Source organism: Diuraphis noxia, unplaced genomic scaffold (genome assembly GCF_037042655.1).
Source record: "Diuraphis noxia isolate RWA-SAM2 unplaced genomic scaffold, SU_Dnox_SAM2 contig0004, whole genome shotgun sequence".
In the NCBI taxonomy this organism is placed as follows: domain Eukaryota; kingdom Metazoa; phylum Arthropoda; class Insecta; order Hemiptera; family Aphididae; genus Diuraphis; species Diuraphis noxia.
Window position 1 is genome coordinate 45772854 of NW_028301714.1, and position 63444 is coordinate 45836297.

Here is a 63444-nt window from a genome sequence, read left to right on the forward strand (position 1 = left end):
TACTGATAATTTCTAATGTACAAAACCTTATCAGTTATCAACCATAAATTTTAATTTAATTGTGTTATTGTTCTATGAAAATATTAACAGCTATTAAAAATGCAGAATTTAATATTACAAATAAAGTAATATTGGATGGTTAAATACTACACCTTCAGTGATAAGTACATGAATATGAGAACAGTAAGTAGGTACTTAGCAGCTACACAGTTGCAATTTTTTACAAGCTATATTATTATAATATTTTTTTAGACGATTTACCATTGAAAACCACACATGACACATTCAAACAAATCAAATGAAAGTTCACAAAGTTTCATTGAGCTAGTAGGTGCCAATGGAAACTTGGTGTGATTAAATAACTGACTCTAATAATAAATAATAATTTTATGTTGATCTCAATGATCTCGTGTTTATATGAACTTGATGTTACAACACAGTTTGTATTCTGTTTACAGATTTAGATAATGAAGATTTTGATGATAGTGTTAAAGACAATGACTGGAACGAAAATAAAAGCTCAGGAACATCATAAGAAAGGTCTGAAATCAGAATTTGATGACATTTTAACTAGAACAAGGTGTCATAGTAAAGATTTTTGTAACAACTTTAATAAAAATACTATCGGTCAAATGGTTTTATAGAGAGATATTAAATTAATTAAAGTTAAAAAAGAATTCCCTGATAAATGGTTTTTACAACAATTTAAACAACTTATGGGCAAGCAAATTATCAATAAATTATAGTTTTAAAGAAAAATAGAAATTCAAAAATAAAATTATCAAACATACATTACATATGAAATTTGCATTTATTGAAAAGCCTGGAATCTTACAAATAAAAAATATTTAATTTTATTGCGCAAAGCAAAACTTATTCCAGATAGGTACTTATCATTTTTATAAAAACTTAAAAATATCTGAAATTGATAATACTTATAAACAAATACTAATAAAATAATAATAATAATAATAAACTATGAAGATGGTGGTTAATTTATATAATAAAATTAGACTTATTATTTATTTATTTTCAAAGCCATAGGTAGCATAATATTATTAAACATAAGGCCACGATAATTATAATGAGTAACTTTTTTTTTACATTGTATTTCAAACAAGTATTACCTATATTATTTAAATAATAATAAATTATTCAAATTCGTACATAATGTTATATAGTCTTGTACTCTTATTGTTCAAAAGCATTTGATAATTTTATAGTCATTATCAGTTTAGAATATATATTTTTTTTAATTTGTCATATTATTTGTTACTTTGTTACATAAAAATAAGCTTATTGACTTAAAGACAAGTAGAATTTTATTTTTTATTTAGTGTTTTATAGTAAATTATTTTTAAAGATATTAATTACATACCTACAACTATTGAATGATTAATTTGCATCCTTATATATATTACCTGTACAATTATAACACAACAATTTTAATCAAACTTCAAAAAAACTAACAGTTAATAATATTTTATTATTCATTAATAATTTAAAGTTCAATACTGCCATAATTGGATATATGACACAAAAATAAACATAGCTTAAATTCAATACTGCCATATTTTGGTATGTCTGAAAATCAATTTCTGTATGCAATACAGCCACTTATCAAAATATGACAGTCTTGCATTTACTTAAAAAATTGTAAAAGGCCATAATAAGTCTGACTTTTTGGGTTCAAGGGAATATTTTATTATATTTGAAAAAGTCACAATATAAACTATGTTTAAAGTGCCTATTTTAGTTTTTAGTTTCAAATGCAAAGGTGAAGAACTCTTTGCAAACATCACCATTGTAAAAGTGTACGAACGTGTACCTCAATTCTTTTATAATATTAAGCCGCAAAAGAATTGGTATTAAAACAAACTTACCTTAAATATCAATTATTTTGGGCTTTGTTAGAGTCCGCGACGTGTATGCACCCCGACGCTGAAATGGAAACGCATCAGATACTGCTGAATTGAAGTCTAAAACTAATGTGATTTATGAAAAAAAATATTAAACGGAAAACAGGATGTTTTTCGTTCATGTCTACTTTGCTATATAATTGAAATGTTAGAATTTTTAATAGACTGCGTTCTCCGCAACGACTTTGACAATCGCCATGGATTATATTGTACTAAATCAATAAGAGAAATCCATAGATACCTAGGTATATATTATAATACTACTTTTGTATCAACGATGCTCTTGTATACAATCTGTTCATTGCAGAGCATCGGGCAATAATGAAATGAGATAACTATACTGAAATAATGCATAACTTTAAATTAAAATTATGTATAACAAAATAACCTTGGTATTATTTTAATTATTTTTTTTAAATTTATTTTTTAGATTATCGATTAAGAATATTTAAGATGGTGTTTAAATGTTAGAAGCACATGCATATTTTTACTAAAATATATTTCTTTATGAACTATTAAATAAATGTGATTACTGCTTTTTAAAGTAAAAATTAAGTTATACAGTGTACACACTACACATTAATTTTCCGTACCGACCATGTCGGGCGACAGCTAGTTTGTAAAATTCCAAGTCAAAAGTTTTCTCCGAATACGAAACTAATAATTAATTAAAAATTTGTTATTTATTATAATTAATTAATTATCTAGGTACGGCAAAAGCCACCAATATGCCAATCATGTGTCACCACAATCTCACTAAACACATCTTCGTAGCATAATAATATTGTTAATCATAAGGTCATGACAATTATAATAAGTAGGGCTAGGGTTTTAAAGCAAATACTTCTTTTTTCATATAGGTAGGAGATAGAAATTTAATTTTTATATACATAAATTAGACTCACGCTATTCTTATTCCAAATAAATCAATTTATTTTAGCTTTTTTTTTTGTTTCTTTCAGTTATTTTAGATGTCGAATTTGTATATTATGTTTATTGTTATAACTTAAAAATTATAATATAGGTACCTACTATTGTTTTGAACATTTCCTATGTCGTACGTGTGTAAGACGGAGACAACACATGCGGGTTAGACGTCCTCTTAATAAGAAAACTATAGGTATACTATAGGTACCTATATAGCCATATACATATAAGTAGGTACTCACTATGACACTACTAACTACTCAAATACTATAATTATATTTATATTGTATTTATCTATTAACACTTAATTAGTTTATTATTGTAATAATGTTGTCCTTCTAGCAATAACCACCTAGTACCCATCCACTCACCCATATTTAAGGTGTTGCTTGAGCAACCCTTGGACCCTAGGTTACACGCCACTGACTATTATAGTATTATATACCTGTCATTAAAATTGTAACTTAAACATTGTGGCATATTTATCATACCAATCCAAAATGTTAGCGGCCCTTCGAGATTTTCTCGAATGCTTGACTGGCCTATCCGAACCAGAGTAGGTACATCGTATATGTTAATATTTTCTATAATAATACCTTAAATGTGTTACCTAATTACATAGATTATAAATGATTAAATAAAAAAGTTATTTGTATAAAAATCATATAGCTACGAAAATCATTTATGTATATTATCGGTTTAATCAGAGTAAATATAACTATTTATTGTTATTTATTTTATACTTTAGTGTTATTTTCCGAAAACATATTATAAACAATAAAAAAAATTAAATCGTACAAAAATATTACTTCAATATTAAATGGAAAAAATATCATCTCTTAGTTGAATCAAGCAGATTCTATAAATGGATGTAAATGTTTACACAACAAATGTTACAACTGTTGTTTTAACAAACGAATATACTTTTTTTTTAAAAGACATGCATCCAAATCGAAATTGTTTTGGCTCGCTTGTCTCTGACATCATTGACATCCCATTGTTACCTGACTTAACTCTCTCTTCGAGATGACATAAACGTAAATATTTACAGGCAGTTATATTATTCAACATATCTTTTATGTTATACTTACATTTTATACTTCCAGACCTATTCGGCTGACATATTATATATTGTATATGGATCTGATAAATTATTTTTTTATAAAAAGCCCACGAGAAGCTCTCGATAATAATATTACCTTTAATTTTTATAAGAGATCAATTCACTCTAAATTTTAAATTAACGGAGCTAAACGTGATCTGCAAAGCGTAAAATTTGCTATGTTACGCACTTGTGAGACGGAGACGAGAGATCGTTATAATAGACACGTCATACCTTTAACATGACGTAGAATACGCTGCTGAAAACGACTTTTGGGCTAGTGCATATCATAACTTTGTTCTAACTACAAATTATAATACCATACGTACATATTTCATGCTTATTTCAAAATATAGGGTAGTTGCAATATGGAATACATTATTTATTGTAATTTCCAAAGCCACACAATCGGCTCGCGGAAACGTCTTATCAGTATAATATTGTTGTCAAAGGAACCCGCGCATATGGGTGATTCTGGAGCGGGGGTATGTGGCAAGGAAACAATGGTGCTATACATACGTACAAAGTGAAAAGCTAAAAAGCTCCTCTGAACTACTCCAACCATATACCTACAATACGTTTATGGCCGATAGAGAGTTGCATACAGAGGGTGTATATTTTTTCACGTATTTATACCTATACAACCACTATATTTATTTCTGTGCGTGTATGTGTGTGTGAGCGTGATATCGATTTGACGCTATTGTCTTCGGTGATACCGATTTTGCTATAATGTATATATGATAGTGAAACAAAAGAGGCAAAAAGCACAGTGGACGGAAAAAAAGTTTTCACTATGTGGTTCGTTAGGGCTTCTATTGAACGTTTCTTTTATTATTATTTTTATCATTGTATACGTTATCCCTCTTTTCTTCCACCGTTATTCAGATCTATGTACAATATATATATATCGGAATTTCCCCAACTGTTTAATTGATGTTAAATTGAGCGGACCGGAGGGAGGAAATCGTTGCTATACACCTACTCGTAGCTGCGAGTCAGAGGGGGTTTGGATTTTCAATTATACAGTGCCTATTTTTTAAATTTATGTTCAACTTCGTTGACAACCGTGATTCCCATTATAGCAGGTCCGGTAGTTTTACCATAAGCGCCCGCCCGCTTTGCAATATTTACCATATATAATATTTTGATAAATTGCCCTTTCTCTCGTTTATAAAACCACATTGTATAGTTCAAATTAGACAGAGACGGTTTGATACACATATTTACGCGTAAACTGAAATGGTATTGTAATTTATGACCAAATTCGTGTTGCATCTCACACAAGCAGCAATAATTTAGAAATACCTATATGGCCTTCATATATTATATACTAATTTAAAACCAAAGTTTGAATAATTTAAAGAAAATATCACAACAGACTCAGAATATTAGTCACACATATACTATAACAATAGTATTCTAATATCCAAAGTAAGTTTCCAAAGCGGACGCTCCAGCGACGTCTACGGAGTTCATATAAAATATTATCAATTATCATCATCATTCATCAAGCATATTTTCTCTGATTTGACGACTCTTATACATCAGAATAGAAAAGATGCAAAATTTCTGAATCATTGACAAAAATATAACGTAATCAAAATGCTGGTTTTACTTCCAAACCATAAAAAACTGGTGCCATTACCAAGTGCAAATTTACACAACAAACTGTAGTATCTCTTAAAATTTTAACTCATAATTAATTATTAAGTAATTTCTAACAGCATAAATAGATATCTGCGAATCACTTAAAATTGCCTATGCTGTCAAGAATATCCATCAAATAAAAATAAATTATAATCTTTTCATTTGCATATTAAAATACAATATTTTTATATTGTTCACCAAAATACTGCACAAAGTTGTATATAATGGTCTGGTATGGTGTTTTTATGGTATATCAGTATAAATAATAATTAGTATGAACTACAACGCCTCAAATACAATTAACTCAACATCTAGTTAAAAATCTAAATACCGGTATCATTAATGTTCTAAAACTTCTCAGGGATGTAGAACTTCATGACAAAATTTAGAAATATATCGATATAATATGTATCATAAATGTATAATATTGTATTCATCTATTATAATTTATAATGCATCAAGACAGTTATTATCAATAATAATGATAATAATAATAATAAATAGTATTTTATTAAAATGCATATAGATTGTAGATACTATGAAAATAACAAGATACAATTTTTGTTGCTGGGTACTATACATAATTTGTTTACTATTAAAAGAGAAATAATATCGTACATTAAATTTAAAATCTGTTTTGTTAAAAACTTGAAGCTAATACACCTTGTTAAATAAAATCTATAGTTAACATTTTTTTTTTTTAATTTTGGAAAATATACTTTATATACTAATGTTGTACCCATGAGCTCCCTATTTATAATATGGAAATGATACGTAGATTCAAAGTTCAAATATATAATATATGTCACTTTATTTATAAAAAAAATTGCCTATAGGGCTTATTGGATATTATCAAATTACATTCGTAATATAGCCCAATTATTACATTAATTTAATTCTACTTTTGAATTCTCATATATATAATTCATTATTTTTCCAAAATGATATAACCTATGTTTGCAAATTAAATTACTTTACAATTAATTATCATTAATCATTTCATAGAATAATAGGTTTAATAATATTATTCCACCCTGCCTTTCCCATATATTTTAATTACTTGTAATATCCTACAATTAGTATTTATTTTTCCATCATTACTGTAGGACTCTTTGTCCATATCGGGCGTTCTCACTAATTGAATATTTCATATAAAATGTATATTATTATTAATACCAACTATAGATTTGTAACATAAAAAATAATTTTTTTTTTTATATATATATATTTATTTAAGCCTCAACAACCAAGGTTATTGGCTAAAATAATATTTATTATATGTTTTTTAGTTTTTTTTCACAGTTCAATATTTATCTAACGTATCTAACTACGGTTTATAATGTAACATATACATTTATAGTATTTGATATTAAGATATTTTAATTTATTTACGGTTTATTAAACGGATTATGAAAATATTTCTAACCATATGAAATAATACTTCTACCAGAAGATGGACCATTTTTTTGTTTTTTATTTAAAACGAGAAGAGTCCGTAAGAATTCGACATCTTCAGTGCTAGGGGTAATTATTATTAATGTGCTGGGACGTGTTTAGGGGTGAAATGATCATTTAATTAAACGGTAGGGGACATGTGAACTCTGTGGATGAAATAATGCCTCTGGATAAAATTTATTATGAAATGCTTACGAATGAAAATCAATACTAATGATTCACATTTACCGCAATTTTGCAGATGAATGAGTTTTCTGAATGTTTAATTTGATTGTATGATGAAATTCATGTTGACAACAGCCAATTGCATGTCAAAAATACACATATACAATATAATTTTCCAGTAACTTTCTATTACACTTATACATATTACAATAATATGGTTTTATATTAGTTAAAAAATTACAACGTTAAAATTAATGTAAATATTTGCTTGGTTCGTTCAAATTTAAAAAAAGTATTTTAATTATTAACTTTTATTTGTTCAACATTATAAGCACAAAATTACCATAAAATATAATATACACATCATAATATATTAAATTATATATTATATATAATCAGGATAAAAGATTTATAGTGGCCAAAGGGTATGCTCGATGGAGGAACCTTAGATTTTGTATATCATTATTGATTAAGCGCTAAGATAACTTTGCAATATTATAACCAACAAGGAACAATTACTAGTGACTAAAGTATTTATTTTTTACCTCAAACATTGTACTTTAATAGTGATTTATGATGATTTTAAATTTTATAGTCATGACGATGATTTTTCATTGAAGCCATTTTACGCGCGTTTTTGATTAACACTTATTGAAGGTTAAAATAACTCGGATAGTTATTTTTAAAACTACCCTTCTAAGATTAAAATTTAAGACAGATTTTTCTTTCTTGGACTCTTCAAACTACAAAAACTGTGAACAAAATGTATTTAAGCATCTGTTAAAGATATAGTTAGATACATATACATAATTTTTATTATTTTTAAATCAGTATCGATACGGGAATGGTGCACGGTTTTTTCGTTTCGTAAAAGGTAATGTTTCTGACTAATTTCTTTTACCTTTTAGTTACCATACGCCATCAACCACCTAAAATCTAAGACTAGATAAGTCGCTTTGCTGTATATTAAATTTTAGTTTACCTCGTCTTGAGTATTTCACTGTATTTTATTCATCTGTTGAATAATAAATTTGAATTCGATGATACATCATATTGTGAAAAAAGATTTCAAGTGGAGACTGTGGGACAACCTATTATAAGTAAATATATTTTCTAAAGATATTTGAAAAATATTTCTCAACTCAATATTATAATATCGCTAATATGTCTCAAATAATATATAACTTTGAAGACTTCAAAAAAGTTACAAGTGAGTAAATTAAATTTATTAAGTCGTCAGTTGGCTCCTATTGTAGTTTATCGTCAGACTATATAAATATACCTAGTTTTACTTTAGTAGTGATGCTTTTTTGTTTTATTTTGAATAAATTGTATACATATATTATTCTGCTCCAAGTTACTATGCATCGTGCTCTGATAATCTAATAAGAGTCAACAAATATTAATCATTCTAAGATATTATTGTTAATAAATATAAAAAGTAAATCAATAAGGTATTACATTCATCAATTAGTTTTACGATTGTGTCTAATGAATATTATAAAAATGAAAAATACAGAAACCCAAAATATAATACGAAATTTAGCCCCCGCGTATTTCATATTTGGTCATATTCAATAATAGGGTAGCGCACCTATATCGAATTTTAAGTTGGAATTTACAGAACGCATTCTCGAGGCCAGGTTTGATTAAAACCGGTAATTCTTAGTGTAATCAAATAATTTGCTGAAAATACCAAAAGCATGTATGGAACGTATGATATTAAATTAAACCTCAATCATTTGAGTAATGGAGAGTAGAGCTTCAGAATAACGTGTTTGAGATTGTATAATGCTATAAAATATTAAAGATTATACCTAAACATATTTATCATTTTTGTACTATACATCAAATTAATATACTGTTATGAGCACCACGGTCTAAGAACTGTGATGCTGCGTTATATGTTATATATCGTGTCTTCAGTTATATCCGAAAGACGACAATAATTTGTTGTTCTGATCTCTGTAATAATTGAAAACCAAATGACGTTTCATTATATTAGATGGTTGTTTAGAAAAAAACATCGGCGCGAGTAGCCGAAACTTTATTTTATAAGTATATTCAATATTCTAGATAGTAGACTACGTTTAATACGGTGATTTGAACTGAATCAAGCCAGCACATTTTTAATTATGCCTCTATACTTAATTATGTGACCAACAATAAAAAAAAAAAAAAAAAAAAAACATTAATTTTAAAAGATGGCTTTTTTCGTTAACAAAAAATAAGAATAATAATAGTAGCAGTAATAATAATCTGTAAAGGAAGTGGTTAAGTTTGAGAAAAGAATGTTTTAGCGAGTAGACGATTAATGATACCAAGGTTCCGAAAACGTTTTGCCAAGTTTGTTGAATGACGGAGCAGGGAGAAAAAAATCAACGTAATTAATGAACTCAAGTCTAATCGACCGGATAATTCGGTGCAAGGTAAAATGAAATAGAGAAAAATACACAAGCAATCCATCAGCGAGACCGGGTCTAATCAATTAAATTAAACATTGATAAGGGATACCATTGATGCGTAAACACGTTCGATTTTGCAAGGTGATTTTCTAGAAAAAGCTTTTTCAACTAATTGATTGGTCGATTATTTATTATTAAATTCAACTGACGGTATCTCCTACTGAAAGCAGGTAAGTAAGTGATAAAAAAAGACGATTTAACAGATCTGATATTAAACATTTAACCAAAGCGTGAGTTCCATTTTAAACTGTTTGATTTAAACTCAAGATATTATTTATCTTAAAACCTATTTAGTTTCCGATTGTTCGCCTTGTTATTAATACGAAGCAAAGAAATATTGTTTTTTTTTAAAGAATAAAAAGAATACTGCCTTCCAATAAGTATTATATTAATTTATTGGTATTATTACTATTTTATAATTGGACTCAAGGAGAAGAAATTAAACATAATAAAAACGTGTAAACGAAAAATACATATGTCATATAATTTATATAAAATTTACAAAAAGATAATTAACATTAAATTCAGAAAAAATTGAGTCATATAATAAATTTATTGTAAATCATATTTTTGTTCTTTCAATCCCTTGAAGTTATATATACTTATATCGATAAATACCAGAGATTTTATAGTATTTATTCATTTATTTTTATCATTGATCTACAATTCGGAAACTACAGCCATTAGTTATTTTAGTGGTAAAAGTTGGTACGATTTATACGGTTGGTTCAAACTTCAAACACCGTTGAAACTCGTGTATGTGAGGCAAGGATTTACCACTAAGAACCCTGGTGGTCACCCATCCGGGAACTAATGTCACCAGATGGTACTGGCATTCAGAAACAGTTGGTGATTTGAAGCAGACACTAAGCCACATCAAACCCCTATAAAATGTATGTTCCTCTCAAGATCCAACTAAAATACAATTATACCTACACATCATTTTTTACTATAAATAAAAAAATTCTCGTCTGAAATGCCATTGGGTAATGTGTCAGATACACAGATCATAATATATTTTACCCGCACGACCACATGTCATACGTAATAGGCTACAATTTTTTTTTATTATTAATAAAGACTAATATACCTACTATAATAATGAATTGACCATATTTTAACAATAAATAAATAATATAATATAATGTATGTAATGTTTTTTAATGTTGAATATTTCAGATATTATTATATTAATATGTTTTGTTTATTAAAAATACAATGATCTTAAATAAATAGAGAGTTATTTTGAAATATATTGGCATCTCCTGCGAATAGTAAGTCTGCGCAAGCCTATGTAAACAAGGCTTACATATTAAATAATAGTAATTTACATATATTCTAAATGTATCTACTGCTCTCTCAATACACATTAAAACTTATACATACTATAGTTTTTTGAAAAATTCACTATCAAAATTGTTGTATAATGTATACCTATAGTTTTTAGTTTTCAAACATTAGCATTTGAATAAATAAATACCTATTTATTTTAATCTTTAAATTTTGATTTATTTAAGATAAAACAAATATTTTTGATGATTCTGTCAATGTATTAACGAGATTTCAAAGGGTTTCTTTTTCCCTTTTGAAATACTCATTTGGAATAGTAATTAAGAATGCAACGAATTCAATTAAACTGTGTGATTAACTTTTAGACTGGACCTTCAAAAGAATTTTTTTCATTTGTCGGCCTTTTAGGTTCTCTCTTAACGGATAATTACAAAACAGTACCTAGTAAAATATTCTGTACCCTTTTCTTTTAAGTCAACCGAAACGAAAATCCAAAAAGATAAATGCAAATAGGACAACATAATGTGAGTAATTAATATATTTAAAGAAACATTCATTTTTATTTTTTATTTGCTTTAGATAATGTATATATTGGTACATGATATTTTTAATTAAAATATAAATTTGAATCAGTTGTTATTATTTGATTTACAAAGAATAAATATAATATATAACTAGCAGGTAAAAAAATAATAATTATATGTACAATAATACGGACTAAACAATGCATACAGAATAATGAACTTTATCTTGGAATAATAAACATTTTCTATACTAAGCTAAGCTTTTGTTGATAATATTGAACTATAGATAAGTACCATAAATATAAATATCGTAAATAAGTAATTGGAAAAAGTCAAAATGAATGCGTTATTTTTTAACGACAGCATATTGTAATATAGTAATGAAAGTTCAGCATTTTTTTTATCTTTAGGAAAACCTATTATAATATGAATATCAGGATATGGCTCTTTTTTCGAACATCCGTTGTTCAGCTATCAATAGAGACTGAAATTTCAAATAATTAATATTTTACATTTAATGAAAGATTATTTAATTTTAAAAAAAAAAACAAGTAAATAGATACACACATAGTTAAAGACTTAGAATTACCTTAACCATTTTCGTTCCGGTGATGTGAAACTTACAGCACATAATATTCCAGAAATCGGGACATCCATGTGTCAAGAACGTTCAAGCCAAAACGCGAAAAGGATAAATTCCGTTACTCTAAATGTCTAGTTTTAAAGATATTTTAAAAGCTTTTTCTTCTTTTCGTTTCTCTAATGGCCATCACAGATAGCCTCGAAAATATAGCTACCAAAAGCTATCCAACGTCTACTTTTTTTTGAACATCACTGAAAAATACATTCATTTTATGTACTTGTGTATATACCAATACTACCAGGGACCGTCTTTAACAACATTTAATCACTATGCAAACACAAATTAAAATTAACACTGCTTAATAGCATGATGGACATTGAAATTTAGTATCTAATTTATTTCTGTAGGTAACTATTTTCTGATTTATTGTTTTCTACCTAGATAAAAATCTATTGATATTGCTACAAATAAGCACTAATAAGCTCAAGAACAGATAATGTTTTAAAACATTTTATTATATGTATTGTCAGTGGACAGTGATCACCGTGTACCATCCTACCTATATGCTATATTAAACAACTATCACGAAATACAATTATTTGTATTAGAGTTATAATAGGTATACCGATTTAAATGCGAGTGAAAATGCACAATTGCTAAATTATACGAATAAAACTTTCTTTATACCTAGTAGTAGTATGTTTAAAGTACATTAATTTGTTTCGATTTAACTTTGTTTCTTTGTAGCTGAGCCAAAATAGGTGGTATGTACCAACTAAAATATTTTATTTTAGTAAAAAAAATATTAATAATTTGTATTCGTATATTTTTCGCTTAGGTATAGGTAATATTATATATAGGTAGCATGTAAAAATTATTACTTCTTTCTACAAGACTACATATCATATATTATACGTAATTGGTAGACACCTATATTATTATTTAGTAACAGCCCCAAAATGTATCGCATAATATTTTCACAATAATCAAAAACTATTTGCCAAAGCTAATACCTTAAGAGTAAAAAATACGTAATTGCTTTTAAAATGTTTCAAATAATCTAAAACGCCTTACTATTCATGTTCTGCCATCTAGCGTTCAACATATATCATTAAACGGATCAAGTAAACGAACATACACCATGACATCTAAAATGGAAATGGATAAGATCGAGCTGTGTCACTGTGTGAAAAGTAAATTAATTTTAGATTTAAGTGTGTAATTCGACAATTCGAGCATCGACGACTTACATTCTTATTTATTAATATAATATAATTTAAATAAATGGAACTTGTCGGGGTCAATTCGTTATTGACAGTTTACTATGAGTGACGGGTGTGCCACACATCGACGCACTGGTAGCTACTGGAGCTCAATAATAAATTAATATTTATAAATAACTTATTTAAACAATAATTTTGATTGTTTTCCAAATATTCATCTTGTTGTTACATATTACTACGTGTGTTTTTAAATAGTTGTTTATTTTGTAATTTTTATCTTCCTTACGGTTTAAGCTAAAATTGAAAAATACCTAATTAAAAAGTGGTTTAGAGAAACAGCGCCTAAAAGAAAAAAAATACTAATCAAAGCCGGCTCTGATCCGCAAAAAAATAAGTTATCGTTTTCAAAGGAAGTCTAAATTACAAATGTCAACTCAAACACCTACTTGTGCCTCTTATTCCCTTAGATTATTATTTTCATTTTGTGAATTCATGAAAATGTTGTTTGTACTTTTTTAATAGGTACTTTTATCATTTATCCTGAGGTGAGCTCTAACTTATGTCTATAGTTATTACCTACTTATTATATAAGATATTATCGTTGACAAGGACAACACGTCATTTTTGCAAGTTCACAATTTTATTGTAGCTGTTAATTTTTACCGTAATTGCATAGGTATCTATAATATGATTGGTTCATATTCATTTAATAGAAAGCATCAACAATTGAAAAAAAAAATCAATTATTATGAGAATAAAGGCAAAATAAGTAGATAACAGTTTATTTAAGTATAAAAATAATTGAAACTAAATAGTGAAGTACATTTATATATACAGATTATTTTTTTCCACTAATTATTTGTTATTAAACACTATAATACCCGTAAAATTGTATTATGATCAGTGGCGTCATATTTTGGGGAGGGGCAGGGTGGGCATTTGCCCCCCCCCCTTATCGTTATCATTAGCGGGCCGAATATGGGCCCCAAGCCCGCTATAAATTAACATTTCAAATTATTTCTTTAGCTTCACTAATATAGATTTAAATCAAGCTATTGACATGTTTGGTACTATGAAGACTAGAAGATACCCAGTTAATGTCTAGCATCTTACATTCTAACTATCTAAGTAGCACTTTAAAAACATAAATTAATAATAAATATTTAATAGTTTATTGTAGGTATGTTTTGTTTAATACATTTATACTCATACCTATTTGGCTTAAATAGGAGACATCAATGGCGGTAAATTTCCTCTCAAAATAAGTCATCATATAATAGATAACATTGGGTTGGTGGCTTAATATGACTTTCTGGTGGATATTTTTTTTATGATAAACGCTGACAAACTTGTGAGAAATTTTGTATTAAATTTTCAAATCTAACAAGGTATTGAAGTCGAAAATCAAAGCATTTTACTTCCCCAAATCGTGATGACAGACACAAAAAAAACACACACACATCATGGTAAAATCAATACATTCCTCGCTCCGCTCAGAATCTAAAATGCTATAATACGTAACTAGTTTCGCGATTTGGAGGTTGTTTTGTAACTCTAAGACATTTAAACATTGTTTAGTCCTAATATTTATTTATCTATGCGATCTATTCTTTATTAAGTTTATTATAAAATTATATATAATTTTGTTCCGTTTCTTAATAAAATAATAATTCATGGACTTTTCATAACATGTAGGTACTTCCAATCGGCAATTAATAAATATTCTCAAGCAACATATTTTAATTAAAAATTATATAAATAATAGATGGATATTGACTAAGCAAGTCAAGGAAAAATATGTTTTTTTGTACTTCAGTTAAAAGGTAATCAAGGAACTAAAGAGTACTATCAGTCTCTTGCCACTTCTAAAAAATATTTTTAATAATTTTAATTTTTTTATTATTACCTAGGTTACTTATAAAGTACTTATTAAACTACATAATATTAGTTATTAAAATTGTAATATTGAGTTTGAGTGCAAAGTGTGGAATGCTTGTTGGAATAATTTAATAAAATAACTTACTGTAACCCTGAATTAAATCAAAAGTAATAGGTATGTCTACTTTTTATTCTTTGACGTTTACTTCAAATTATTAGCCAAAACATATTAGTTGAATCAAAAAAGAAAAAAAGTTTTATTAACCATTTTATTATATGTATTACCTACCTATAGGCTTTAGAGTTCTTGGTTCAAATATGTTTATCATTTCACTTTAAGGGAAGATACATTTACATTATGAGCTAATAGTTACAAATTCAACTCCTACGATTACTAAATAAGCCCAAATACAAGTGGATTGAAGTGAAATTAGCCTCAAAAAATTAACTCTCCTCCTAAAAAAAAATCTTCAATAAATATTATAAATTATTATAATATATAAATAAAATGTACAATTTAATTTAATTATGTAAAATAGGTAGTACAGTAGTACAGTATAGAATATTTCATGTTATTTCCTATGTTTTGTTGTTTTATAGTTTATTCAATGTGTTAATTACAGGTTATCAATGAGTTTTTATATCTTTCATTTCCAGAAAGTTGTTGCATTTTATGTTTCTAAACTTACTACCTAATTCCAATTAAAAAAAAAAAAATTGTTTTATCATTTTCTGTGTGTCAAAACTCAAAATACTAGGTTTTATAAGCACTTTAAAGTTAATATTATCAACAATACGAGTTAGAAAATTATATATATATATATATATAATTATTTAGTATTTACCAACTTTTATGCAAAAATTATGAATTGATACCAACATTTAAACCATTTAGGTAACCTGGCCCTAAAGGCTTAAAAGTTATTCGGTACTTGAATAACTTCTATATAATAAAATATATTGTTTTAAAAATTATATTGTCTTGTAACTTAACATAGTATTATAATAATAAAAAATATAAGAGATGAAATTAGTAGAGCCAGGCTGAATTCAATTTATATTGGTTATATCTGTTACATTTATATCATTTACTATGTTTATGGTTTATATAATGATGGTTAAACGGTTTAAAAAATGAAAACCATTATTAAAGTTAAAACACTCGCACTACATAGTGTAAGAAATTATAACCGATTTAATTCCTAACAGTTTTAACGCCATCATATAAACATAGTAATTATGTATTATTTACATACCATATTATAAAGATTTTATATTATAATTTTCTATACAGGATATGCCTAAATAGATTTGTTTTGATAGTTATTATTAATTATTATATATTTTTATTTTAATATAAATTTTATAATTTAACATGGTTCAGACTACCATAGTAAGCTTGTGACCCAGTAGGACCATTCTCACTGTCTTGCCTGGTCAGTCTGTTCTGACTTTATTTATGTGATTTACTGTATACAGATTGATGTAATGACTTATTTTAATGTATTAAAATAGATTAAATATTAAAAAAATTGTTAAGGAGTATACAAAGTTAACTATAATCATGTAGACATTATCAAAAAATACAATAAAACTCTAAACCACTGCCAAACAATTATCATAATAATATTTTAGATTGCAACATCAGTTATATGATGATAAATAATTAAATAAATATTACAATATAAAAGGTATACACAGTTTATTTATAATTATATAAAACAAAAATATTGTACAAGTCTTTCACAAGCAACACAATTGACATTGCAGTTTAAAAAATGATTTAGTCTTAAAAACACAAATGTTACTATCAAAAATAAGTTATAGGTAATGTATATTGTATACATTTATACATTTTACATACATTTTATAGGTTGACTTGTAATCTACTAGGTAAGTATACATTTAAAATTAAAACAATTATATTAACAAAATATTATAATGCAGTAAATAAATAACAATGATTTTTTAATGTACATAATAAAAAAAATAATCTATAATGTATAACTATATCGTATTATAATTATAATTAATATACATCATAAAATTATAGAAATTCGATATTTAATAATTAACTGATTTGAATCGGTTACACAGCTTTAGAAACTATCTATAACCACAATTAGTTATACAGAGAGTACATGTCATTTGAGTTATTATAGGAAAATTTGAAAATAAAATTCTATTTATATGGTACACCCAAAAGAAAACAATTAAATCAAACATTTACAGAAGAAAATTTTGTAAAATTGAAATGATTATAAAATTAAATTATGAGGGAGTAATTTCTTTTTGTATTTACACACTGTTTACTGTTACAAATTTAACATAAAAAAAAATGTTCACTTAAAAAACAATTAAAAACACCTATTAAAATGAATATTAACTATAAAATCAATTTCTACTGTATAACTGTAATATAAAAAACACAAAATAATCTTAAGGATAAAAAAATTATTTACAATGCTATAACACATTAATGGCACACATTTATAAGCTAAATGTTAAGTAGATCAACTGATGAAAAAACATAATTGTTGTTCATTTAAAGTCGACAATAGCAATTTAGTAATATTAAATTTAATCCTATCTACACAGTCTTGGCAAAAATATAAAATTCTAAACGTCAGCTTTAATTGCTGCAAAATTAAATTTATTCTGTATTATACATGATGAATACCATTTTCTAAGGTTTCACTGTCCTCAAGTTTGCGCAGTGTCTTCATAACTCTCAATGCGGCCAATCTTACATTCGGATTTTGATGCCAACAAAATTGAATGATTTCTGATATCACTCTCAATCTCTGAAATAAAAATAATTATGAAATAAAAATAATAACTAACATTTATATTATTTTTACTCACATTATCACATTTCCATCTAATAGGTATATCTGGTCTAGCTCCTTGGACTACCAATACTAAGCGCATGTCATCTACAGAAGGATCAGAGCCAACCAGATTAGCATAAGGCAACATATATTCATCAGCTTGAAGCATAGGTGATCCTCCAACTGGCCAACTTTGTCTGCTTCTTCTATAAATTAGAAAAATTTTATTTTAGATAAGCAAAATGGAATTAATTCAATACCATAATTTAAGTAAAATTGTTAAAATACTTGCCTACACAATTCCCAAAACACTAAACTTGCTGAGTACATATCTGCAGATTTAAATGCACTAAATGAAGTCACATCAATAGTGTCATTGACTACTTCAGGAGCCATATAACGTCTTGTGCCTACTCTTGAGTTGGGAGCAATGTCAATTTCATTTCTTCGACTAAAATAAAATCATACAAAAAATATTAATTAGTATAGATTCAAAATAAATTTTGTATAAAATAAATAAATACCTATCATATCGAACAGCTAAAGCAAAATCAGCGATACAACACTCTCCATCAGTCTTGACCAAAATGTTTCTCGATTTAATATCTCTATGGGCAATACATGGTTTGCCGTGAGTTCCATTGATTGGCTCGTGTAAATGTGCTAAGCCACTAGCTATTGATCGAGCCATTACAACTAGCTGAGCAGTATCTATAGTATTCTCTTTCAAAAAATCATGTAAAGAACCACGTTTATGATATTCTGTGATTAACATCATCTGAGCACCTCCAACACTGACTTTCAAATCAGCAGCGATGAAACCTTTATTTTTATTTTTAATATTACAATGAGTTTCAATAATTGAAATCGGTAATAATTTAATAATTTACCTAAAATGTTATCGTGTCTAAGTAAAACAGTTTGGTATATTTCTGTTTCTCGTAGCCAACTTTGATCATTAATAGTAGTAAAAATTTTCACGGCCACATGTGCACCTCTCCAGTTAGCTAAACATACTTTACCAAATCTACCCTCTCCAATTTGTCGTTCTATTACGATCTGTTTAGCAATTGTTCTTTGAACCTAAAAGTAACATTTTTTTTTAAATAGTATTCAGTGCTTTATTTTAATATTAAATTGATTCTTACAAGTAGTGGAATCCCGGAACCAGAACCAGATGAATGACCAATAAGCGTTTGCAACAAATTACTGTTGCCAGTGATATAGCTGTCTGTAGAAGTTAAAGCATACAGCCGATTTTTCTCCCTTCTTCTATACCTAAGGTATATCCAACCTATGATGATTACAGATACTAGGAGACAGATAATCATTGACAACATAAATGCTATGTAAGGTACAGAATTAATATGAACTTTGGGTGGTACTGTTGTTGTACTGTGTGGTATGTATGTGGGTCTTATGTCTCTATTGCACATATCTGAGTTGCAACACTGAATTGCCAGGCCATACAAAGAATTGCCACCTTTGCACTAGAAAAAAAAAAATAATAACGTAACAATTGTTTTTAATAGTAGGTATGTTGTATAAATGGTAATTTTTCAAAATATTTACTTGTAGGAAGCCTTGTTCACCAGCTGCAAGACACCCATAAGATACTGTTGGTTCATATTCGCCAGTTTCGTCGTTAATTTCTTCACGCACAGCACTAAAGCATTGGGAATAGCGTGAAGTTACACATGTTCCATTTGTCTGGCCGTCTGGACATTGGTGTTCGCAATAACACGTCAATCCATGGACTAAAATTTAAACAAAAATTGGTAAAATAATTAAATTTAAACAGATGAATAAATTATGATAGAATAAAATATATTGAATGTTCCCTCTTGTTAAACATCATGTTGTTAAATGACAGATTTATTTACAGAAATTTATTCAAATAGTATTTCTAAATAAATGTTTGCAAAAAAACTGTTTCAAATTCTAATTCAAATAGGGAGCTAACAAATTAATGTGTTAAAAAAAAACAATATAAATGTTATGAAACGATCAAAGAAAGAATCAAAAAATATTTATTTTTTATAGTGTCGGCGCTATTCGTCGAACAAAGACCAATAAAAACTGGTAGCCCAGATATTTCATTAAAATTCATTCCGTCATACAGACTACATAAAATATGATATATTTATTTTTTATCTGAAGTTCGGCTTTTTTTAATCATTATTATTCCCATCTAAATGGTTTGTAGTTCCAAAAAATAACATATCTAAGTCTTATTTATAAAATAATATATAAAACAAAATAATGCATCTACTTATTCTTAAAGTATTGATAGTTGATGTATGTTTATAATATTGTGAAATAATTAAATTTTAATTATTTATTAATTTTAATTTCTACGAATCAGTCAATTTTCACAACAATAATTTTCTATAAACTAAATAATTATGAATTTCATAAAATTTTAAATATATTTTCTATTAAAACAAATACCTAATATACACATTGGTGTTAAATTAGCATATTATAAACCTCAAAATGTATATTTAAGTTTTCTTGAATATTGAGCAATAAAAAAATATTTATTTAACCGTCAGTCTCAAATCTAAAACTTTAAAAACATACGAGCATACGAACGATGAGAAATCGTTTTTAGTAGGGATTAAATTATCCTATTCAAATCCTCCCCCTACTTTAAAAATAATAATAATAAAACACCTGTTGCCTGGTCTTATAAATATTAAACATCATAAAAGGTAGAGAATACAGGTAAAAACACACACAAAGAGCTGTTAACCAACGACGACGACAGTGCTATATATATAAAAATTCAAAATGGATACGCAGTATATGCGTTTGGGCCAATCCAACTAACCCCTTTTACATAAAAACGTTGAATAATAAAACCTGAACTGTCTATACAATATACACACTAAGATAGTGATTTCAAACCTCACACAGCAATGTTATGAGATATTACAACAATGCAACTAAATCTGTCACACCTAAAAAAACCATTTAAAAACTCATGTCAGAAAATATGAATACGTGTTATTCATATATGAATATTTTATACAGTAATTTACATAATTTATGATTTATGTGCCAGTGGGCGGCATAATGGTGTTGCCGAGACATTTAATTATTAATCGGTTATAAATCGCATGAGGGAGAGAAAAATAAGAAAAAGAGAGACTTGAATGCTCGCATTATATTATATTATATTGAATACGTAGGAGTCAGTCGATTTGATGGGTGATGTGAGAGTAAGCCGGTAATTTTTTTATTGTTATAAACCTAAAGACTAATTAAAACTGATGGGATTTTCGTTACCCGAGTTTAGGCGTTTACGATTTTATTACTCTAGGCTCAAGTACATAAAACATAATTTCGGGTGTGTCTACGAAACCCACTGGGTTTTAAAAAATAATAATATACAGCAGAGACTTGAACGTTTTGGTTTAATACTTATCATTGAACAAAATATAATACACGGTTTGTAACTACATTTTGCTTCCTTATAATAGCGTACACACAACACACGCCAAGCCGAATTGAAAAACGATAAAATGAATTATATACCAAAATAATACTATGAATTATACTATTATAGGCGAACAAAGTGCGTTATTAAGTTTTGAAAAAAATATCAACCTAAATATTATTACGGTAACAAATGACAACAATATATTTGATTTCCGAAAATACTATACGTCTAAACACACGCAATTCGTTTCTAATGAAAATAATACAGCACAGATGACGCAGAGACTTGAACGTTTTGTTTTAATGCTTACAATTGAACAAAAATATAATATACGGATATTTTGCTTTTTTTATAAAAACGTACCCACGCCAAGCAAAATTGAAAAACGATATAAATGAATTACATATCTAAATAATATTATTTATTATACTATTATGGTTGAACACGGTCGGTAATTGCTCTGGGAAAAAATGTCGACCTAATATTATTGCGATAATAATTGACAACAATATATTATATTTTCGAAAATACTATACTCAAGCATGAGTGAATTATAAAAATTATATTTTAATAATGATTTAATATTATAATAACGTGTTCGGACGGGAGCGGCCGTCCGGTTTCTGGGGGTGTCAGATTACGGTTGCCGTCGCATTATAATAAAATCGTAATATTAAAATACTTTTTAATATTATACTATCATACGGCAATAACAAAAATAATAATATTAATATCGTATGTTATTATTTTCCTGCACACCGACACGCGACGGCAGGACGCGTCGTCGTCACACGTCGGAGGCGTCGAATCCCCCGGCCGAGAAATAAATTCCAATCCGTGGACCGTGGTAGCAAAGGTGTCGGGTGTCCAAGAAACAATCGCGCGTTACCCCGCAAACACCACCATACATCCGATGTGCACCGGTTCCCCCTAACCGACCGCCAAGCCAACCACCCACCCGCCCACCATCACCGAGCGGCTTACGAGAAAAGAACGCGCTCACACACATGCACACAATGAACGCAATCGCCCCCGCCACGTCCCTTCCCGTAAGCCGCGTGATTTGTTGCGTTGAACCCTGCTCCGCCCCCGCCGCCGCATCATCAGTGGGCCCGCTCAAACACATGCAACACCAAGACGGTCGTCAACGGGTGACAGCGACGACGGCAGCAGCTGCACCGACCGACACGACCGGTTTCGTTTTTGTATATACCTCTTTGTATATACTATATACCTCTCGTTCGATCACTCACTCACTCTCTCTCTCGTTCTTTGCGTTTCTCTTCGTCTACGTTTCTCTCTCCGTACGCACAACAATCTGTTTTCGTGCATCGGAATCACGTTCGGCTGGCGTGGCGGTGAAGACGGGAGCGGCCCGGCCGCCGCACGCACACAAACAGATCTTTCTCTCGACGATCCCTCTCTGTACGACCAGCGGCACAACACATGTGCACCAAACCGATGACGCTGCGCTGCGCACAAAGTACCCTTATTATTATTTATTAAAATATATTATACTACGTATTATTATTACGACAATAATAAGTGTTCGGTACCTGTTTCGGAACGTCATGCAACACCCCACGTCGGTGTATAAACGCTGCACACATGTTCCAGTATTCACACAGTTTATCAGAGAAATCCTAATATAACGCGACCGGGTACGACACATACCAATTTAAAATAATATTCAAACGAATCGAATTTTTGCCAACAATCATAGTTGAAACTATTGGTCTGATCGAAAATACGACAAGGATTTTACTTTTTTTCATACACAATGAATTAACAAACCCAGGGGGTTTACTTCGCATTTCATCATTTTTCATAATTCAAACCAATAAATTAATATACAATCTCATGCTACTGTGAGATGGGTCAAAATTATTATTTTTAACTAAGTAAAAAAAAATGTAATAACTTTATTTTTCAAATATACCTAATACACATGGGCTAATGACTTAAATTAACATAAATATTTATTAAACTTTTAGTTTAAAAGCAACGTTTTCAATAGGAAAAGTTCAAAATAAATATGCAGTATCAGTAAAATAAAATAAAATAAAATAATCAAAAAACAGTCTAATATTGTATTTAATTAAAGATTATTTTTTGACCGGTTAGAAAATATCAAAAATATATTATTCGAACTACTGTTCATCCAGTTCATGGTATAGCAATTGATTTTAAATTCCACCAACCTAATTAAATTAATTCGTGTTAATTTTAGTTTAGCGAAGATACGAAGATGGAATTTAAAAACAAGTATTAATGTTAATATAACATTAAAAACATATAATCAACTGTTTTAGGAGTATTTAAACTTATTAATTACAAGGTGTCATGCTTAACATAAATCTTAAGTAATAAGGGAAATTATTTTATGCCAAGTAAAAGAAGAGCATATAATTTCATTTCAAGCAATTAGGTACATATCCAATAATAAATTTACGAAAAGTTTCTAAAAGTTACAAAAATAAAATATCAACAATAATAAATAGGTATACATGTACTTATAAATGGTAATTTTTGTTTATAATTATATTGAAAATATATATACATGATAAATACAATATTATAAGATAAAGTTGAACATAGTACCTACTACCTACGCATAAGTATTTTTTTTTAATCAAGAAAATATTTCTATATGATACACCGTGTGGTATAAACAATTGAATAGCAATTGTATTGAAACATAAATTTATTCAATATTTATCCTTAACTAAAATAAAATTCCAAATAATATCGAAACCTTTAAAAATGCAGAAACGTGACAAATTCTATGTAGTGGCTCACAGAAGCGTAGGTATGTGTAGAACTCGCAGTGTCAACGACACCTGTATTTTATCAGACAATAGAATACTATATATACGGCCAGGTGTGAGTACATTATCAAAAATACAATACCTGCCATCTTCTCTCGAGAAGCCTTGGTCCATCAGCGTCTTGGTAATTTATTTTGATGTTTTTTTTTTCGATGGAAAAACGTTAGTTTACGGTCACGCTTTGTCCGACAAACTACCGAGTGTTCTCATCAAACTCTGTTTCATTGTCATTGAAATATCATTATAAAGGGTATTTTTTGTAAAAAGACATATTAGTGTTGAAAATTGGAGGTAAATCCAATTACAACTAAAGGAGTACTTATTGTGAATTTGTGTTATACTACTTATAGTTTATTGGCCAGTATTCGCCACACAATTTCAAAAGTATAGAATGTTTACTGTTCAAGTAGAAAATTGTATCAATACTCAATTCACAGAATACAAAACATTATGAAGACCATTACAAAATTAAACTTTTCATATTTAATAGAAATAAAAAAATGATTTAAAAATATAACAGTAATTTCGCAGTAAAAAAGTAATATACTAAACAATATGTAATAATTTTAATATTCACGGTATTCAGAGTCTTGTTTTTAACTTTTTGCCGGAAAGGGAGGTTTAAAATTATCTTACAGTTTAATACATTTACCATATTCTGAACACTCTAAAATGTTATAATAACAATAAATAAGCGGTCATCTTTTTGGAGGAAAATAATATTGTTTTATATTATTATATTATAATATAAATATTTAAGAGGACGCTACACCCGCATGTGTTTTCTCCGTCTTACAAGTGCGTAGCATTGCAAAAACTGTTTTGCGCGGGAAAGAACCGCGAGAAAGATACAGTTATAACTTACTAAGAAACGAAATTTTCATCACATAAAAAGCAGAATTTTGTCTGTGCAATATCGTTTTTATTTTTTCGATATCACTTACCTATACAAAAGAAATTCTTATTGTTTTTTAAACATAAATAACTTTTTTTTGTAGTTCTGATATCGAAAAAATAAAAACGATATTGCACAGACAAAATTCTCCTTTTTATGTGGTGAAAATTTCGTTTCTTAGTTATAACTGTAACTTTCTCGGTTCTTTCCCGCGCGAAACAGTTTTTGCAATGTTACGCACTTGTAAGACGGAGATAACACATGCGTTCTTTTAATGATGAATTCGTTTAACAGATTTACCAATATTTCCCGTTTAATAATTTCTAATCAGTGTCCATTCTGATTAATTTATTCTATCTATCTACCCATATTATGATTATTGCCTAAATGGCTATATACAGTAAATATATACAACTATACAGTTCATACCTGTAATATTATTTATAATACATGGATAAAAATAATACGGAATACTGATTTATACCTAAATATAATAATAACTACAGTATCTCAAAAAAGTATCTTCTATTGCATCCTATTTTCTTATCTTTTTGGTTTTGGGGTCCAGCTTGGATCATATGCAATGATATAAGGGGTCCAGTATTCTAAGATCCTTTCACCAAAAATACACCACATGATATTCAAAATATAATTTTAAAACTAAAGAGACGCTCGACTATACAGTAGGTATAAATATATTAAATTTGAATTCAATGATAAATATTATTGCGTAAAAAAATATATATAATTTATTTGGCACAACATACTCGTATATCGATGAGGTACATGTACGTATTGCTCTTTTTCGTAAATTATTTTTCTAGTAGAATAATAAGGTAGATTTAACTCATTTTTTCCTAACACAAATTGCAGATATTATAATATTTATAATGGTATATATCATAGAATATCAGTATATCACTAGCTGTTATTTACTATTATTCAAATTCGAAGAACTGCGTCGCACCGTATAAATAGGTTTGTGGTTTAAATAGCTTATAATAAATCTAAATATTTTAAAAATTTCATTGTGCTGCATATTAAATATTAATGTATATAGCGGTAAAACATTCATGAGAATACGAATAATAAATAATATAATAAAATAACTAAAATCATTATTTTTTGTTCAAATATCCAACTTTGTAGTTTGTCTATACAGCTTTACAAAAAAACTATTTCCTAATTTCTTCAAAATATATCTTTCTTTAAATTATATCATATATAGGTTATATTAATACATAAATATAGAAAAAATCATATATATCTATTTAAGTATAATTAGCATAAAAATAACTAAAATACTTTGAATATTACATCAAGAATAGAAGATGTGAATATAAAATAAATATTTGGTGAACAATTCTAGTCTGAGTAATTCATGTTTATATCAGAAAAAAATCAATTTTTTCAAAATCCCGTGTTAGCGTAAAAATTAACCATTTCGCTCCAATTGTTCCCGCTAAAATTTTGAAAATAATTTTTACTTAGGTTTTATCAATTAACTAACTTATTATAATTTTCTACAAGAAACCATTTAAAATAGAAAATAGAAGATTATTACTGCTCCAACAAGTAACAACAGTTATTATAGTTTATTATTTTTATCTTTTTATGAAATCTATCAACGCCAATCGTGGAAAATACCTATAATAGTTATAACTTTATAACTTATAAATATAAAATGAAAACCATGTTGAAAAATACTTACTTTTAGAGATTAACAGGATATCATAGTAAAAATAGAGATTCTAAAATTGAAATTTTACGTTACGACAACACACGGGATTACGCTTTGTGAGTTTTTTTTTTTGAAAATGTTCCAAAATTATCCTGAATACGTTGAAAAAGTCACGTATTTGGCTAACATCACGAGCCGATTCTTTGTCAAGAAAATACCTTCGATATTCATACCTATAAAATAATGTAGGTATATTATATGGCTATTCTGTACGACGACCTTATATTATATTACCAGAGTAAACCTTTATAATCCAATTTTAACCGAATAAGGTGTACGGAAGAGAGAAAAAATCACGTATTTGCCGACACCTCATTTTTATGATAAACAATAGGTTTTCTGGGTCAGGCATCTCACCAATTGTCATAAACACGTTCCAAACATGATGGTGTCATACCAGTATACCACTATACCACACACGTCCAATGTAGTAGAACTATTTGTTTTTTTATACATATAAACAGCGTGTAATTAAGATGTGGACTCCTGTATTGTGGATATCTTTAAGTATTTACTGGAGGCTGAATTAAAATAATAATAATAAAGATGAACTGTAATCTGTAACGAAATGTTACATTAAACGTTTGATTTCATATCAAATTGAATGCCCGGCAGCAGTTTACGCAAACGGTTAGTTGACCATAACGAGACAAACGTGTGGCCGACCGGTTTTCTATGTACCTATTATAGTATTTCTCGGACCATCTGGCACCAACTTACACATTAAATTTGCCTTCTTTTTTATTCTCTCCGGCATCACAATTATTCAACGGCAGTCGGCCTAATCCCGTGCGGTGTGCATGCACACACGTACTGAGGCGAGCCATACATACATAAATGTTATGTGCGTGTGTGTATGTCATTGCAGGCGTTTTCCTCCCATTATCGGATACCACATCTATCGCGCGAGCATCACGTATATATTATATTCACGTACACATATAAAAGTCTTCAAAGTACTACTATCGGTATAAAAGATCCACAGATCGCGAGATGACCGGAGAGGGAAGAAGAATAAAATATATAAAAAATAAAAAACACATAATATTATATCCTTGCAGCCGTGTAGGCATACAACGTGCATGTATATATATAAAATATAATAATACTCGTTCGGAACAATTCTCACATTGTCACGCAACGACTTTGTATGCACAAAAGGATTTGTACTGCAACGAGTTACTCATATATATATATATATATATATATATATATATATATATATATATATGTATAAAGATACATACTTCTTATTTTTAAACAATTTTTTTTATGGCAAAACTGATTTGATCTAGTCTCCTGTGAATCCGGATTTCTCAAAGATCGCACAGCCACCGCCATCTCAGAGAACCTAACTGCAGTAAATAAATAAAACGCATACGCCATACAGTAGGTATATATTACATTTCCGTTGATGAGAATATAAGATCCTATCCTGGCCACGTATGCTCTCTCACGTCCAGTCACACACTCCACATACTCCATATGGAATTGTTCACTAACAGCCTTGCACCGTTGTCGTTAACGAGGCATATATTTTCGCAAGCAAAACGAGACCATAGTATTTTAAAAGTGTGAATATTTCAATGCACGTGTGACACATGTCTGTAATTGGAATTTGCGTGTCTTTATTCCTCTAGTATAGCAACTAGCAACCAACAAATGTAATTTGTGTTATCGTGCGAAACGCGAAACATGATTAAAAAAAAATAACATTGAGAATTTTCTATACCGAAGAAAAAATACCAAACTCCATACCTACTACATAGGTCGCGATCGTAATTTAAATATTAAATTATTATATACGCATTTACTTAATACATTATAATTACTCATATTCCTATAAATACTTTTGGTTATCAAAACGATTATTGAGTATCTTATTCTTCGTCGATTGATTTATGAGTGTAGATTTATTAAATACTATTATTAAAGCTAGGCTGACGTAGTTTCGTGTATATTATACTATTGTATTGTCTCCATTATTATAGCTGTATGCCCGAGTGTATGCCTGTATAACAACAACGCGTATACTACAGCTGTCTGCCTCAATCTGTCATTATAAACGCTATTATGGTTTTGACACTTATTAAAATCATTGTACATTAATTGTAGACGTTTAAAAAACATAATAATAAACGTGAACCCGTAAATCGTTTTGTAAAACACCTGCATGTAGTGTATACACGTTTTATAGATGGCCTATCGTGTGTTTCATGCGTGTACACGAGTAGTTGAATTAAATTCCAAATGTACAATGACAACTACATCAACACCGCCAACCGCCAGCACATATTGTAAATTATAACTATAACCACTAATAAATTTTTATGATTCCTCGCGTTGGGAGTGCCAATAACTTGGGAGAACAACCCAGCGTGAGTTCTTAATTATTGTTAATCATCTCTACGAATGATTTCAAGTATGTACACATTATGTATAACACAGTCTGTGAAAGCATAATGTGCATATACTTAAAACAAAAACAGTAGTCAGTAAGCCCATACTTATGCAGACATTTTGAAAATGATGCCGCGTAAGAATAATAAAAGTATAATATGCATTATGCAATGAATATTTTATTAATAACTTTTTTGAAGTATATCGAAATATTATACTATATAGGCATCACGCGACGATATTTGCGCGTCCGTCTGCGGCGGAGGCTGACGACCGACGGTGCGTGCAATTACGCGTGGGTGGGAGGGGTTCAACCAGACTCAGTCCGCCGTGCCTACGAATTGACTTTAGGGCGCGGAAGTCGTCGTCCGACGGACGGATGCAAATCGTTCCTCATAAATTCCGAGATCCAAATCGTATATTTTTTACCATAATTTCCTTTCGTATTATTATTATTATCGCGCATACATAATGATACATTACATATTATTAGCCCCGCGGAGTCGTGACGGGCGCGCGTGGTAGGCGTGAACCGCCTAACACCTCGACGCGATTTACGCCAGGCGTACATGGTGCGTGTGCACGTACATAATATTATTATACACGATACGAGATGGTGATTATTATTATTATTATTACACGTAGCGGCGGCGGAGAAACCACGTCCGCCACCGAGGGCCGGGTGTGCGTTGCCTGAGGGGAGGGTCAAGGACACCATCGTCGGCTGCGGTGGTGTTGTGCTGCTGCTCCGTACCCGACACCACAGACTCCAACAACTCGTTAAAAAAAAGAATACGTCGTCCGGCGCCACACGTTTAAAACATATATCCAAAAAATCATTCCAACCGCCGCCGTCGAACCCATCGAGGAGAACGCGCGTCGTCTACCACTAAAATGAATAGTATAATTACTTCAAAAAAATAATATTAATATATTATAAGAACTAACGAATGTCAACAACAACAAAACCGTACTTGCAAACTCAAACGTAAAATAATAATAATATCTAATACAATCTTGTAATACTGAAAAAATTTACTAAATATAATCAATAATTTAGGAGACGCTTATATCAGAATAAATATAAAACATCATGTTAAAAATATTCAACAACAGTCAGAGCAAATATGTGTAACAAAATAGGTAAAATGTATTTTTATTTTTTTAAGAGGACGCCACACCCGCATGTGTTGTCTCCGTCTTACAAACGTATAACATAGCAAAATCTGTTTAGCGCCGGGGCAACTGTTCTCCCTCAATAATTGTAATAGAATTTTCAAAATTTCACAACGCATAGGTAAGAACTTATCTGTGTCATAGCGTCGTTATTTTTTTGATTACATAAATATAATTAAAGTTATAAGCTTAAGAAAATACATTTATTTTTTATTTTTTCATTAAATTACTTAAAATTATTGGTTTGTGCTATCAAAAAAATAACGATGCTGTGACACAGATAAAGTTCTAACCTATGCGTTGTGAAATTTTGAAAATTCTATCATAAATATTGAGGGAGAACAGTCTGTTGTCCCGCGTTAAACAGATTTTGCTATGTTACGCACTTGTAAGACGGAGACAACACATGCGGGTGTAGCGTCCTCTTAAACAAAGAAATATCCCATACAAGGGCATACGTAAAGCTATTAATAGTAAATAATAGTTGAAAATATAAATGATTATTTTTTTAAATTTGCTAATTCTTATAAAATATAGAATATAATTTCAAAACGCAAATTTAAATTATGAATATTAATAGACTATAATTAACTTTAAGTTATCAACATGCAAAGTATACAATTTTCGTTTAGACTGGGGAGATAGTGTGATTAAACGTGGATTGTTTTTAGACAATCTCCAAAAAATATAATACCTATGTAAATGTTATTACATATTCTGAGAATGGATTATTAATATGTTATATGTAAGTCAGTTGTAAGTCATATACTTTATCAATCCGAATTCCGCGTGTGTATATTTCGACGTTATTATAATATAACCATTGGTCAAAACATAATATTATTATTTTTATTTTATTTTACATTATTCGTATTTATTGAAACAAACATCAAAAGATCAAGGAAACCCTATAACTGAAATATTAATGATCAGTTACTCAAGAAGCGTCTCTATATCGATCTGTATGAAGTTATGTAGTATGTTCAAACGCCACACCAGTAAGCAATTATGCGTACGCGAGAAGAATATAATATTTTGTACAAAGACTGAAAAACAACGAAACAATAGTGTTATTTTCCAAGATAAGCAAACCCTGATAAAATTACAATAATATAATCATATACTTTTATGCCTAGGTATCTGGTATATAGGAAACAATCATTTTCATTAAAAGTAAAAAGAGACTTTACATAGTAAATAATTTTGTTCTACTACTTATTATAATGTTCAATCTATACCCACATAAAACTTTTTATAACAGTTGTAATTGATAAGAGATGCCATAATAGTTCTTTAGTTGCCTGGTAGATATTCTGAACAAAAAATAAATTAATACCTATACATAAAATAGGTAAATAAAATTACATGACAGATTTAAATGCTCTCTAAAACAGAAAAGTTCCTTAAAAATACGATTCAATACACTCACAACCTAAATTTTTAAAGAAATGCATGAGAAAATTCTCTTAAAATTATTTTTAATATCAAAATATTTGTTTTGTTACTATATAAATTCATAAAACTCATTGATTATTGATTGATTTTATCATACGTCTTTTCCTATCTTCATTTGATCCTGAAAACTTTATTGGTAAGAACACGATAAAATAAATAAATAATAAACATAGAAGTATGTAGAGGTAAAATAAATAATATTGTATTTTTTTAGAATGAATTTTAACTAAATTTGTGTAAAATGTTAATATGTTATCCATTCCTATACCAAAATTATTTTTAATATAAAATCTATGAAAAATGACAAAAAAATGCAAAATAAAAGTTACATTTTTTGATTCCTTGATGGATAAAATTAACTCTGAACTTGGTAACCAATATTTTCAAGAAATAAATGCAATTTGATTCAAAACCCTATTAAAAGTAATAACTAGGTGATAGATATTATATAAGAAATATAAGACAGTACATAATTATAAAATAAGGGTATTAAAAAATCTTATAAGTTATAAGATATGAATATAATTTAAGTTTTACCTATATAATAAAATGTATGGTTATTGTAAGAAATAAAAAATAACACCGATGAAAGTCATCAGATCTGCTGTTTAGAGATTTAATCTAATTAAAACCATTTATTTAGAATACCATAAAACTAAATTTATTAAATTTATTCTGTTTCAGTTTTAATATATGCATTATATGTGTACCTATATATTGGTGATCTTATCTATTAGTTTTGATTTTTGAATAATAATAGGCAGGTACCTATATGTATATTAATACCACTTTAGCACCTTGGACAAGAGATTTCAATAATATTTTAAATAGATATAGTAAAACATAAAATATACTTAAATATATATATATATATATATTTATACATCATGTTCATACGTTCAGATATGGTTTAATTATGCAAGTTATTATAAATATCCTAATCAATTAGATCTATGAATATAATATTATAAGAATCAGGTAATAACTCTGGTAATTATACTATGTAGTATATATATATACTATATTCAGTCCAAATGCATAATATAAGGAATTCGATAAATATGTACTTGCTTTACACACAACTGAGAATTTAGGCAAATAATTTATTTAATTAACTGAATTTGATATGATTTTTAAATATAATACAAAATACAGTTATTTTAATTATACAGTGATAAATGCTGAGATAAGTTCATTGAGATATTTAAGTCATAATTTATTTATCATACTAATTATAAAAGTAAATTATTCTTTTTCAATTTTAAAATGGAGAAAATAAAAATTTGATAGGTATCTACTTATAAAAATAAAATAGTGAACTAATTTTTAGTTTTAGTTTAATCAGGATTTAAATCATTCTTAAATTTATTTAAATTAGTAAAAAAAAATTATTACTTAAAGGTAATTACCTTTTAATAAGAAAAAATATAATATAAATATAAATACATTACAGATTCGCATACACAATAAACTTTACAATATATTAGTCATTCTTAAGAGAAAAAACTTGATGTAATATATTATATATATATATATATATACACAAAAAGGTCCTATTGATCCAGAGATTAACATATAGGGGGAGGTACATTTTATGGTTGGTGTACAGTCTACAGTGCATAGTATGTTCCCTACTTCCAAAACTAAATGACATTTTCTTGGAGGGTGAGATCTCAATAGCTTCAAATAAAAACATAATTTATGACTGCTGGGACAGTTTAGAAGGGCAAAAGTTTAATGGATAAAAATGTTTGGGGTGGTAGTCCCTGTTTTCTTAACATTGTCAACTTGGAAGAAATGAAGCTAGTTAGTAGTTACAGAACATACCTAAAAACTTTCAATATTAAATTAAATTAAATTAAATAAAGAAGTAAAAATGTAGGAAATATTTTACATTATAAACTGACATAATCATAATTTAACTATCAATATATATATAGTATAATATACTAATATCTAATATCAACAACTATTACACCCATTAGACATACATTTTATCATTATTTAAACATAAATCATAATACTTAGTATAAAATAAGATAAGGAAAATTAATTAAATCCATTCAAGTTTGCTATTACTTAAAACGTGTATGTATAAAATAAACAACTAGGAATGGAAATCATAAATATTATAGGTACAGCCAAATAATTGGAAACCATTAACTTAAATTACTAGACAAAAAGTTTTCTAAAAAATTGTAGGTATACCTAACAATTAAATATTAGTTATAAAAGCCTACTTCATATAAATAATGTATATTGTTAATTGGTATTGAATATGGCAGATTTCTGAAGTTCATAATTTTCATTCAACAAGGGCATAATTTACTCTTAATGAGCGCGTGAACAACATAAATTGAAACACAGTACTTAATGAGCCTAGAATAAAATTATAGAATATTATTTTTCATTTACAGTTCCTAATCATTTTATAGATTATATTAATATTAGTATTTTGAAACATAATGAAATCTAGTGTCGAGCAATCTATTCATATATATCTATAACTAGTTACAACTCTTCTTATTAGGTACATAATTACACAAAAAATAATAAATTATTGCGACAAAAAAATAAAAATAAAAACCAGGGCACCAATATAATATAATTGTACACTCTAATTATTGGCACATAATATAAATATACAATCAGTATAATATAAAATTATAGATAAGGGGTTTATCAGTAGATATTTTACTATTATCAGAAATATTACTAATGAGTGATGACAAATAATAAAAATAAAATTATTTAAAAGTAATTAAGTACATTGACTAGCAAAAGATCACGCCGTAATCTGACAAAAATCGGCACTCTGCCTTAGTGCACCCATACTGGTGTTGCATAGGGATGTTAAAATTGGTGTGGTCTCTCGCTCGACAGAGTAGAGATACCTCAATAAATACTATTTTTCTATTAATATTATTATTGAATACTAATGAATACCTAAGTAAAAATCAAAAACTATTAAATATACTCTCGAATAAATTGTAACTAATGTACTGCTCTAATTCTTGTTGTTTTAGGGCTTATAATATTTTAGTGTTCACAATTTAAAATTGAAAATAAATAATTTACCTTTAAAACACTTAGGTAATTTTATTTCCTTAAAAAAATAAATTTCCTGGGTTATAAGAATTTCATGGATAGTTATAATATTATAATATAATAATAATAAAAGTATAATACCTTTTAACTAGCTAATGTGAGACATATATTTATTCAAAAATTATTGCTCATTTTAGTTAAGTAAATAATCATTTCAGTTAATACGATTTTAAATGTTTAGATAAATGGTACATCTAGCAGATATCCAACAGATTTTTTAAATTGTTACTCATCAATTGAAGTATTTCATCTAAAATGTTGTGGTAGCTTGGAATGCTACACTTCCAAAATACATTATTGTATGATTGTATAATAATGTACGATCTAATTTATTTGAATTTATATAAAAATATCAGAATTATAAACAATATTATCTTACTAAGTAGGTACTACACTTCCTAATCATAAGCTATATATTTTATAGGAACATACTAGGAAGGTACTAAATATATTTTAGATGTAATAACACAGTATTGCAATGATATTGTATATGAAAACAGTTGTTTTTCATTGAAACATTTTAGTAATGGATTATAAATTGATTTTTTTTTAGTTACATTTTACTTGTGATTATTCGTGAAAGAATAACAAAACAATTTTGTATGGTTTTCTTAATGTTGGGCAAACAAATTTGATATCTAGATATGCGTATATAATTGCATAGTAGTGACATATTATGGTCATTTAAATGAATTATAAATACATTTGCATGACAAGTTCCATGTAAATAAAATAAATGCAATTGTATATTAATATATTTAATCAATGCATAAAATCATTTTAAAATCGCTTGTAGTACCTAGGTGCATTCAATATTGTACAATAGATGCCAAAAACATGTATATTGTAAAGATCTAATAAATGTGACTTCGAAAAAGTACTATAAAAGATGAGAACTAGAATGAGATTAAGTATATATTATAAATATTTGTATATGATTGTATGGTCTCTGTTCTACTACGAACAACAACTACACAGGAACATATTTTTGGTATAGGTACCTATGCAAATCATCACTTTTAACAATAGCAATAATTATAACAAAGAATTTTACCTGATTTAGCAGCAACTGTTGCTATTCCTAATCCGATGGTTAATGCACCGCCCAAATCTCGTTTCAGCAACATGATTGAAAACGAAGACACAATGGGCCCTAGACGTTATCCGCGTTCTCGTTTCTTGCTATCAGACGAATATTGTTCTTGAGGAGTGCAGCAGCTGCATTTCGGTTTGCGGCGTTCACACGCTCACTTTGACAAGAATATTTTTGTAATAAAAATTAAAAACCACACCAACTGTTAGTTCGCGAAGAGTGCGATAAGCTCAAAACGGAATTGAATATGATAATAAATTTAAAAATGTATAAATGACAAAAAAAAATTGATAATTAAAAACAACCAGCACCACGAGACGAGTGACGGAGATGAACACAGGACGAACGCGAGAACCAGAATGATGCTGGCGGGGGGATTGGTGCCTTGGATGTCTGAGCTCCGTGCTGGTCGCTGGAAAAAATAATAAAATATGGTATCGGTATGTTTCGATTGTGGTCGTCTGGAGGGCATGGGATGGAAACAAAATTTATTGGAAAACAGCTGACAGAAGTGCATGGAAGAAAAACGTAAGACTACAGTGATTGGCCACGACGCTGCCGGTGCTATCAGTTCAAAATCTCATAAGCAAAACATAATAACGTAATACATAATATCTTCTTTCTCTTAAGTGTTAAGTCTTAAACTCTTAATGTTATTATTATTATTGATTGTTTAATATTTTGATTTTATTATTTTTATGCAGTATGACATACCTATCATATATTCCCACAATTTTTTAATGATAACTTGTTTCTATAATTCTCGACAAAATTATCAATTTCTAAGCCCGCAAACGTTTTCATGAAGTCGTACAACGTAGCGCCGATCACCCAATTTCTATATGACACATTTCATAGTAGATGTGGGCTCACCATAAGATACTGCCTTGTTCTGCATCCAGAATATACGTTAAAATTTAAAAATATACAATTAAACGGTACATTACTTGTTTGTAGATGCTTTGATTTGCATCTGAAGGTTAAATTATAAGAATAGTGGGAGTGGGTGACAGAGGCCCTTAGATGTACAATGTCATAGTATATTTTAAAGTTTTAAACGTTTCGGCGCCACTGTTAAATGTTAATGTGTATCTATACAGTGTCGTAGAAACCGCGGTGCGGTCGGTTCATTGGCCATTGCCGGTGGGGCCCCCGCGTTGCAATTCCTAATCTGAGGCCCATACTTAAATAAAATAATATAAGAATTAAGAATGTATACTAATAACAATTTTTTTAATAAGATCATAATATTATGATAATGCCGTTAGCACTTTGTTATTTTAGTATAATATAGCACCGCCAGGCTTTAAATTAGCACTCCCAGTTCCCATATGATAACATGTAATAATATAATCATTTTTAAATGTTTTGAAATTTTGAATACATAATATATTATGTACAGTATAGTGTATAGTTGCTTAATAGCTTAAATTAAAATAAAGAGTAGCAATTACATAAACATTTATACAATTTCAACTTCATTATCAGTTTTTAATTTGTCTATACAAAGTATTGAAGAGAAATTAATTAAAATTTTAATTAATTATAATTGTATTATAATTAAAAAGTCAGAATATAAATAAGTTCAAATTTAAAATTATTGCAATGCATTTTATTATATTATTAATGGGGTTGGGGACTGTGGGGGGGACAATGTGCGCCTTTAAAGGGGCCACAGATTAAATTTGCACTGGGGCCCATCTATTTCTAGCTACGACACTGTATCTATAACATGGGGTGACACCAGTTCATCAATAAAAAAAATAACAGCCGGTGTTCCCCAAGGATCAAAAATTTCTCCCCTGCTTTTTAATTTATATATCGCGGACTTTCCCACTACACCTAACACAGAAGTTTCTCTTTACACTGACGACAGTGTTGTATATTCAAGCTCCAGTGAAGTACACATTGCCACTAATAATATACAGTGCCATTTAAACAAAATAAAGTGCTGGGCGAAAAAATGGAAAATTATCTTAAACCCCTCAAAAAGTACAGCAGTATTATTTACCCTTCGTCGCCCCAATAACCCTCCCTCTCTACAACTTAATGGCGACTACATATCCTGGTCTCCAACTATAAAATATCTAGGTGTTATCTTAGATAAAAAATTAACTTGGAACCCTCACATTTCTTCGAAACTCCAACAAGGCTACCAACGACTCAAAATTCTTTACCCCTTAATCAACCGTCAAACCGCCTTAAGCTGGAAGTGCTCCATGCTTCTTTATAAGCAAATTCTACGACCATTAATACTCTATGCTGCTCCCATATGGGGTAACTGTGCCAAAACTCACATAAATAAAATTCAAGTCTTCCAGTCCAAGATTCTACGCATAATATCCAACGCGCCGTGGTTCGTCAGAAACGAAGCACTTCATACAGACTTCAGACTCCCGATGGTTAAATCCTACATACAGTCTCTCAATAAATTTTTTTAGCCAACTAAACAACGCCAAAAGTGCAAAATATTTCAAACTCAGCGATAAGCCTACCCTCCGCCGTCTCAAGCGCGGACGTCCTCATGATGCCTTTTCTCAACACCAATAAGATTTACAAAAAAAAAAAATACACTTAGATTAACTAATATTATGATGTCATATTTTATTATTTATTTATTCATCTTTGTAATTTACTGTATATATTGTAATTAATTTACGCTTAACAACTAATGATGTTAAAAATTCTTTATTCTATCAATAAGTTAGATGACCTTGTATGTCAGAAACACTTTAATTTAATAAAAAAAAAAAATAAAAAAATAACATGGGGAATAAATAACAAAATCAAATTTTAAAGAAAAATATTACTATCACTCATTAATCATCATTGTAATACATTTATGACAAAACAAAATTCTATTAAAATATATAATCTATTATAAAAAATACTTTTTAGAGGACTCCCAAAGTTGGAGAAGGTATATACAGTATCATGCAATGATACAATACCTACAATATAGTTATAGTACCTATGTATACTTTAATTAATCATTAACGCATTTGATTTCAAAAAAATATGTAGGTATTAAGTAGATACTGATAAATTATTATTTAGTACGAACGTGGTCATTTATAAACTCTAATTTGTAAGTATAGTATTAAAGATTGTATTTTTTTTTATGTGTCGATAAAATTTAAATATATTGTGATTGTAAATTCATGATTATCTTATGTGGTTAAGTGGTTTAAATGTGTCTGTGCAGTGTTGCTGATGTACGAGTCAGAAGTATAGGTAGGTAGGTAGTTAGAAAAATTCAAAAATATTATCTTCTCAGTCCCTTCTGAAGAGTTAATGGAATGCAGAACTTATTAATTTAGCTAATTGCTAATTAGCTTGCATTGCATAGCCACGTCATATTCGTTCCGAGTATTGTTGACATTTTATGTTTCATGGCTTCATGCAATACCATTCTCCTTTAAAATACGACTGTAAAAACTATCATAAAGCTTTGAAAGAGTACAATTTGATATGCCTTTAGTAAATGTAATTCATATTGTTTGTTAACGATTTTACTACTTATTTATTTGGTGCATATAGAACTGTTCAAACAAATATGAAATAGTTAGGTTATATAATATTATAATAGCCAATGGCGCCGAACCCTAGGTTAAGATCGGGCCATGGCCCATGGCTCGACATATTTTGAAAATTTTGGATAGGGCTGCTTCAAATTGACCACTTTTTCCTCTTCACTGCACGCTATTATATTAAGAAATTGGGCCTCTTGAAATTTTTTCACCCTACTAAATTTTTGGACTATTATTTATAATAAAGATATTATATGTAATATTTAGGATTTTAATCATTCAATAAAAACAAAAACACTAATGAATATTATAAAAAAATACATAGGTACGTAATTAAATAATATTTTGTATTTGAATGGTTTTAACAAGAAAACGAGGAAGCCAGAAGGTTATGGAATAATATAATCAGGATTTAGAGTTATAATATTATACATCTGCAGGACTGCAGCTAATTGGTAGTAATCAAGTAGTGAGACATTTTTAAGGAGTATTTGATAGGCAATTTTCGAATTTATGTCAACTCTTATTTTTGTTGCTCACTTGAGTTGAGTGATAAACTGATAAACACAATAAATTTATGATTTAAAATATGTAAAATTTTGTAGAAAACCATCATTAAGTGTTCTCACATTCACAACTCCACGATTCATAAGCTGCATTGTCTATTCTTTATCTCTGGTACCTATATCAACAACTGCAGTGGTGTAGTGGCATATTTTAATATTTGCAAAATGTTTTTAATCAAGAATTATCAAAATACTATGAAATCATATTCTTATTGAAATCCTGTAAAATATTAACATAATATTTTCAGTAGATTTGATCACTTGGAATGTAAAAAAAAGGACCACAGACAATCTTGTAAAGCGTTTGAATAAAAGTATTCAAATACTTTTTAAAAAGTAATTGAAAAAATAATAATAATAATAATGGTAGTTTTTCAAACTACCATTATTTAAAATCAAATGCTTATTCGTTTCAGTTTATATATTTTATATTTTAGTTATAATTTTAAGTAATGAAAAATAAAATAATGATTTATTTGGTTTTTTTTCTGAGAATAATACGCAAACAATATTTTTAATATTTTAGACAACAAAAAATCAGATTTAGTTGATTTTTAAAGTTAAAAATATATTTATAAAAAAATAGAAAGTATAATAGTACTGACTAGGTATTCGAATTTTTAAGTAATTGTGTACGTACTCGCAAATAATTTTTTTTATCGAGTATTTGAATTGGTACGTATTTTAAATAATTTTAAAGTTCAGTATCTGTAACCTTTAATCAAATAATTTTAAAAAGTATCTTTACAAGACTATAAGTCTTGATAAATCAATATAGACGAATCTACGCCATCGTTATTTGTCTACGTAAATACGCTATTACCTACAGTTTGGTGGACGGTGGTGCACGTTTATTTTTAACCAAGACACAACTGGTACGAGTAACGAGTAAAGTACTTTCAGTGCTTACACAAATCGTAATCTATGTCTCCTGTCTAATTTTATTATATTTTAAAATAATAATTTGATCGATTATATTAACGCATCTAAATGGCTAAACTAGAAGTACAGCACTTACAGCAGTAATAATCTATCGATAGATTGTATTTAAAACATTTTCCTATAAGAATGTGATAGTTTATAAACACATCCGAAAGTGAAAAGTGTACCTAATAATAAAATAATTAAATATTGTTTAAAATGTTTATAAAATAATAAAATTCCATTATCAGGCTTATAAATTATATTTATAGGTAATAATTAAAGCAATAAAGTTTTTATCTTGACATTTTTACTGCGTTTTTTTTAATCATTTTATTTCCTGTATGTAGATATTTAAAAATATCTTGACATTAAAAACAATATGTTTTAAGTTACTATTACCAGCCTATTACCTAGATTACTAGTCAAACCTTATACTAAGAAATCTTAAACAAAGTAGGTATATTATTTATGAACATGAACCTAAGCTTTGTAGGTACAATATGCAATGTTCAAAATTATTTTGGCAGTAAATTTTTTTTTAAAGATTATCTGTATAGTTTGTTATGTTCTTCAAGAGGATGTCAACAGAATTATTTTATATAATATACAATATACTCTAAAAAACATTTGCTTTTCTTGATTTTCTCGATTGACAAACATCTTATAAATACTTATAGAACAAAAAAAAAAAATGATTAATAACATTATTTAACGCTGATGATTTTCGATAACTTAATTTTTAATTTTCCGAATATTTAAATGTATTTATAAAAAAAACCTACACCATAGGGCAATCTAAAATTTCTTTTTTGTTTCATCACTTTTGTGTTTTCAAGTTGATAAAATATAGAAATACACTCAAATGCCAATGCACTATTGAAATCAAAATTCACGATTAGGTACACATTAATCATTTGTGGTAATATTAATGTGTTATAATACCAATCGTTAGTAACTTTTATAATAGTTTTGAATATTTTTAAAGTTTTTTTTTTTATTTAATTGTCATAAAAATTGCCTATATCAAACCCCTTATAAATTTATAATGTAGTACTTGAGTTAAAATAATAATATATTTTTACAATAGTTAAATTGTTTGTATAATCTACAATATAATTTATGTGTCTCTATTGAAATTGAGAAGGTACCTATTAAAGATATCAAACATAAATGTAAAAAAACATTTTTATCACTGCATTAACTTAGGTACTGAATACTGATAGCCACAGTAATTAATGTATGCTGAGGTAATTTATTAATAATTTTTGTAGATATTTAATAAATTAACTAATATTATTCTATTTTATGAACCTAATGACATTTTTGAATTATCTAAAATAATTATATGTCATTGCTAATTTATATTTTATACAGCATAAAAAATTTTTAAAAATAGAGCATTATAAAATATTTCACATAATAATAATTAATATGCTATTAGATAGTCTCCGCTAAGAATGGTTTTTCATACACACATATGAAATATGATATCTCACTGTCTCAAGTGAAATATCACTTATTATCTATTATAGATATACCTTAATGGTTACATACAATTTTTTTATTACTAAATAGATTATTCAAAGCATTTTGATATGTAAAAATCAAATTTTGAACAAGTAGTTTATTAATTCAAAGTAGAAAATTACAAGGTTATATAAGTTTAATAGTGCCAGTAGTGGACCAACTGAACCTGTATTTTACAGAATACTCCTATGAGCTAAAATACTATTCTACTCCGGTCATAGCCACTTTACACATATACGCTATTACTTATCAGCTACTTTTCAAAATTTGATTTTAAAGTACCAAAGTACTCCAAAAAATATTCTATTTTGTAATAAGGAATAAAAATGCATGTTCTTTCAAAAAAAAAAAATTATATATTTTTTAGTTAAATGAATTGTTCAGTATATCCACAAATTGGTTATGGATGATTGACACATAGCATGGGCGATATTATACACAATACTATTATACAAATACAAGTACACACACAAGATAACACTGTTTTTATAAAATGGTTAAACGTTTATAAAGAAAATACTTGATACCTTATTTTGAGTTCTATTTTATACGTCACAACTTTTAATGTATTTGATGAGGTTATCTGAATCATTTTGCATTTGGTATAAGCTAGTTGAATAATTTTACAGATCATAAACTTAAAAATTATTTAATTTTTGATTGTTTTTGACTATGTTTTATATATTTATATGAAATGTTGAAAAATATAAGCGTTTATTACATTAGTTAATATTTTCTGACAAATGATACATCTATTACTATTTTAATAATATTAATAACATATTTTGAATTACCTAATTTATATTTATTTCTAAAGTACTACATGGCTGCATAATTTGGTTCTTTGTATAATATCAACTATTACATCAGTTAATCAGTTAATAATCTTAAATTAAATTAAAATCTAATAAAATATTTAATTGCCAATTTTAAATCTATATTAACAGATTACTTTGGTCAAAAATAAAATTAATAATAATAATTAAAGAAAGATTATAAATTATCATAATATATCAATGATTGTTCAGTGGATCAGTTATTTACAAAATTTAAAATTCAGTATATTATACTAATATTATACATCATATTCAAGGAAGACTTTGATTTTAAATATTTTAATTTTATTCTTCTTAAATTTAATTTGAAAGAAATATATATCATTTTTTTTATATTTTATGAATAAATCATATAAGTTAAATGATATTGTAATTTATATACATAAATAATAATTACACATAATAAATGAGGTCAATCAATGTTTATACTATAAAAATAGCCGAATTTCTATTTGAATCTTTATCTATAAGTACTTAATGACTGTATTTAGAATAGTAATAAATATTATTACGTATTATTATTAAATTACATTAATATACTGTTTAGTGTATATGCATAATGTATTTAATAATTTAATATAAATATATATTACTAAAGGGAAATATTTTTTTTTTGCTTAAATTAGATAAAGATCTCCACATAATACTAAATCAATTGAATTCTATATCATGATTTACCACATTGATTATATAATATTTATTTGTTAAACAAAAAACAACAATTAGTGATACTTAAATTTCACATATTTAAGGTATTGTAAAAAAAAAAATTAACCAGTATTCTAATAACTAGGTGTGTTTGTACAATAAAAATTTCTATTAAGCAATGTAACAAAAATTGAAATTAAAAAAAAAAAATCTGTACATTCCAGCCAAATAAACTGGATATTTTAATTAAGGTTTTTATCAACTATATAATAAAATGTATGTGTACATAGCTTTAACATTTCTTTAAACATTTATTTATTACTTATAGGTTAAAAAATATAAAACTGTTACAATAATAAAAAAAATTCAGAATAATGTTCTCGATGCATAATAACTATACACCAATACACCCTAAGGAACGTTGTTAGGACCATCGCAACCTACTGTAAGAACATTTGATACTAATAGCCATAACATTCAAATATCAGTATCTCAATTAATATTAAAAGGCAAATTTGATTTGTCAGCTGCCATTACAGCCAATATATATAAAATTCCAAAAATACAATTTAAATTAGCAGTTCGTTTAGGTACAGACTGAATATTTATGCCATCTCTAAATTCTCTTTCTATTTTAAACGCATAGCTCATTGTAATCAATGGCAATAAAAACCATTTAGAATACCTCACAGATAAAACAACAAACATAATATATGGAGTAAATAGAAGAAATCCATAAAAAATTATTGAAGCTGTTCGGCCTATTAATATTGCTAATGTAACAATACCAGCTTTTCTATCACTTTCTAAATCTCTCGTGTTATTACTATGTAGTATAGCTTCTGTGTTTAATGCTAACGGTATAGCATAATATATTGGTTCCAAATTAAGTTGACCGGTATGAGATAAATAAGCAAATAAAACTGACGCAGGCCCAAAAAGAATCAAGAATATTAAGTCTCCAAGAGCAATGTATTTGAAACCAAATCCGCCGGTGTACAGAAAAGATATACTCAAGCCCCATAAATAGGCAGCAGCTAGATGACCCATTTTTGCTTGAGATATGATGGCAAGCCAAAAGAATGTAACAAAACTCAAAAAGTATAATATAGCACCTAACCTTTCAACTTCATTCTCGGACAAAATTCTATCCACCAATGTTCGGTCATCACTATTACGGCCATCAATGCCACGGACATAATCATAGTAAGTATTCACCACATTTCCAGCTCCGTGAACCAAAGCAACTGTTAGTAGAGTCAACAGCAACGTCAGAAGACTAAATTCTATGTTGGAATTTAATTTCTGAGCTATAGTGCAGCCTAATAAGGTTGGAATTATCGATGCACTCAGTGACCAGGGCCGAATGGCTAGTACGTGTGACGGAAGTTTAGTGCGCAGGGACATAAATATTGAGGGTAGATGAGCAGCCACATTAGGCAGTGAATCAGCAGATGCAGTGCCACTGTTTGGCATCGTCTCGACACCAAGTCACCTGTAAAATAAAAGAAAAATTAAAAAGGAAAAAAAAAACATTCATTCATTATTATAAAATCATTATACTTTACAAATCAAATACTCACGGAATTAAAATTTCTTGAAGGCGAGCCAACAAGACCGGCAAGAGTACTTCGTAAGTAAATTATGTAATTACAACTCTAGTACCATGATGAAACTAATTAACTGAATATGGATCGAATATTCTATTGAGCACTGACTAAATAGCGTATAATGTATGTATATCCATCGGTCATCATATCAATAATCATTATTATTCATTATCATTTAGTAATGTTATCAACGATAGTAACGTCATATTGTGTTCGCTACAAGGTTTAAACAATAAACATGGTTACAGTAAATGAACATGGTCGAATATCGGGATGGTTAACGATTATATTATTATACTGTTTTATGAATTTATGATTATACCTACAACCTGCATGCAGTTTTTAGTGTTAATACCTTAGAATTTAGATCATATACTTTAAATTATGAATTATGATCTAAGGTTAATAATTAATACAATCATACATAAATTATTGATAAACGATAATCACATTCAACCTTAGCTCAAAACATCTGACGAGTGTCGAGTGACGATTCCATTCAAACATTTTTTAATATAAATATTGTGGCGGAGGCGGACCTGCCACAACATCAAACCATAATATTATGAACTTAATGTCTTAACTCTTAATCTACTCATTGTTAATAGATAATATACAGATTAGAGTAAAATAATCTATTAAAAAACAATAGAGAATATTATTTTTGAGGATATCACATATCGATTAGTCTAAATATTGTCTTTAATTTTTTTTATTTTAAATTCAAATAATAATAAACCATAAAATCTATATGTCATACCTTCAAAAATATTATTTTCTATAATTTTTGTAGTAGAGGTGAGTTTAACTCAAGAATCAGGAAAAAAAATTTTGGTGAAAGCGTTTTATTTATGTTGTGAATGGGTCTGCGAGAGATAACATTATTTTGATAAGAAAAAATGTGCAAAATAACTTAAATAATTTGCATTATAACTTATAAGTAGACAAGTAGTTGGTAAGTATTTCATCATGATAGTGATATGCCTACATATTTTACGTTATATTTTGGTCTTTGTCATTATGTACTTCTATTTTTGATGATTCAATAATATATTTTAACATATTTCAACTTACATTTCTTATATGTGTTAGTATTTGTCTGAATATATAACAGCAACACTACTACATTTTTTAAGAACACAGAATAGGTAGTTTGATTATTTTTTGGAGAAGTAGATACCTACCTAAAAGAATAATAATGTTTTGTTAGAGATATTCAAGTTTTTTCGATATCTGAAGCTTATGTTTTATTCAGCCTCGAAGACGCTATTCAAAGAAGTTCGTATCCTTCGTTTGGAGTGTCCCACAGTGATTCTTATATCTTTTTACTCATAACTCATAAGTATAATATTGTAAAACACTAACATTTGATAAAATTATATTTGAAATATAAAATATTTATGAAGTTCAATGTTCATGTAACAATGCAAAATAGTGTTGAAATGTTGAGTAACAACATATAAAATAAAGTATAAAACTTATATGTCGAATAAAACAATATAGGTACTTATTATAATTTATGATTTAGTTTTACATTGGTACATATATTCGTAATAACAATGATAATATATATAATCTATATACACCACATAAATAATTATAATTATTAGGTTATATAATAAGAAAAATATAATATATAATAAAAATGCTAAAATGCTAAATGATTCAATCGACTATCATACTGATATTTACATCATACTAAGAAATATTATGTAATTTTGAAATATTCATCCGGGATGATAAATTATTATTTAGGTACCTACCTATATATAGTAAATTATTGCAAATAGATATATTGTCATTACAATACTGCCCAATCAAATTAATTAGTTACATTCAATCTATATTTTTAATATAATATATAAATGGAGGAGGGAGAATATGGGAATGATTGGTGTTCCTTGATGCATCTATGTCATAGTATATTTTAAATATTTCAGTGCTATTGTTTGTATGTATAAATATGAACATAATATAGCAATATAATAATATATATATAGCAACAAAAAGTTCGCAATCATTTGTCATGCAATTGTAAATTATTTGAAAAATATTTCAGAGAAATATAGGTACCTATTAAAAATTGAAAAATAAATGATTTTTATAAAAAAATTTATAAGTAAAAGCTACTATAAAAATGCATGATGAAATAACTTATATCAAATAATTTAATATTGTCTTATAATCAAATAAGCTACGTATGCCCTCAATAAGTCCTGCAATAATAATAGTAACAATTTTAAATTCTGGTTACCTGTTCATATAACTTGAAAGGTGTAAGTGTAGTTAGAGTATTTTCTGTACAATTATGAGTAAATTCCTGAAATTACGCTTAAAATTTCAATACATAAAAATGATTTTATTTGCTAATGTGACTTTATTGTAGTTCTTATTTTAGCTGATAAAGGGTTTAAAATATAATATAAAACGTATATCATTGTACTTAAATCGTAGTATATTACTATAACGCCTATAACTATATAGTGGAACCTCGAATATCGGTAAAACGTTGGTCGAACATTGACAAAACACAAAAATTGCAATTCTCTTGGATTTCAACTTACCGAGGTTCCACAGTTTATCATTATAATTTGTAGTTTATTTTAAGTATATATCCATAGTCCACATCTTTCGTTATGTTTATCCCTATATTTTAAATTTCATGTGTACCCTAATTAGGAAAAAACACTATTGTTAGGGGCTTGAATGCATTTTTGATGTGTTGGTGAGTTGCGGCCCAAACCCTAAATGACGTACGAGTTGCGGCCCGGGTTTATGAGAGGTACGTACGAGTTGCGGCCCGGGTTTATGAAAGGTACGTACGAATTGCGGCCATACAATAATGTATATATTATATACTATATGTCTATATATAGTAATAGTATATAAACATCACAATATTATGTAGGTATTTTCTAGTATAAATTGTCGTTCTTATATTAATATTGGTCGTAAATAAAATAAAAGTATTCATAAAATTATAGAATATAATATATTAATATTATGACATTATATTAAATAATAAATAATAAAAAAAAATAAAAGTATAATAAATTGGTGTAATCTATTATGATAATAATGTCCAAAAAAAATCAAAGCATTCATAATGTAAGTCATATATGGTAGATAATACGATAAAACGATCTATATTATCTTTATCATATTATACCTATACAAAAATATAACTTCCCATACGTATTGAACATTTCGTTTATCGTTATTCGTTTATACGGTACATAGGTAATAGGTATATAATATAATATATATTAAATAAGTAAGGTACATATGTAATGATGATTACTCGGGCCGCAACTAACCAATACCTAAAATATTATCGGGCCGGAATTCACCGGTCTCCAACACCAGAAACGAAAGGTCGGGCCGCAACTCACCCTCAGCCCATTTTTGAGAGCTCTGCAATCAAAAAGGCTCTTCATGTCACTATAGTGTATCCATATGATGGGTACGTTGTACGTAGGCAGGTATATACGTCATAGGTACGAACTTTATACTTAACTACACTACTATACCATTCTCATATCTATATGAATAATGAATACATACACCTTAGTGAAGTTATTAATCATAACTAAATACTTCCTTACAACCATGTACAGGTGGTCACCCATCCGGAGACTAGTGGCCATGGTAGGTGAAAAGTGTTGCAGGTACGTCGAACATAAACATTTTTTTACCGTTATTAAATTTAAGAAAAAATGAATTGGGGATTCCTGATTTATTACAAATGGTAATAGTTAAAGTTAATACAATTAAAATAATAATTATTGATAAAGTAATCATTAAAATATTTATAAAGTTCAAATATAATTCAAATCATAAATTATTTTTGTTAAACGAGTCAATAATAATAATAATAATTATTATTTTTTTTTTTTCTATTCTCGTTAGGTTTTTATTTGGAACAAAACACACAAGCGAAAAATATATTTTAAGTCATTAAACCTTGCATTAACTGATATTCATACACTTCCAATATAAAATATACATCATGACCATACCCACTCTATATTGCTGAAGTAGAATCTAAATAATATTATAATAGGTATAACTATTTTTTTTGGCACAGTAGGTACTATTGTAAATAAAAATATATTCTTAATGGATATCTTAATCTGAATCTTCGTGTTTACGGTTATGTAATTAATGTTTCCTATTTAGTTTGTGTAATAGGAATTATATTTTATTGATCATTAATGTTAACTATATACTATCATCCCAAAAATAAAATAATTTTTTTGTTATCACAATGTTTATCGGAGTCAAGTATAACTCATAAGTAGTTTTTGTAGAATACCTATCTACTTATCGATTTTATTTATTTACTATTAATTATAGTGTTATATAATAGCATTAATTAGTTCTAATATTTTGATGATATGTATAAATAGAACACTTCTTTATTCATTGTATAATTACTATTTAGGTAGAAGGTATTCATATAAATTGATAATGGGGTCTACGGTCTACGCAGTTGCTATAAAAAATTTACTCAGTAGATCTGGTTGCTTGATAAAGCTAAATCATGGATTTTCATTATTTTTTTAAGTATGAACTTTGATTGAGTTATAAGTTTTCTATGTGATAAAAATATTGAAGTGGTTTTTAAAATTTTTATTTCAACTCAACTACTAAAAAACGAAAAAATATTATTTTAATATTTTAATTGTATAATAACATAAACAGTTTTTTGAATATTAAAAACCATTTTGATTGGCACGAAGGAAACTTGTTAGTGAATCAAAATTCGTCCAATTATTTTAGGTCATATTATTATAATAATATCATCTTAGGTATCAACCTTATATATTTAAGTATTAAGTAGTTTGAAAATAGAGACTGTTATCCTACCTTTATAACTTATATTTATTAAGTATACCTGATTAAAAATAACCCATTATCATACCAAAACCCGAATAATTTTTTTTCATTCTTCATGCGACATATCATTTCGTATGTATTTCTTGTGGTGAATTCGATTTTGTAGAGTTAAATAATCAATAATAATATCAGGAACAATCTTACAAACAATCATAGGTAATTTCTTGATTAGGAGAAGTACTGGCACCATAGTTCCTCCTCCAGTCCTCGATACCATAAGGAAAAAAAAAAAAAAAAAAAAAAAGGTAATTTCTTGAAAATAAAATCCATTAAAATGTTTAATAATTTAATTGATTCTGATTAAAATATTAAGTATTTAATTATTTCTTATACCTATTTTGTGATATAATTTATTACTTTATTAGTAAAATAAATCCAAATATAGCCAATAGCAATATAAAAGACGTGGTCTCAACAAAACTGAAAGTATTGACAGCCGTGACCAAAATACCAAACACTAATAACTAATAATAACATGTGTTATTTCATTATTTGCGACGAACTTCCAAAGCGGAATTACCTATGTCCTATAATATCTAATTTAGTAACTCGAATATCGTAATACGCGGCATCAATGGCTCAGCAGTCAGCGCCCCTATGGCCATATATTTTAAACATTTTAATATTTTATTATTTATTATATCCGTCGGCTTGGCATGTGGTAAATTGTACATTTGTAATTTGTATCACATTCGGTCTACGAGTCTACGACTATTTAAATAGCCATTGAGCTCCAGCTCTGGTTAGTAGTTAATGTAGGTATTTGTTAGGTTATTTGAATTAACACTTAATATCAATGTTTAAAATAGAAAACAGATAAGTATTTGGAAACTTATATCATGTTTGTTAAGATGTTAAGAACTTAAGGTACATATAGATATAAAAAAATGAATTTCGTGGACTCTAATGCCTATAATAAAACGAATTGGTAGTTAAATAATTAGTTTCCCATTGTCTTATTTCTTATAATTCATAGAAAAAGGTAACTACTGTACATTAATTAACCAATAGTTTAGTTAAAAACAAACGTTGTGAATTTGGATAAAACATTAATATTTTATTATAAATAACATAAACATGAACACTTTCTGTTTTTTTTTTTTTTTTTTTTGGGGGGGGGGGTTCATCAAAAGTTCTGTTTTATCCAGATTTCTCGGTACCCATATTAACCCGAATAATAACGGTTTTGAAAACCCAAATGCTTATTTAAATTTTTCATTCGGGTGTTTGAACACCCAAATACATTCAGCATCCAAAACCCGAAACCCGATTAAATGATTCGGGTGCAAGGCCCTGATTAAAATATTAAATTAATTAAATCAAAAAAAAATAAATTTACTAGTCATAAAACTTTGACCAGTTAAGAAAATACCGACATTCAATTTATCTATATTTTTCTTTTAAAATTAGGTTGACTGCAATGCCCCTTAAAAATTGAATTGACTTCCAACAACGATGCTTACTTACACCGGATTTAACGCCGTACATTATCTACACTACGTTAATGTATGTTAAGTTGTTCATTAGAATGCCTTTATAAAACTATTTATTATCAGCCATCAATGATCAGTCAGGTCGAGGTATTAAAGGGGTACTAATTTTATAATAGATTTAAATTTGTGTGAATTAAATGAGTGTTTTAAAATTATTAATTAATAATTATACATAAGATCATCGACCAAATCACTTTTTTCAAATAAATTTGTTATTCTTTTTTAATTGAAAACATTTTTTTCATGTTTAGAAAGTAGGTATTAAGTAGGAACAAGCAACTAATTAAAAAAAAAAAACTCTTGTTACCTAGACTGATTTCAGTGAATTCAAATTTGTATTTAAGATCCTTTTCACTTGAATACATTGATCAGACTGATAACAAAACTAAGATATGTAGTGTTTTAGTTGATTTTAAAAATCAACTTGAAGTAATGTGTTATTTCTTTTTATATTTTGCGTTTTTTTTTCTTACATTAATTCGGTAAATGTTTTTTGTTCGGTACATATTACAATAATTGTATTTATATGCTGTTGAGTACTTACTATAAATAAAATGTTGGTTTAAGCGTCGCATGTATTGAGTTTTTTACGTGCACTTCTTTATACGTCTCCAAAACCCCTTAATAAATCCCTTTATTATTTAGAATTAAATTGTTTAAATTTTGTTTTTAATTGAAAAATATAAGTTTAAATTGAAAAGCTTTTGTATTTACATTAAAAGAAAAAAAATTACTGAGGTTGTCTTAAAATATACATTGTGATTTAAAAATGAATATAACTCACTATTATTTTACTTATAAATCACCGGTGCTGAAAATGTTAATTAATATAGAATTATTTAATTTATTGTTTAAATATTATTTTCATAATTTGTATGTTTTACCTTTCATGTATGTAACTAATTTTTTGATATATATATATTTGTCATTCAAACACATGTTCCAACACGTAACTTAATTTATTCACAATTTACAGTGTTTAAATAATGTTATTCATTACGTTGGAATTATAAAAACAAAAACATACAATTTTAGTAAAACCATTCTAGATATTATTTTGAAACATAAATAGCAAAACTTTAATGAGTGTTGACATCGTAATTACTGAACATTGTCATTTTTCAGTAAATTATGTTGAAATCAACCAAATATTCTTTTTTTTTCTATTCCTACTAATGATAAATTATGAAAATTAACAAAGATAAATCTTGTCTTTGGATATTAAATGTTTACTAATAACTGATAAGTAATATTTTAGGTCAAGAGCAATCTTAAGTGTTCAAAACAAATTGAAATATTTTTGAATGAAACATGGATAGGTATATCTTTTTTTTTATATTTGTCTGTTATAACTTTGTATAGAAGATAATATGTTGAAATACTCCAATTGACTCTTTTTGAGGTTTAAATCTGGCCTAGGTAAAACTTTGTAATTTTTATTTTTAAGGCCCTAAAAATAAATGCTGGCAAGTTTATTCAATTATAATTTGAACCAAAAATTATTTTTACAACCATAGTTATATAATAATTATGTTCTTTATATTTTGAAATTAATATTAATTTAATTTAAATAACGTCATTAAAATAAATATATTACTTGTACAATTTTGATTGATAATGCATTTAATAAGCAAACATTTTTATGATTAATATTAGTAATTCAAATACCTAGTGTTATCCTCTTATATGCATTATATTTTATTAACAACTTTGTTCATAGAGAGAATTTCAATGAGACGATTTTTTTTGCATTCATATCATAGAATTACATAAACATCTTGTATTATAGTAGTGAGGTGTGTAAAACTTATCTTCAGCTATTTTTCATTAAATGTCGGAATATGATACTTATCGACGGTACAATCTCCAAACATGCCAGTCAGTACATTTATATTGCATATGTTTATTTTGTAAAATAGATAGTTAAACAGTTTTGAATTCCAATTCATTTTACAGCTTCACAATTCAGCTACAAGTCTGATGAATTTACCAGACTAATGTGAGAGTACCGGGAATACATTAAATACCTATACGTCTGTGCCCGTGCTTATATGGATGTTTCTGGTTCGGTAAATGCACTACGTGTGCGCGTCGTTAGATTTGAATATATTATTATATTATTAGAAAATTATAAAATACGTTTGTGTGTATAGCTATCGAGTCTCGGGCAAGATGTCAAGAAGTTGGGAGAGTCCACGCCCTTTTTGGTGACGAAAATACACACAGTGTCTATAATTTAAGTATCCGTTCTACGTTACTCCTTCTAATATTTAATTGTTTTCAGTGACTGTGCGTTAAATATAATATGCAATCAGCTGCCAGCCATCAAAGGGAAACGCGTATCTACTGGAAAACCAATTTCAGTAGGTACCTAATGAATGTAGGTGTATTTATAATAATAATTAATAATTATTATAACGGCACACTCAGTGTCGAGCACACTTCTACAAATTTTCTTTGGGTTTTTTTCGATAGGAAACGGATACTTATTTTTCGTTTGATTTTTAACGATACAGGTAATCAATCGTTTTTACTCGTACCTATACACGTCAAGTTTTGATAATTTCAAACGATTATACAGTACAGTTTGTAACAGTACTATTTGACAAATATAGTAATATTTGTAATAGAAATTTGTTAAATAGTCCTGTTACATCTTATATATAAGAGCGAACAAGTTTCAAGTAGTTACTACACAGTAAATAAGTTTTGTAAAATATGTTCTGAGAAATATGTTTCTGTAGAAAATTTGTAATAAACCTAATTAATATTAGAGTTTTATGTCAATAACACAATTATCACACCATGAATATTAGATTATATAATGCAATTACATCGACTACGTCAATAATGAATGATACAACAACAAAAAAGGTACTTAATATTAAATATAAACCGTATTCGTTGTCATAATTCCTCTACAAGAGGAGATGAGCATATTAAACTATATAAAGTTACTTAAAGAGCCGGAACCTGGCTAGAGCTGAGGTTTGTCAGAGAGTAGTGTCTAAGTCATTATAAATTAAGAGACAGGTATTTTTCCTTTTATTAATTTACTTAGGTATCTACTTACCAACTTTTATTTAATAATGTTTCGTTTGATTAATACAATCGATCAACATACAGTGTGCCCGCAGTAGCACGAATACTGCACTTAGTGATTGTGAATTATATAGGTAAACTCAGGGGCGTCCTCAAGGGGGGGGGGGAATGGGGCAGTCGCCCCCTCCATGACCTCTATTTTCTTTCTTAAAATTAATTAAAAGGTAAAAAACCTAGTAATTGGTGTATTTTCATATAAATATATAGGTGATGTATGAAGTTCGCCCCCCCCCTATGAAAGGGTCTAGGGACGCCACTGGGTAAACTAAAGGTACATTAGAAAAGTTTGTTTTAAATTTCCAATGATTCTTAATTGCATTTTTACTGATGTTTGTGCATTCTTGGAGAATAGCATGCCCATTTTAATATCATATTGAAAACAATATGTACTTTTACTGTATAGTATATACTAGCTGTTTACACCTATTATATAGTAAAAAATATTATTTTCATATATTTTTCTCAAATTTTTGAAAGCATGTAATTCCATATCAAAAAAAAGTTATATAATAGTTCACACGAATATTCTTCAATTTTCGTATTTTCAGATAAAACAACTGTACTAATACTAGTTTACATAATATGCTTAAAAGATGATCAATATTTACTATATCGTATTAAACCGAACAAAAGAAGGAGTTACGTTCCTGGATGAAAAGCGGTAACAATTATAAAGTCAGGTAAGACGTCCGAAATCGTATTAAAAGCTATATTTTTCCAATAATAATAAATTGTTTGGAAATTAAAGTATATCGAGGGATGTTCAAACTTATACTTCAAATACCGACTATCGAGGGCCACGTGCTCTATTTTTTGGATTAGTGCTGGTACATATTATGAACACTACACCATTGTTTGGAAATCACGTGTTTGAAAATGTGCGTTTAACGAGAACAATAATAGCAATATTGACAAAGAAAGAAGGCTATATCAAATATCCAACCACCTTGCTGAAGCACTCAACCCGGACCCCAACAATATACACAAGATCATACTATTTCTCAGACAAACGAATCTTATAAACAAACTGTAAATTGTAAATAATACTATTCACTTAACTCCTAATTATTACTACTTTGTCTTGTTTTAAATACTAAATCACTTTGTATATCTTTTTAAATATTAATGTAATATGTAAATATACTAATATATAATGTACTGTTACATCCAATGGCCATAGACGCCGCGGATAGTTGTTTAATAAAAAAAAAAAAAAAAAAAAATAGCAATATTGTGATGACTGACGTTGTAGTGATGTTATACGTATACTAACTGATGTCATAGTAAAAATACATAAGGTGATACAAAACCAATAGTATACCTATTAAGACGACTCCTGTCTTCAATAAAGCAACTTGTCATGAACTAGTTTCACTATCGGACGTAAACACTATATACCTAGTATAATCTATGTAAATCTAAATATAATATATTATATATTATATCATATTATATTCGCTGGTTATTGCATTAAAAACTAATGATAGAATTGGTACCCATTTAGTTGCGTGCATAATAATTTATTATATAATGTACTTTTTTTTTTTTATCGAGATTTTAACCAAACATTATAATATATAATGTACATTATACTTATACACACTATTTATAATACAAAATCGTCGTAATACATATCAATAATTTATTACATTGATTTTTATTTTTTTGATTCAGGTTGAAATAATGTTATCGACCCCACACAGGCTTTCCAAAATAACATAATATATTATATAATGTAATATACAGGTTACATTAGGCGACGGGGTTTTTACGTGATATAGGATTTTTCAAAGTATTCGTAATATGATATTATTTTATCTTGTTAAAGCATTTTCAGCATCAAAATAAATTCGGGGATCCCTGTCCATAAAAACACGGCTATTTTGGCTACTTCACCGTTATACGCTACTGCTAATGGTAGCATTTTTTTTTTTATCAACATCACCAATATTGATCTAGCCAACAAAAATCATCATGAAATACATCATTTCTACATTAATTAATAATTATATTTTTTTTTTCATCTTCAAACTTTGAGTAAGTGTGTTAATAAAATAAGCTTTTTATAATGAGAAAATAATATAATTGGTAGTGAATAATTTAATAATTAGTACCTATAAGTAAACAGTAAAAGTCAGTAGGTACTATTATAATACCAATGCAATAAGACGTTTTTATGAACATAGGTATTTGATCGTTATTGATTACGCCGACAAAATATAAAATTACCTATTAGTAAAACGAGGCTATACATCATAAACATTGTACGAGTACACTGACCTCATGTATGCTTTAAATATTTATATCTACATTATTTTGTTTTATTAGAATATAGTATTAAATCTACTGCGTTTACCAAACGAATTTCCAACGTCGTCGACTATCATATTCGTATTCACTTTATTCAGATCAATCAGTGAGAAGTTTTTTGTAGACAAAATACAATTATTACAATTTTTGTGCATAAAAGATTATAGGTGAAATTTTAGATAAAATTTAGTAATAATATTAAAAATTTGATTTTAAATTTATTGATTTTAAGGCGTGCCCCCAGGGATGAGAAAGGCTTAAGCCCCAAAATTTGCCCCTGGATCTGCGCCAGTTTATCTAATAGTATATAATGCGTAATGATGGTTATAAAACAATTTATAATTGTGTTTTATGTATGATGTTAGCGTTATCCGGATAATATATCATCATCAATCAAATTAACCTAATCGTTCAAATTAACCACATTAAATATTACTGTAGGATTAGCTGGTAGTGTTCACATTGGTCGGATAACATCATATTTTGAAAAGTCTTCTTTTGGATAATGTTATAAATTTTTTTTTTATTGAAGTAATTGAATGTTAAAAATTAGAACTAATTATGATTATAATCATTAAGATATTGTGTATTGTCAAATATTGGTAAATTGTATGTTATACTGTAGTATGAAAAAAAAACCAAGGACAGTAATTTAATTTATAACAAAAACAGTAGGTACTTATAAAATTATATATTATTTATTTTTACGTAGGCTTAAGAGAGTTCGTGTGTATGCATCTTATAAATTATATTTTACAAAGATAAGGTATGAGATAAGGCAGTGGCGCTGAAGTGTTTTTAATATATTATGACATCGTACATCATGAGCCTCAGCAACATCATCTTCTTTTTTCAATTTAACAATTTGATACAAATCAATGCCCCTGCTTAATGCACTATTTAATCAACTTATTTTTATGTTTTAGCTAAATAAATATTATCTAAGTACATCTAAACAATCCAAATAGATCAATGAATGTATTGATGTTACACAATTGTGTTTTTTTTCTGTGTATATTATAAATAGTAGAAAAATGCTTAGATTTAAGTTTGAGGATGGTTTCTGATTGTTGATACTGGATACAAATAAAGTTCATACCTACTCTTCAGAGGTTAAAATTTAAAATTTTCAGTATTTAAAACAAAAAAAAGAGGAAACACATAAATAGGTACTTAGATATTTTAAGTTCAAATTTGTGCAAAATTAGATAATTCAAATTTAGAATAGCATTTGTAGTTATCTTGTTGTAAATTACTTAAAAATAATATTCATACTGTAATAAAAATCTAAAAAAATATAGATTATATAGTGTTAAATAGCAGCTGCTTTTAATCATTCATTTATTTTATTTATTTATCCTAATATCAAGTTAGAATTCTTTGTATGTAACATTCTAGAGCCCGATCCACAGTTCGACCACTGCAGTATCCTACAGTAACCTTCATCCCCCATTCAAAAAATCTACTATGGCATATTCTGTTATGAATAAATTAGATGAATGTCACTATTGAGATATGGTATCTTAAAGACATAATATGTACCATATTTACCCTCACATGAACACCTTTTATATCCTTGAACAGCTCTTTCAGATATTATAATATAATACATTTATATTTATTTTATAGGTAGTATAATATAATATATATCAATAAAAAATGTTTTATAATAAAATTAGCCATCATGTTTAAAAAAAGGTATTTTTTAAACTGATACATAGGTACATGAAACCAATTTTATTTTTAAAAGCAATAAAAGAGTTTTGATTTAAAATCAAATTATACAATTAAAAAACTAGCTAACTGAGGTAAATTGTTGATACCTAATATTATTTTAATATATATAACGTGGTTTGTATATATTCTGTTTTAATAGGTCTCTAATCTATGTTTTTTTAAAGCATTATTTTATTAATGTATTCATCAATTAATATTCCTTAATAAGTGCTACAAATAACTTTGTACTTGAATATTTAAGACCAAATAAATCGACTGACTTAAAATTATGACAATGGTTATGTAAATACGTTTATATGATGGAATATAAACTTATGACACGTAAGAAAACAATATTCAAATAAATTATAAATATATATTAATGTATCAATATTAGCTAACTATAATATGTAGTATTAGTTTATAATAGGTAGTGAAAGCATTTAAAACAAATTAGAATATTAGAATACTGAATAATACTTTACCTTATGATATTAGGTTGGTTTCATAAAACTTGTCAGTGATCATTATGTTGACACTAGGTAGTTGACCTCATCACGTGCAGGAAAATTAATAAACCTATTTTTTCATTTCATTATCAGTTATTAAATTATGTAATATAATAATTATTTCAATTATGGCTTACTAACAATCTACAACCCCAGGTCTTAAGTTTTTAAAGTTATATTGTTTGAGATCAATTTATTTAGATATAACAGTATTTACCTAGAGGATTATTAAATACAAAATAAAATCTACCAATCCAAAAGTACCTGGGGTACATTTAAAATTTAAATATTATCAGAAGTACCTATCATAATTTTAGCAATGCCATTAGTTATATTATATATTTATTATTTTATTGTATGATGTATTTTATGATAGTATGATAGCAAGAGTGCAGGTTCACTCAAAAAATATATTTTTTTTAAATATAACTTTTTACTCTCACTCAATGGATATTTCTGTGTACGACACCTGTGATAACAAATAAGTCTAATAAGTTTAATAAATTCGAACTTTTCTGAATATTTTTCAAACTTTTATCGAAATTGATTCATACCTTTAATGTAATATATACTCAGAATGTTTAGAACTTTAAACATACAGAAAAATAATATTATACGAATATTTTTGTAAAGTAAATTTATATACCTTCCTGTAATAACTTTCCAAGCCAAGAAAAAAATAATCCATTTAGCTGTTACACTTATAAGCGATATGTGGTAAGTTTTTCGATGTTTAGAATAGTGATGTTTTGTCGTCACTATTTGCGAATATATCAATAACAAGTCCCGTGCATTGTATTCTCTTTCGATTTCATTTCAATTAAACGAACGGGATAGGTTCAACGGTTCAAGGAAGGAAGCGGGTTAATAACCCATTGTATCATATAATGTATCCGACATTATTATATTAGTATTATTATTACAATAAGAGACCCAGATACGATGCATTAATAAAAGTATACGATAATAATAACATGATATTATTTTCTTTTGTGCTTAGGCTTAAAGGATTTTAAAGGATTGAGGGATATTCGATTTGTTTCATAAGCAGCTAGGCAAAACCCGATGCTCGAGTATAACGACGTACAAAATGAAAAAAATTACTTAAAAATGTTCTTCTCTTAAAGGGACGAGGAATGATTGAAAAAAAATCAATAAAACTATGGACTGAAAATAAGTAGTTACAGGTAATGCAATGTTTCTTGTTAATCTGCAGTGACCTGTTTACCAATGTATTGTATACATAAATGTATAATATTTTATTTTTCAACATGATGAGCGGAATATTTCAGTATGCCATCGTAGTACAAAATGTCGAGTTCAATGAACCGTCAATCGACTGCTGTTCGCGGCATTTACGTGAAACTTTTTTTAATTGTCCTTCCTATCTGGAAAAAATATACAACTTCGCGACACGTTATATTTTTACGACGTTGACAATAACGTTGAAAGCAATACCTGTCGTCTTATATCGAAAATTATCCATTTAAACGAGACAATGGTTATCGGCATATGCAATTCATATTACGGATCTGTCTGTTTAAACATAAATAATATGAATTCGAAGACATGGAGATGTACAAACTACAAAGGCCACTGAAAAAAAAAGAAAAAAGAAAAAAAGAAAATCAAAAAATATGAAATGACAGAAAATAATAACAGAGGGTACGTTTCACGTGTGGATGTAATATCGACGTTCGCACTTATATAACATAATACCGAACGGCCGCGTTACATGAAAAAGGATAGCAGAGCGCGTGCGCGTGTAGGTGCATGCGAATGTAACAATCAGACTTGACAAAGTTGTACGTTGGCGTATTTCAATAAACAGGGTGTCGAGGTATTTCAAATTTGATTATAACGATGGTTCTTAAGAGATTCCTACCATTTTTGTCATACATAATTTATTTGGAAGACCTTGCCGCAGTATATACCTACATAAAATATTGTCAACGAAATATTATTAAGATACTTATACAAGCCTATTGTAATATTATATTTCTGCAAGGCATCAGCTGACATACAATACCAAACTTCGCAGTATTTGCGTTATTTCGTGGTGCTTATGAATATAATATTATATAATATACGAAATACGTTTTGCCATCGTTGCAAAATATTAACAAATTGTTACTTTACAACTACGGTTAAGTATAATGAGCAACGACTATGATATTGGATTACACTTATGATTTAAAGATGATTTAAAAAAAAAAAAGGTCACGGAGTGAGGATCGAATTCACCCACTGCCTGCAGGCGCACGATGACTTGGGTGCACACAATATTGTATAATATTTCATGCCAATAAGGCGTACAAATACGTACAATATAATAATACTTTAATCATTGATTAATAACTAAATTAATTATATGTATTATCATTACAATATTATAATAATTGTAATACCATTTACTATGGTCTCTGCCGGGCGGCATTTATTGTTTGTTTTTGTTTTCGTCTCGGCGACCGTCGTCGTCAGCTGTTCGCTCGTCCCGCGGACGGCAGCTGCTCGGCGCGTGGCCGGATCGATGCGTTGGGGGTGGAGGGCATAAAGCGCGCGCACGCGCATTCTTCTCGTTGCCGACTCCGAGGAATTGGGTCATATCGCGGCCACTATATCGGCGCGCGCGTGAAAAACGGGATTCACAGCTCGGTCCGCAGGTCGCCCGGCGGTAATAGCCGCGGTGGCACAGTTATTGTCACGCTGCGTGTGGACCATAAAAAGTTTATTTTACATAAAATGCATGATCAACAATAATATGATATTTAAGATGATAATATTATATCTATGCGTTTTTCGTATTACCGCATTAAATAATACTTATCACAGTTTCGACGTATATCATACAATACCTACGACTTATTTTTCGGTATACCACCGTAGGTACAAAGTATACACATATACCCATAACCGGGTAATCAGGCTTAAACTAGGAATGCAGTTCACACAAGGTGAATATTCGGTGCTCGATTAGTGATTACCCCCCGTGGGAGCTGGAGTACAAATTATACGCGTAGGACGAACATAGTCATATACATTATAATTTCAGCTATTAATACAACAATCAATACCACCACCGAGTGGCGAGTTCAGAAATTAGTACAAAACACATCGCGTTATTAACACACTAATACCCATCACCAGTCTGTCTGCATAATATATATTATACATAGTAACAGTAATCATTTTTACTATTATTACCTATATACAGTATACACGTCACAATTATTTTATATTTTTAAATCAGTGGGAAATCTGTCGAGTTTAAATTATATGTTAGTTTGAAAAACAAAGAATTTCTGAGGTGAGTTTTTTGAAAACATAATAATATGTCGTTTCCCTAATCCCCATTGACAGCCCTATTGTCAAAATTTGTTAATACAATTGAACAACTACAGTTTAATATCATAATTATTATTTTTGTACAGTTTTTATCCTTTCCTTAATCCGCTCTTACGCCCCCAATGCTTCGCTGACCCATTTACCTATCAGTAATAGATACATATTATGATGTTATAAACAAAATAGGTTTTGGACGTTTTGGTACCACTATATTATATTTTATACTATTTTCTGTTGTACTCGTATTACTAAACAGAATTTGCAACATGACAAATC

The 63444-nt window shown here is 27.9% G+C and overlaps 3 protein-coding genes across 3 annotated transcripts; 1 reads left to right on the plus strand and 2 right to left on the minus strand.

Annotated features, from left to right (window-relative positions):
• Positions 1-16866: 16866 nt before the first annotated feature.
• Positions 16867-36532, minus strand: LOC107170416 (bone morphogenetic protein receptor type-1B-like). The gene is made up of 8 exons (XM_015520528.2): positions 36115-36532; positions 19585-19769; positions 19161-19502; positions 18903-19095; positions 18537-18834; positions 18305-18463; positions 18047-18218; positions 16867-17985 (listed from the first exon to the last, which is right to left on the minus strand). Exons 1-8 carry the CDS (start codon positions 36185-36187, stop codon positions 17845-17847), a joined length of 1563 nt encoding a protein of 520 aa, XP_015376014.2. The 5' UTR covers positions 36188-36532; the 3' UTR covers positions 16867-17844.
• A 6498-nt stretch (positions 36533-43030) lies between these two features.
• Positions 43031-45947, minus strand: heix (UbiA prenyltransferase domain-containing heix). Its single transcript, XM_015520530.2, has 2 exons — positions 45768-45947; positions 43031-45679 (listed from the first exon to the last, which is right to left on the minus strand). Exon 2 carries the CDS (start codon positions 45658-45660, stop codon positions 44677-44679), a length of 984 nt encoding a protein of 327 aa, XP_015376016.1. The 5' UTR covers positions 45661-45679; positions 45768-45947; the 3' UTR covers positions 43031-44676.
• Positions 45948-54301: 8354 nt separating this feature from the next.
• Positions 54302-56491, plus strand: LOC149056118 (uncharacterized). Its single transcript, XM_089227219.1, has 3 exons — positions 54302-54566; positions 55837-55968; positions 56037-56491. Exons 2-3 carry the CDS (start codon positions 55940-55942, stop codon positions 56308-56310), a joined length of 303 nt encoding a protein of 100 aa, XP_089083345.1. The 5' UTR covers positions 54302-54566; positions 55837-55939; the 3' UTR covers positions 56311-56491.
• The last annotated feature ends 6953 nt before the right edge of the window (positions 56492-63444 follow it).

Coding starts and splice junctions, on each gene's coding strand:
- heix (XM_015520530.2), bottom strand. CDS start 45,660: ATGCCAAACAGTGGCACTGCATCTGCTGATTCACTGCCTAATGTGGCT.
- LOC149056118 (XM_089227219.1), top strand. CDS start 55,940: ATGAAAAGCGGTAACAATTATAAAGTCAG. Junction 55,969..56,036: donor GGTAACAATTATAAAGTCAG/GTAAGACGTCCG, acceptor TGGAAATTAAAG/TATATCGAGGGATGTTCAAA.
- LOC107170416 (XM_015520528.2), bottom strand. CDS start 36,187: ATGTTGCTGAAACGAGATTTGGGCGGTGCATTAACCATCGGATTAGGA. Junction 19,770..36,114: donor AACAGTTGCTGCTAAATCAG/GTAAAATTCTTT, acceptor TTTAAATTTTAG/TCCATGGATTGACGTGTTAT. Junction 18,835..18,902: donor TAGACACGATAACATTTTAG/GTAAATTATTAA, acceptor ATAAAAATAAAG/GTTTCATCGCTGCTGATTTG.